Source organism: Sminthopsis crassicaudata, chromosome 2 (assembly GCF_048593235.1).
Source record: "Sminthopsis crassicaudata isolate SCR6 chromosome 2, ASM4859323v1, whole genome shotgun sequence".
In the NCBI taxonomy this organism is placed as follows: domain Eukaryota; kingdom Metazoa; phylum Chordata; class Mammalia; order Dasyuromorphia; family Dasyuridae; genus Sminthopsis; species Sminthopsis crassicaudata.
This window is the reverse complement of record NC_133618.1, coordinates 566361970-566434058: the sequence shown is the minus strand read 5'-3', so window position 1 is coordinate 566434058 and position 72089 is coordinate 566361970. Positions and strand designations below refer to the sequence as shown.

At 38.7% G+C, this 72089-nt stretch overlaps 1 protein-coding gene across 1 annotated transcript; it reads left to right on the top strand.

Moving 5' to 3' along the window:
- Positions 1-27759: 27759 nt before the first annotated feature.
- RHCG (Rh family C glycoprotein) lies at positions 27760-58643 on the top strand. Its single transcript, XM_074295137.1, has 11 exons — positions 27760-28041; positions 44811-44997; positions 47043-47193; positions 47608-47755; positions 48161-48327; positions 51007-51144; positions 51323-51459; positions 51883-52007; positions 54138-54211; positions 56685-56784; positions 58070-58643. The coding sequence occupies exons 1-10, from the start codon at positions 27855-27857 to the stop codon at positions 56751-56753; spliced, it is 1383 nt and encodes a 460-aa protein (XP_074151238.1). The 5' UTR covers positions 27760-27854; the 3' UTR covers positions 56754-56784; positions 58070-58643.
- The last annotated feature ends 13446 nt before the right edge of the window (positions 58644-72089 follow it).

Genomic DNA, 72089 nt, shown 5'->3' with positions numbered 1-72089 from the left:
ACCCACCCTTTAGGGCAGTTAAATGGTCTCATTCAGTTGGAGAACTGGCCAGAGATGTGGTCACACCCTCTGTGGAGTTGAAGATTGGCCTGGAACCACTCCCAGTAACTCAAACTTCCAAGTCATCTCTTTTCTATTAGAGATCTAAGCCCCGGGGAATTGTCAACAATTTTGAATGGAAGCCCGAGCCTCAGACCACTAATAAAAGACAACTCTGAACCCCAAAATTTTTCTGAAGTCCAAAACAGGATTATGCTTTGTCATGGAAGCTCTCTTTTTGGCAAAGCTGCCTGCCAGGACTCTTGCCCACTGTGAAAATATTCTCTTCTCAGTGTTAACCTTGGTTATTTCCCTGATAGGATCTTACCCACTGAGAAGTCTGTCTTCCTAGCAAAGCTGGCTTCTCGGTGCCAATAAAATTCCCTTTTGCCTCAGATTTTCAGGTTTATGAATTCTTTTGCATTGGATCTGCATCAACCAGAGGGGATTACCCACTTCAATTCTCACACCTCTTCACTAGCACCACATTAAGGGGATTGGGGAGGAGATCTTGAGCTGGGGAATAAAAAAGGGAATGTCTTTTGCCTGTGTTTGTCTGTCTCTCTCAAACCATACTTTGAGTGTCAGAAATTGCACACCCTTTATCATGAGAAAGAAATAAATTTTTCCTACACTTATACTTGGACTTCTGATTGTTTTAGTGATTTCTACTGTCCCCCACATATGGGGGCTTCTCCAGGACAAAAGCTTTACAAAGTCAGGGGGTCTCCTGACTCCCAGTGACTGGAAGGATATCCCACTAATTGTTTTTCAGTGACCCTCAGTCTGGTGGAGGGACTCTTATTCTCATGTGAGCCTAAGCTTGAGAAGAGGACCAAGTAGCAGAGTAGGAAAAAGTAAGAGGGAAATTGGAGGTCCAATAAGTGAAAGTAAACCTGCGCACAGATCCCAGGTAAGGAGCCTGGGTGACTGCACAGGTTGGTTTTTGTTGAGTCCCATTGATAATAATAAGGGTTCTGTGTCTCCCTGATTTTTGTGGAGAGTGGGCCACCTGGCTTGGGAAAATTCCTAAAAATCATCCCCACCCACCTGAATCTCCCAGTTCTGAGAAAGCTACCTTATTCCCATGGGAAATTCCTACTTCCCAATTGATCTGGGAATCACTTTGGTCTGGGAAACAATCACTACCCTTTATTGATTTGGAAATTAACCCCTAATTGCTCCCTAACCCCAAAACATAGAAGGCTAATTAAAAAAACATGTTTCTGTACCCAAACCTTTGCTATCTTCCTAATCAGGAAGCAGCCTGCTGAGGGAAATAGTTTCTCAGTGAAAATAAACCCATTTTTGCCAAAACTTCATTTGGATATTAAGACTGAATTCTTTCACAAAAACCTGCCACACCAGCCTGGGGACCCCTATCACTGTTAGGGTATGTCTCTCACCTCTCAACACCACTAGGTTGAGGGGACCTGGAGGCGGAGGATAGTGGGAAGACTCTGACAGTGGGAAAGACTGATGGTGGGAAGAGCCCTTGACAAGGGTCCCCATCTGAGCCTTGGCACCAAGATATCTGGAACAAGATACAGGGTAATTGGTATAGGCTTTGTAGCCAAGACAGAGTAGCTCACAGTTCATCTTTGCAAGAGAAAAAGTGAGTTAAATTCATTCTTTGTCTGTGGGCAGGATTGGGAATTGAGATGGAAATTTCAGTTATAGTTGAATAGTGAGACCCCCTTTCCACAAAATACCTCCTATAGTCCTAGAAGAGAGGGGATGTCAAGAAATCTAGAGCTGAGTAAATGTTAGTGATCTGGGATCACTGGTGATTTCCACATTAGAGTGCAGGAAGGGCTCACCCAAGAAATATTAAAAAAAAATAAACAACTCTAGGGGAAAAGCAGTAAAGAAGTGGGGTTCTGGAAGAGAAGAGGTTCTCTTCTAGGCAGTAGGGAAGGAACAACTCTGTCCTAGACAGAAAGAAAAGGAATTTAAAAGCAGTTTGTATTTGTGTGAGTGAGTTTTATCTGTTTTTCTCAGTCAGCTGAATTACAAAAGAAAAGATCTGCTCATTTTATTTTCAGAAGTGGAATGTAGAAAGCATTAGTCAAATTTGAGGAGTTAGAAAAGGATGTGGAAACCATGTTAAAAAAAAAAAAAAGAGGGGGGAATTGTGAGAAATGAACTTTATTTGGTTTCCACAGTATAAAAATTAAATTTTGGAGAAATGAAACTTAAATTGAAACCCCCGGCAGTTGGTTGAGGTTTTCTCACCAAAAAAGAACATAAGAATGTAAACTTCTTAGGGGGCAGGGACTGGGTTTGGTAATCCAGAATGGTGTCCTGAGATTTGAAGCTTTGCGCCTAGCTTTCCACTGTTATCTTCTTCTGCTGGAATGGAAGCTCCTTTGCGGGCAGGAGCTGGGTTGAGTGAGAAACACCTACACTCTGTTAAGTATTTAATTATTTCAAACTTTCTTACCTCATTTTTAGAAACTGTGTTTTAGAAACCCCAGCCAATGGGGAGAGGAGCCAAGGAATTGGGGAAGGGAGTTTGAGTTGGGGAATAAGAAAGAGAATTCCCTTTGCCTGTGTTTGTGTGTGTATCTCTCTCAAACCACGCTTTTTGTGTCAAACACTGCGCATTTTTTTTCATGAGAAAGAAATAAACTTCTAACACTCACACTTGGATTTCTGATTATTTTAGTAGTTATTACTGTTCCACACAGGAAGAAATGTTTGTATGTTTTTCTTGCCAAATATTTATTTTTTAAAATTAAATTAAATTTTCAGTTTCAAATAGTCTCCCTTCTCCCTATTCTTATCCTACCCACTGAAAAGTCAAGAAATTCACTATAAATATATATAGTTATCTTGTTATATCTTCGAAGTAAAAAATTCCTTTGTAAAAAACAATCTGATGTTAAGTGCTAAATAGAATTGAGTCTCCATGATGTGGGTGATGTAGGTCCCAGATGATGGTAGGCACCAAAAACTGGGGTTTGGTCATGTGAAGAGTTCACAATGGCCATTCTCTTTGGCAAAAGGAAGATTTATTTAGGGGAATAGGTTACAGACAAAATGAAGGGATACAACAAACACCAGGAATGGTAAATATGAAATGAAGTGGGAGAGCATATGAAAAACAGTTCCTCCGTGGAACTCACAATTACCTAGTGGAAAGGGAGCACCCCATGAGGCTGGAGCATGACTTGAGTTGCAGGCTAAATCCTGAAAGGGACTTTAGCACCTGGAAGAGGGGGTGGGAAGCATAGTGGAGTTAGGGGGTAAGGAGAAAGACACCGTGAGGCAGACTGATCCAAAGGAAGGCAACAGCCATGAGATGGTCCCATAAGTAGATTTTATAGGGAAAATTTAACCTGAGGGACATGACTAGGATTTCTGACAGGGCAGGAGAGACTGCCCAACACCCCTACTGAGAGTGAGTTTCAGGGGTTTGATATAACTTAGATTTCTGATTAGATGACCTCCCCAGAGAGTGAGATTAAACTGATCTCTATTAGAGCCTTTTCTCTGCCAGCCTCAGGGATTAATTTTTATCAATTCCGCTGCTAGCCACACTTAATATTGATCATCTAGATCTCTGAGAATGGGGTAAACACAATTGATAAAGCTGATAGCAAAAAGGAGAAACTTCCTAATTCCCTCAGAGTACTGGAAATCAGGTAAACGGTAACAAATATAGTCCTTAAGATACTGGGGGCAACCATGGTTCATATATTTGATCCTGGACCTTAACCTCTTTGGACCTTAATCTTGTCATCAGAAAAATGGGGAAATTGGACTAGTTGACTTCTTAAGCCCCTTCTAGCCCTAAATCTATAATCCTGAGACTTGAAATTGCTCCTGGGAGGGAACTCATTCTGTTTCAGAGCACTAAGTGGTTTTCCTATGGGTTCTCTCCCTCTGGTCTTCTAGGTTAGGAATTAATTGGCCTAATATTCTGACCTGCTGAGTGCCATCGGTCTTCTGAAAAGAATCAACAAGGGAAAGAAGCTAAATAAGTACCTTGAGAAATCAGTGTTATCTTCTTGAGTTTATCATTCTTATATTAGGAAGTTCTCATGTCTGGGAAGTGCACATCACCCTAGCATATTGATGAGGTCAGATTAGCAATTCCTATTCAAAATAAACATGTGACAAATTCACAATAGCCATTCTCTTTGTCAAAAGGTAGGTTTATTAGGAACAGAAGTTACAGACAAAATGAAGAGATAAAATAGGCACCAGGAGTGGCAAATATGAAAGAGATCGGGAAGAGCAATAAGGTTATCATGGAACGGAGTTGGAAAACTACATTAAAAGAATGGAAGTGGATAGAGCACCAGCCCTGAATTCAGGAGGACCTGAGTTCAAATCACATCTCAGACACTTAATACTTTCTGGCTGTGTGACCCTGGGCAAGTCACTTAACCCCAGCCTCAGAAAAAGAAAAAAAAATAGACTACGAGGTGAGAATGTACCATTGATGGGTAGGCTAAATCCCTGATGGAGTTTAGCAGACTAACCAGAATTAGCCATAGTAAGGGGAAAGACACCATTAAAAGGAAGACATTGTGAGGAGGAGAGGGAGTACCTCACAGAGGGCTTAGTCTTAGTTGGAAAGGAGTTAGCAAAGATCTTAGCAAAGGTAGCTCAGAGGGAGAGATGAGCCAGAAGTGCACCTGGAAGACCAGGTCCCAGACCTAAAAATATGTTAATCAATATCTCAAAGGTCTTTAAAGATGCCCAGAGGTTTGAGGGATAGACAATGGAGTTAGATAAAGAATTCCATTCTTATAATTATTCTATATAAACAAGACCATGGGTTTGGTTGTGCCAGATACCCGACAAAGGAAGAGCATAAGCTCAAAGTCTGCATCACATCATTTCATTGACCATCCAGGACTAAAGGATATGGGCATCTGATTCTTTGTGACCTTATTTGGGGTTTTGTTGGCAAAGACCCTGGAGTGGTTTGCCATTTCCTTCTCTGGCTCATTTTACAGGCAAACTGAGGCAAATGGGGTTAAGTGACTTGCTCAGGATCACATAGCTAGTGTTTGAGACATTTGAACTCAGGTCTTCCTGACTCTAGGCCTGGAGCTGTATCCACTCAACTGTTCAGGGTGTGAACCAAACAAACCTATAAATGTGCATTAGATTGAAAAATATTATTCCTATGCAAGTTTATCCCAAATTAATCATTAGCATTACATACTGCAATACTTTTCAAACAATGCATTTGAAACAATGATTCCCAGCAATTACTTACAGGCCATGACAGTTTGAAGGTAAAACCCTTTGCTTAACTGAATCCCTGGGAACTTTCTCTTGGTTTAGAGATATTCCAATGCCAGCCCATTTCATACCTTAGATCTTATAGCTAGCATTTACACAGTATTTTAAGATTCAAAAAGTTTTTTTTTTTTATCAAGTGCTTTATTCTTGCCACCCCAAGAAATAGGTAAATTTTAATAGATGAGAAAATTAAGGCTGCCAGAGATTAAATGATTTGCTCAACCAGTAAGTACCTGAATTCAAGTCTGAACTTTGGTCTTCCTGACTCAACATCCAGAGCCCTATCCATTGAGTCGTGTAGCTGCCTTCTTCCTTTCTTCCTCCGACATGGGAATCAGCAGATCACTATGTCCTAGATTTGGAAACAGAGATTCTGGTGTTGAACAGTGGCTCTGCTCCTGGGTTAAGTAACCTCTCTGATCTATATGAAATGAAGGGATTGAATTAGATGACCTTTAAGGTCTCTTCTAGCTCTTAATCCTGTGATTTGACTTGATAGTAGCTGAAGAAAAAACCTACTCAGGTATATTCCTGGATAGGGATTTGACTATAAAAACCAAAACAAACAACAGAAAACAACAGAAGATTTTTAAAGCTATATTGAGGGCAAGAGAAAAATCAAAGAAAAAATGGAAGGGTGATGATTGTGGAAAGTTTAACTACTCAACTTCCTTTTTTTTAACTTCTGTCATTTCAACAAAGAATATTTTAACAACAAAGGATGATTTTCCCTCCCTTTTTCTGAGGCTGGGGTTAAGTGACTTGCCCAGGGTCACACAGCTAGGAAGTGTTAAGTGTTTGAGACCAGATTTGAACTCAGGTCCTCCTGACTTCAGGGCTGGTGCTCTATCCACTGCGCCACCTAGCTTCCCTAACAAGGGATAATTAAAAAAGATTTTCTACTCTATACAACATCCAATTAACCATCATACTCCATTCTTCTGAATTCCTCTTGGGCACATGTAATGATCTGTATTTTCCCAAGGTAAGGTAGCAAGAGCTTTGTTCCTGGTTCCTTCATCTTACAACATCAACCTGCTAGATGAGTATAATAAATCATAATATTATGCTTATAAGTCATTCTGCTTACTAACGTCTTATTGAACATATTTTGATTTGGGGTGGAAACTTTCAGATGATTCAGTAAGTCTAGTCTCTGATTATTATTTTTTTGTACCAATGACTGTTTAAAATTTTAATGGTAGGCATTTTTCATCATTGTTGTTCTTACCAGGCCTAATTCAAAAAGAACATCCTATGGACATAGAGAACCATTCTGAGTCATGAGCAAGTGATTCTAGTTAGTACCCAGTGAACATTATTATTAGGCTGGGCCAAAAGTAAAATTGTCATTTGGATAAATTTTCCCCACACACAAACCACTTCATTCAGTGCCTTCTTTGGTCTCATACCCATCAACATTACACAGATTTCTATTCTAGAAACTCATGGACTTCATGTAAATCCAATGCTTTTTTAGGGTTATCTCCTGCAGTGTCACATGCAAATATACCTTTGCTAGTCAATAACCCATGCCTTGGGCTCATTTATATATTACTTCTTCATCAAAACTTACTTATCCATTCACTCATTTAATTAATTCATTTAAGCATCTGCTATAGATATAAGGTTCTAGGAGACAGAAAGAAAAAAAAAATTGATGAGATCTTCAATGTTACGTGTGGTTAGCAGAAAAATTGATAAAAATGAATCCCTGAGATAGGAAGGGAGACGGCTCTGATAGAGATCAGTTTAATCCCACTCTCTGGGAAGGTCATCCAATCAGAAATCCAAGTTATGTCAAACCTCTGAAACTCACTCTCAGTAAGGGTGTTGGGCAGTCTCTCCTGCCATGCTCTGTCAGAAATCCCAGTCATGTCTCTGAGGTTAAATTTTCCCTGTAAAATCTACTTATGGGCCATCCATGGCTGTTGCTTTTCTTTGGGTCAGTCCACCATGGCACTCTGCCTCATGTCTTTCCCCCTTTCCCCCTCCTCGCTGCCACATGGTATCCCTCCTAATAATTCCACTCTGCTTCCCAGCCCCACTTCTCCTCCTTACAGCTCTTTTAGGGTGCTGGGTCCCTTTCAGGGTTTAGCCTGCCCGCTAAGGGCATGCCCCAGCCTCTTGGGGTGCTCCCTTTCTACTGGGTAATCATGTGCTCCACTGAGGAATTACTTTCCCACTTTATTTCATATTTACCAATCCCAATGTCTACTCTATCCCTTTATTTTGACTGTAATCTCTTCCCCTCCTTTTGCCAAAGAGAAGGACCATTGTGAATTCTTCACATGACTGAACCCAGCTTTTGCTGCCTGCCATCATCTGGTGTCTTACATCACCCACATCATATTGATCACACACATTTGGTGATCTTAAATAGCCAGCAGCCTAATGGTAGAGATAAATAACGAATAACTGTAAAGTAAGCTGTAATAAGTGCCACATGAAAAGATAAAGTATTATGGGAATTTAGAGGAGGGGGAGATTTCTTCCAGCTGGAGAAGTAAAGATCAAGAAAGGCTTCATGGAGGAGGTAGGAGCATTTGAACAGACAACACTAATACATTGTTGATGGAATTGTGAACAGATCCAACCATTCTGGAGAGCACCAGGATGATTTCAGAAAGGCCTGGAGAGACTTACATGATCTGATGCTAAGAGAAGTGAGTAGAACCAGGAGATCATTATATACGGCAACTGATGATCAATTCTTACGGACACGGCTCTTTTCAGTAGTGAGGTAATTCAGGCCAGTTCCAATGGCCTTATGATGAAGAGAGCCATCTACATGCAGAGAGAGGACTGTAGGAACTGAGTGTGGATCACAACATAGTAGCTTCACTCTTTTTGTTGTTGTTTACTTGTTTTTTGTTTTCTTTCTCATTTTTTTTTAAATTTGGTTTTTCTTGTACAGTATGACAAATGTGGAAATATATTTAGAAGAATTGCATATTTAACCTATATTGAATTACTTGCTTTCTGGGGGAGGGAGAAAAAAATTTGAAACACAAAGTTTTGCAAGGGTAAATGTTGAAAATTATCTATACATATATGTATTATTAAAACTTTTTATTTACAAAACATATACATGGGTACTTTTTCAACATTGGTTCTTGCAAAACTTTCTGTTCCAAATTTTTCCCTTTTTCCTCCCACCCCTTCCCCTAAATGGCAAGTAGTCCAATATATATTAAATATATTAAAATAGATGTTAAAGCCAATATATCTGTACATATATTTTGAGAATAAAAAGCTTTAAAAAAATATCCACAGATGTGCTAGGGATAAGGAGGTAGGAATGGGGGTAGTGCATTCCAGGAAGAAGAGCTAATGTAGGGAGTAGAATAGAATTAGGAAAGTATGGGGAAACTATGATTAATCCGGTTTTGATGCAGTATAGGAAGGGGAATAATGGGACATAAGGTAGGTTGAAGTCAGGTTATAGATGGTCTTAAACACCAGACTAAGGAATTTGGACTTTTATTGGTAGGTTTCTAAATATGAGTATGACATATATCAGAGTTGTGTTTTAAGAAAATAACTAAAAGCACTGTGAAAGATATATATGGAAAGAAGGAGAAACAAGGTTGAAAAATAAGTTAGAAGGCTATTATGAAAGTACAGGTAAAATTAATGAGGACTAGACAACCCAAATATCTAAAACAGAATTTTTTGTAGTAACAAAAGAACTGGAAACAAAATAGATGCCCAATGAATGGGAAATGGCTAAACAAGTTGGCTCTTTGTGGGGAAGGGATACAGTAGGGAGAATGAGGTGTGTGTGAGAGGGAGAGCAGAATGGGGATGTTATATTCTCTGCTGGTTCGAGCCTCCAGTGATGGTACCCTATCCCAACTGTAGGAACCCCAGTTCCATTAGCCATAAACAATCAGATTAGCTTTTACACAGAAACATTTAATTCAGAAGATATAATTACAAATATATATATATGTATATATATATTTTTTTCATCTAACATGTGGGAGATATAATCTATCTCCTGTACTGTCCTGTACCACATTGGTCTCTGTGGAGGGGAAAGTGATTATCTTGATTCCAATAGACCACAGTCCCAGTTCCAAGTCCAAAGTACCTTTACTTTTGTATCACTCTGGTTTCTCAAGGCTTTAATGTCAAACTGGTTGGTTGCACTATCCTATCTACAATTTGTGTCCAAAATCACCATGGCTTATGTTCCTGAGTTCTGAAATTGAGAACAAACAATACAGAACAGAAGCAAATCCTTGGGCCCTTTGGAGTCAGGGTAAAAGAAAGGGAGCAAAGGAAGGAAAGTCCTTCCTGTCTCACCTGTTTAGTAGAGCATGGTATCTATGCTAGGTGCAGCAGAAAGTGTGGTAGAATGAGAACAACCCCAAAAGACAAATCATCTTAATCTCATCAGTTTTAAAGATGCTAGCTGCCAATCAAAAGGGGCCCTATCTACAAAAATAGGGGCCACAAACCTCCATCTTAGGCAATCTAGATAAGTCCTGAGAACCCTGGGTTACTTATTTATTCTTGTTTGAAATTTGTCAATCCTGGAAAATGGATGAGGATATATAGGTGTGTGTGTTTTTAGCACAGTTTTCACCCCAAATTCAGAACAGTTCTGTATGGTCCCTGAGGAGGCATAAGCAATATCCCTTCATTTGTTTTTTCAGGACCTTATAGTAAAGGCTCAAAACAACTAATGTTACATAATCATATGCAATCCCCCATGTACAGATAAAATCATATTGATCTCTAAATATAATTTATCTCTAAATTCACATAATTTCTTAAATTCAACAAAAAAAATAAGCTTTTTATAAATTTGCCAAATATCTCTGCTTGCTTAGCCTTAGTCTTATAAGGCTTTTCTCATTCCACAAGTAAAATAAAGATCAAAGACAAAACTAGCTTCTTTTTTTTTTTAATTAAAGCCTTTTATTTTCAAAGCATATGCATGGATAATTATCAACACTCAGCCTTGCAAAATCTTGTGTTCCAAATTTTTTTCCTCCTTTCCCTCCACCTCCTCCCCTAGATGACAAGTAATCCAATATATGTTAAATATGTACAATTTTTCTATACATATTTCCATAGTTATCATACTGCACAGAAAAATCAGATCAAAAAAGAAAAAAATGAGAAAGAAAACAAAATATAAGCAAACAACAACAAAAAAGTGAAAATACTGTATTGTGATCCATATTTAATTCCCACAGTCCTCTCTCTGGGTGTAGATGCTCTCTTCATCACAAGATTATTGGAACTGGCCTCAATCATCTCATTGTTGAGGAGAGCCACATCCAGGACTGATCATTGTATATTCTTCTTGTTGTTACAATGATCTTCTGGTTCTGCTCACTTCACTCAGCATCAATTCATGTAAGTCTCTCCAGGCCTCTCTGTAATCATCCTGCTGGTCGTTTCTTACAAAATAATAATACTCCATAGCATTTATATAGCACAATTTACCCAACCATTCTCCAATTGATGAGTATCTACTCAGTTTCCAGTTTGTTGCTACTATGAAAAGGGCTACCACACACATTTTTGCACATATGGGTCCCTTTCCCTCCTTTAACATCTTTTTGGGATATAAGTCTAGGAGTAGCACTGGTGGATCAACGAGTATGCACTTTCGAGCATAGTTCCAAATCTCTCTCTAGAATGGCTGGATATATTCACAATTCCACCAACAATGCATCAGTGTCCCAGTTTTTCCACATACCCTCCAATATCCATCATTATCTTTTCCTGTCAATTTGAGAGGTGTGTAGTGGTATCTCAGAGTTGTCTTAATTTGCATTTCTCTGATCAATAGTGATTTGGACCACCTAAAAAACTAGCTTCTATCTTGAACAAATAGATTTCCAAATTACGTGGAACTCTCCCTACAGAGATTTGTGACCTCAAGTAAATTTGATATTATCCCTTTTCCAAATGAGAAGACTATTCTGGTTAGAAATTCTTACAGTGACTCCCTTAGTACATAAGGATATCCAATTGGGGCCTGTAGTGAGGGTTGTCCTACCACATGTATGATGGGGGTATTGTGTGGCTTGAAGGGAATCAGAATTAATATCTCTAGCTTCCCCCTCCTTCTCTCTATCTCCTTTTCCTAGGAAGGCTTTATTTCCTGTCAGGAGGAAAAGCAACAGATGAGGGTCAGAAGCTTAACCATTTTGTTCTCAGAGAAAGGGGTACTCCTTTGGAATTATATCTATCTGCTTCCTTAAATTTTGTTAGTGTAGTCTAGGAATATAGTTTTTAAATTCAATCTAAACTCCTGATTTCTATTCATTAATGACAAAATAGAACCCCAAATTTAACATCTAAAGCTTGACTTCCTTCCCTCCATATACCAGTTCCACAGTAAACAGTCAGTAATGTGGACTGACTCTTCCATTTTCAGGAAGAAACCCAACCAGTTATTATCAGATATAATCAATTTCCAGACTAACCTGTTTGTATAGCATGATTGTGAATAAGGAACTCTTTAATCAACCTCCATTGTCTATCGCCCAACCTCTGAGCATCTTTAGACAACTTTTGAGATATTGATTAGCATATCTGTAGACAGATGTGGGACCTGATCTGCCAGGTATTCCATCTGGTTCTTCTTTGCTCCCCACTCTGAGTTCCCTGGTACTTCCTCTCCTCCTTGATCCTTCCTTCTGAGTTCCTGCCTCTACTTCCCTGGTTTTCCCGAGAAATTCCCAAAGTTGTATTTCCCCTAAAAAAGATCTGTTTATCATGATCTTTGTTAAAGACTAAGCCTACTATGAGATTATTGTCTCTTCCTCATAATGCCTTCTCTTTACTGACGTCTTTCTCCTTGCTAAAGCTAGCTCTGATTAGTCTGTTAAGCTCCTCCATGAATCTCACCTGCCAGTCAATGGCATGCCTCTCATCAAATATTCCTCTAATGGATGGATTCTTCCTTGGTAACCCCACTGTTTCCCAACTCATAATCGCCACTCCTAGTGCCTATTTTACCTCTTATTTTTGTCTGTAATTTCTTCCCTAAATAAACCCAATTTTTACTAAAGAGAATGGCCATTGTGAATTTGTCATATGTGTATCTTGAAGTAGGAATTCCTACTTTTACCTCATTCATAGCAAAGAAATCCATTTATCCAATTAGATAATAAAACAGAACTCAGAGAAAGTGGCACATTGGAGAATATATACTGGACAATATTCAATGAAGGAGTTTTCTCATGGGAGTGAGGTCACTCAGGTCAATCAATAGAGAGTCCCAGATCTCATCCAAGGGAAATTCCCTGAAGTCTCTAGTATAACAAGCTGGGGGTAGGAAGCTGATGAAGACTGACAGCTCTTCTCATGTTGACTTCTTCCTAGAGTTTTATTTTCCTTTCAGCAACCTGAAGTGAGGTTGACATCATCTCTCTCAAAAATGGAAGCCAGATATGCCCAAAGTGATTGCAAAACTCAAAGAGACTCAAGAAATTTGAAGAAAAATCAAGTGAGTCCCAGGGCTTTCCTCTCTTCCACTCTCACCAGCTGCACCCTGACTCTCACACAGGCACAGGACATTGATCTCTATCAATTTGGAGAGAATCCTTTACCAAAGAGCATTGGGACTTGGTTACATCTAAACTTCTACCAAAAAGGAATGTATAAGATTTCCTCAGCTTCCGTGCAAATTTTAAAGCAAACAAAATATCACATAAAAAGACAGATTTTATTTTACATGACAAAATAACAAAAAGGGCTTAATTCTCCCTCTCTAGTGAACCTTTACCTTCTCTAGTCCAGCTTGCTAGGTGACACTATTTACTATACTAACTTTTGAGGCTCCTCCCTCTCAATAAAGGGAGGAAGCACTTGGAGATGATAGGGAATCCTTTTGATGAAACTTCCCTCCCTAAGAATCTACTCTATATCCAGTATCCTTAAGAAGATTTGGGGAGAGTCTAGACTCCCTGAAAATGGCTCTACCATACCATCGATGGCGTTTCCCCGATTGTAGGTTTGGGTACCTGTACCCTAGTTCCCTTTAGCCACTAACAGTCATATTAGCTTTTAAACAAAAAATATTTGCTTCAGAAAGTATATAATCAAAATTATATAAATAAAGATAACAAATACATAAATAATTTTTAAAATATATATAAAATTAAAAAAAAAATACAAACTTGCTCTCTTAGCCTATGGGAAGCATAATCATCTCCCCTTTGTACCACTTCTGTCTCTAGGGAAGGGAAGAGGACTAGTTTTTATATTTTAGCTTAATTTCCATAGAGCACAATCCCATTCCAAATCCAAGCACCCTGGCTTCTCAGGGCTTCCAAACTAGACACGCAAATTGCAAAATCCTACTTGACAACCTGTCTCCAAAATCACCACGGCTCTAACCTTTGGGGAACATTTCTTCTATCTGAAACTAAGGAGGACAAACAACAGAATAAAAACAAACACCCCCAGGCTCATTTCTCAGAGCCAGGATAAAAGAGGGAGTTCAATGAAAGGAAATCCTTTCCCTTTCAGAGACTCATTTCATAGAGATCTTCACCTGCTACACACAACAGATAAAAGTATTAGAAAAGAGCAGTAGAAAGAGAGGTGGAAAAAGAATTTTGCCAATTTTAAAGATGCTGGTAGCTAACCAAAGGAGGCTACCCTAACCCAGGTAAGTAGGAGATGAAGAAGCCCCCATGTTAGGTAAATCCGGACATATACAGAAAAACTAGGTTATATTTTCTAGCTTAGTGTGTGAAGTAATATAAGGCACCGTGTGAAGTGATTAGAAATGAAATAGGTGGGGCAGCTAGATAGTGCAGTGGCTAGAGCACCAATCCTGAAGTCAGGAGGACTCGAGTTCAAATTTGATCTCAGACGCTTAACACTTCCTAGCCGTGTGACCCTGGGCAAGTCACTTAACTCCAGTTGCTGAAAGAAAGGAAGAAAAAGAAATAAAATAGGTTTGGGAAAAGGGATTAGGGAATAAGAGGAGAGGTGAAGGAATGTCACTCTTTGCTAATAAGACAGTCTGAAAAACTGACCTGATTTTGATTGATAATAGGCACTTGATTTTGTTTGTTTTTAGCAATTCCTGAGAATAAGCTGGTTTAGAGTTCACATTACTGGGTATAATTTTGGAGAGTTCTCCTTGTGATGGGGCAACATTTCATAGTAATGGGCCACAGATATATTCATGTTTTTCCTTATAATCTACAGATTAGTCCTATTATAAAAATAGCATATGACTAGTTTGTCAAGACAATTACTATCTTGTTTTACTTGAAGGAAAAACCCCACAACCATCTATATTCTGACAGATTTCTTGATTTCTTGATGATCTCTTGTTTGATTTTTGTGACCAAAAATATATTTTTTAATTTTATTTATAATTTTTTGACAGTATATATGCATGAGTAATTTTTTTATAATATTATTCCTTGTATTCATTTTTCAAAATTATCCCTTCCCTCCTTCTACTCCCTCCCCTAGATGACAGGCAATCCCATACATTTTACATGTGTTACAGTATAACCTAGACACAATATATGTGTGTAGATACCATTTTCTTGTTGCACATTAAGTATTAGCTTCCGAAGGTATAAGTAACCTGGGTAGATAGACAGTAGTGCTAACAATTTACATTCGCTTCCCAGTGTTCCTTCTCTGGGTGTAGTTGCTTCTGTCCATCATTGATCAACTGGAAGTGAGTTGGATCTTCTTTATGTTGAAGATATCCACTTCCATCAGAATACATCTTCATACAACATTGAAGTGTACAGCGATCTTCTGGTTCTATTCATTTCACTCAGCATCAGTTGATGTAAGTCTCTCTAAGCCTCTCTGTATTCCTCTGTATTTCTTACAGAGCGTGATCAAAAATATTAATAAGGAATAGAGCACCAGCCCTGAAGTCAGGAGGACCTGAGTTCAAATCTGGTCTCAGACACTTAACACTTCCTAGCTGTATGACCCTGGGCAAGTCACTTAATCCCAGTCTGGGGGGGGGGGGGGGAATATTAATAAGGAAACATTTTCTTGATACCTTGGAAAGAAGAAGCTTCATCTTTACCTGGATTCTGTTTCCTCTCTAGGTTTTCATGATATTGTTCTTTCCTGGTTCTCCTACCTATTTGACTCTTCCTTATCATTCTTATCTTTATTTAGGACCTCCATAAACTGTAGCTATCCCCTAAGAATTTATCCTGGATCCTTCATCTTTTCTTTTTATAGACTATCTCATTAGGTGATCTCATCAGCTACCATGTTTTCAATTATCATCTCTACTTAGATGACTATAGGATCTGTGCATCTAGCCCTGCTATCTCTCTCCTGAGCTTTAGTTCCTCATCATCTATTGCTTGTTGAACAACTTGAAGTGGATGTATTGTAGACATCTCAGCATGTCCAAAACAAAATTAATTTTCCCCTCAGATCCTTCCCTCTTTCTGACTTTATTGTCAAAGACACCACCACTCCTCTACAAAATCTTACGGGTCATTTTTGACTCCTCACAAATCTAATACATTGTCAAGTTTTTAAGTTTCAACCTCCACAATTCCTTCTGTACATATTCTTTTTTCTTCATTCACATCACCACAACACTGATGCAGGCCCTCAACACCTCCTACCTAAGACTAGTTCAATATCCTTCTGAGTGATCTTTCTGCTTCAAGTCTCTCCTCATTCTAATTCTTTATTAAAGTTCTTCATTCAGTTCTTTATTCTTTATTCAGTTGCCAAAGCGATTTTCCTAAAGCTCAGGTCTTACCACATCAAACCTTTCATCTATCTCATATTCAATAAAATTTGGTGGCTTCCTTTTATCTCCAGGGCCAAATAGAAAATACTTTGTTTGGTATTTAAAGTCCTTTACAACCTGGCCCCCTCCTACCTTTCTAGCCTTCTTACACTGCAGTCCCTTTCACATCCTCTGATCTAGCCCCAACACTGAGCTCAGCTGTGGGTTCCTCAATACAATAGTCCATTGTCTGGATCTGCTTTTGCACTGGCTGTTGCCCACCCATGGATTACTTTCCTTACTCACTTTTGTCTCATGGCTTCCTCATATCTTAAGTCAAATTTTATCTTCTGCAGGAGGCATTTCCCCATAACTTTATTATTAGTTCTGATGGGTCCCCAGACCTTATTCCTAGAATTTCCTTTCGCCAAAGACAAGGGGGAGATGATGGGTCAGAATCGAAGGTCTTTTCAAAACTGCATATTTAGCTAAGAAACGTGGAGTAATATCTATTACTCCTTATTTGTTCTCTGCAAAAAACCCCTACTGTCTCCTTCACAGTACCTTTTTAAAAGACATCCTATCTCCTTACTGGCTCCTTCTTATCGCTTTTATAATTTACAACCTTGTAAGCAGTTAGCCTGCCAGCTAAGCCCCAAATTTTTAGTATATAAAGCCCTCCCAAACTATTTTTAATTTGCTAGACTTCCTTTAGAGGCTAGCCTGTCAACTATGGCTTAAATAAACTCCTTTGTGACTTAAAGAGAATCTCTTTGAATTCTTTCAAACTATGAACCATAATTCACACACTTCAGAACATATGTTCTTCCAAGTTAGGACTCATTTTTTTTTGCCTTTTTTTATATCTCCAGTATTTAGTATAGAGACCAGTAACTTGTTTTATAAATACTTGTTGACTAACAAGTGGCAGAGAGACAAATTTAGGCTCTGTATAAGGGAACCTCATTCTAATAATGACAATTCTGGCAAAGTAACTTCACTGGAGGTCTTCAAATGGAGTCTGAATGATCATTTGTCAAATATGTGATAGAGGGAATTCTTGTTCAGGTATGGGGTAGACCCAATTGTGTCTGGGTAACTTCAGCTTTGGTATTTTCTGATTCTTTGATTTTCCTGTTCTGTCCTTAGCTATGGAAAACAGGTAAGACTGGCTCTTTAAAATGTTTTTTTCCATTCCTGGACAGGGGAAGACAAGGGCCAAGATTGAGGGAAACCACTGTAACGTGTCGGTGACCTTATGCAGAAAATCTGGCAGGAGAGATGCTGATCATCCCAAGATAAGGTTGGAACAGGTTAGGGGGTGGCAAGTGCAATGAGCTGAGACTATCAACCCAGAAGAAAAAATATGAACCTTGTTCTCAGTCCCTTGTTGGAGGCCCCATTGTGGATTGGTGAGGCAGGTTGCTGTGGAAGGGGCGAGGACCTGTGAGAGCACTAGCTAGAGGTCTCTTAAAGATATCTCCCATTTACCCTGGAATATAGCTTGTACATATAGAGTGATTTGTATCTTGTCTCTCTCATTAGAATGTGAGCTCCCTGGGATCATGGATCATATATTTGCCTTTCTTTTAAATTTAATTTATTTTTCTCAAGAAAGGAAAAAAAAAGTTTTTCTTTCTCTGATGTTGCCTCCTCCCATCCCAGTAGATGGGGGTGAGAGTGGGTGGGAACCTTGTAACAAATATATATTGTTAAGGAAAAAAGTTAAAAATAACTATAATGGCCATGTCCAAAAATATGTCTCATTCTGAACCCTGAGTCTATCATCTCTTTCTCAGGAGGTAAGAAGCATACTTCATTATCAGTCTTGACTTTCCCTAGACTTAGACCACAGTGCAAGACAAATAGCAAGCATTTAATGCTTGTTGGTTAACTGAGGCAGAATAATTAACCTTATATTAAGGTGCTGCCAGGTGATGTGATTGAGTCAGGAAGATCTGAGTTCAAGTTCAGTTTCAAACATTTTTTCTCCTACTAGCTGTTGTGACTCTGAGTAAGCCTACCTCAGTTTCCTCAATTGTAAGATGATAATAATAGCCTCTACCTCCCATAATTGCTATAAACATCAAATGAAATAGCATTTGTGAAGCAGCTGGCACATGGGAAGGATTTAATAAATGCTTCTTTCCTTCCCTTTTTATCCTCTCAGGGTCTGGTGATTCCTTTCTACACCAATGAGAATTTGGTTCCTGAGGTATATGGAAATATATAATGCAACCATTTTTTTAGAAAACTCAGGACTTCTTGGAAATAGGATAAGGAGACTAGCACTCACATTTTGTTTTCCTGCCCTTCAGGAACTGAGGGAAGAGAGGTATGACATGGCTCTAATGGTAGCTGAAGGACAGGATTCAGGAGTCCCTGAACCGTAAGAAGTGAGATCCAGAGTTGATGGCACATCAGATTGAAAGAAATGGTACCCTGCAGGATGAAGGCTGTGAACGAAATAAAAAAGGATAAAATTAGAGTGTGAGCCTTGTCAGATTGGCTAAAATGACAGGAACAAATAATGATGAATGTTGGAGGGGATGTGGGAAAACTGGGACACTGATGCATTGTTGGTGGAGTTGTGAAAGAATCCAACCATTCTGGAGAGCAATCTGGAATTATGCCAAAAAAGTTGTCAAACTGTGCATACCCTTTGACCAAGCATTGCTGTTATTGGGCTTATATCCTAAAGAAATACTAAAGAGTGGAAAGGGACCTGTATGTGCCAGAATGTTTGTGGCAGCCCTTTTTGTTGTAGCTAGAAAATGGAAGTTGAATGGATGCCCATCAATTGGAGAATGGTTGGGAAAATTGTGGTATATGAAGGTTATGGAATATTATTGCTCTGTAAGAAATGGCCAGCAGGGGGAATACAGAGAGGCTTGGAGAGACTTAAATCAACTGTTGCTGAGTGAAATGAGCAGAACCAGAAGATCACTGTGCACTTCAACAACAATACTGTATGAGGATGTATTCTGATGGAAGTGGAAATCTTCAACATAAAGAAGATCCAACTCACTTCCAGTTGATTAATGATGGAGAGAAATAACTATACCCAGAGAAGGAACACTGGGAAGCGAATGTAAATTGTTAGCACTACTGTCTATTTACCCAGGTTACTTATACCTTCGGAATCTAATAATTAATGTGCAACAAGAAAAAGGTATTTACACACATATATTGCAGGTTATATTGTAACACATGTAAAATGTATGGGATTACCTGCCATCGGGGGGAGGGAGTGGAGGGAGGGAAGGGATAATTTGGAAAAATGAATAAAAAAAAAAAAAAAAAAAAGAAAAGGTTTGGCAATTGTCAATGTTGTAAAATTACCCATGCATATATCTGGTAAATAAAAAGTGTTATAAAAAAAAAAAAAAAAAAAAAAAAGAGAGAGAGAGAGAATTACTGAAATTTTTTTTCAGGGGGGGAGGGTGGAAATCAGACAAACAGGCCAGTTTTGAAAGTAAAATGAAATTATATGTGTTTTTAAATGTAAATCCTCCCACACCAGTGGCACTAGCCTAGCCAGTGTTGAAGAGGCTGCCAGCCCAGGGAATATTGTTCTCCTTCCTGATCCCAGTGACCCAGTGTCCCATGCTCAAAGCCGGTCAGGGGGAAGAGGTTTGGGTCAACAGGTATCACCCAGAGGGGAGCCTGCTACAACTGGAAGCAGATTTCTTATCCCATTCCTCTCTCCACCCCAAGGTGCTTTTGACCCCACTGGGGCCTCTATTTATACATACACACCTATACATGGGAATTAAGCAAAGCAGCTCAGCTTTCCCGGTTGCCTGCTTCCTGGGTCATGAAGGCAGTGACTCCCTTAATAGCTCCATATTCTGCTTGCCAACTTTCTTTGGCTTTGGTGATTGTTGGAGTGTAATCATTTTGCTTTTTTTCTCTCCCTTCTTTTTTCTTCTTTCCTGAGACTTTTTTCCTATTTGTTTGCCTAATCTTAACCCTTGTTTACTGTGGCCTTTGAGACCTATATAATCTGGATCTGAATTTTTAACCTTTTTTGTCATGGACACCTTTGGCAGTTTGATGAGGTCTAGAGACCTCAAAATATTGTATTATTTATAGTCATAATTAAAAGAAAAACTCAATTTCAGTTAGGAATTAGTAAAAATAAAGATGTAATTTTTTTTTTCCTATCTGACTCTTAAGTTATGAATTCCTGCTAGAGATCAATCTTGCCTCTGTCTCTCTAATCCTAAAACTCCTCACTTGAAGCCAGGAGAAGCAGAAAAGTGAAGTGACAGTGTGTGTGTGTTAGACATTGAAATAGCTTGTTCAAGTTTATTACATAAGTAAAAGTTATATTAAGCTGAGTTTGGACTTATATCACTGAGTAATGTCTTTTTAGAACTCATTCTTTACTATTTTGAGGAAGGCAAACCCACTGAATCAGAGCTGGCATCCTAGAGTTACAATGATACTGTCTAAGAGGCTTGGTTGGAAATGGCTCAAGAGATATGAAAGCCTGATTCTGGCCAAGGTCAAGGAAAAGTTCAACTATCAGGATGGTTCCCAGGGTAGAATCTCAGGTTCTGTTGGAAGGGAGATGAGTCAGCAAATCAGCGAATATTTATTAAATGATTATTGTATAAATAATGAAGAGAAACTTGCAAAACCAAAGTATCCTTAGCTTGTTATTTTTTACCCTTATAGAAAATTTATGTTCTTCCTTTCAGAAAGGGGTGTGGCAACTATAATGGCTAATTCTTTCTGAGCTAGATTTGTGTTAAATGGGTACACCTTTATCTTCTGGAACTGGAGGAATTAAGCCAGTAGAGTTGGATCTGAATATAATCCTTTTCTAAGCCCAAAGCACAGCTTGCTTTTCTCTCTTCTGGCTGTAGTTTCCATTTTTCATTTGCTTGAACTCCCTTGACTTTTCACCAGGAAGGGGAAGACTCTGACATCCCAGAGAAATCTTGAGTCCCTGAAGTCATTTCTTCAGGTCCTTTTTCCTAGGGGGAGGTATCCAGAACTAGACAGGACTGCTGATTTTAGGACACCTCTACCCAAATCCTCCCCTTTATTTCAATGTGTACAAATGGTGTGCTGGTTGTGTGTTTCCAAAGCATTGGTTCAAGAACTCATAAATCAAGGTGGGGGAAAGCTTTAAGACAAGGTTAGGAAGAAGAAAAGTAGGTAGAACTTAAATTTCTTTGTTATCAAATACCTCAAGCGACTTAAAAAAAAATGAAATACCAATGCTGGTAAATTCTTTTGGGATTTCTTGACAGTAATTATGATCTTTCCTATTGATAGACTGGAAAAATGGCTAAGGCACAATATACACTGAATGATTTGCTAGGAGTCCCACAATGGCTGAGTAGAACCAAGAATTCACCACTTTTGACTCTTTGTCCTTCTTTTCTTTGGTACAATCAGCAGACCACTTGATGCTAAAAGGAAAATAGAGTAGAAATGGAAGATGATGAAATCTCATTGTAGAGATGAAATAGAAGAAACCCTAACTTGGGAGCTAGGTGCAGATCCTGGCTCTCTTCCTTCCTTGGTAACTCACTTTCTTCCTCTTGGCCTCAGTTTCTCTGTGTGTGTGTGTGTGTGTGTGTGTGTGTGTGTGTGTGTGTGTGTGTGTGAGAGAGAGAGAGAGACAGAGACAGAGACAGAGACAGAGACACAGAGACACAGACAGAGACACAGGCAGACAGAGACACAGACAGAGGCAGAAAGACAGAGAGAAAGAGAGAACCAGAGAGCCAGAGAGAGAATGAGAGAGAAATAGAAAGACAAAGACAGAGACAGTGAGAAAGAGAGAGAAGGGGGAGAAAGAGAGAAACATAGAGAAAAACAGAGAGAGAGAGAGGAGGATTTCTAAGATCCTTTCTAATGCTAATTCCTATGCTTTTATGTATATTTTAGTGCTCATGCATATTTTGCTTCCTCACTTGTCAATCTTATTTAGCATTTAGTTCATGGCACCATTTTGCCAAACATATTGTATTATTTATTGCCTATCTATGTGCTAGACAGGAGCCAGCATACCTTTAGCCTCTGTCCCAAGTCATTTTTTGGAAAACTCCAACTGAATATAATCCTTTTCTAAGCCCAAAGCACAGCTTGCTTTTCTCTCTTCTGGCTGTAGTTCCCATTTTTCGTTTGCTTGAACTCCCTTGACTTTTCACCAGGACGGGGAAGACTCTGACATCCCAAAGTCCACTTTGGGGAGAAGGAGTTGTAGAATTATTCTAGTCCTATTCCTTTATCTCTATTATGCCCTTTATGAATCCCCAACAGTCTGAAGCAAAACTAGGTGCTAAACTCTACAGTACTAGAAAGATCAACTGTGGGGAGAAGAGGAAGGTAAACACTAGAATGATGGGAAATACACCCAGGTATCTAGACCCTTTTCAGGGGCTCTAATCAGTCAGTAAGCATTTATTAAGCACCTGATATGTGCAAGACACTGTGCTAAGTGATAGAGATATAAGGAAAAGCAAAAGACAGCCTAGGACTAGCCTTTTTCTCTAGGAACTTACAGTTTAATGGGAAAAACAACATGCGAACAATTATGTATGAACCAGATATATACAGATTAAATTGGAGATGATGTCAGAGAGAAGATAGTAGTATTAAGAGGGATCAGAAAAGCCTTGTAGAAGGTAGGACTTTAGCGGAACTTGAGAGATGCCAGGAGGTAAAAGTGATGAGGGAGAATTCCTAGTGTGGTAGCCCTCCAGAGGAAATACACTGAATAGGGGAGATGGTGTGTAGTTTGAAGAATGAAAAGATGTCATTGGATCCCAGACTGGGGAATGAATGAGATATATAAAGACTGGAAAGGTAGGAGGGGGATAGATTATAAAGGATTACAAGTAGAATCAATAAGATTTGGCAACAGATTGAATATGGGAGTGAAAGTGAAGAGGCAAGAATACAATTAGATTGTAAACCTGGGTGACTGGAAGGATGATAGTAGCCGTAAAAGCAATAGAAAATTAGGAGGATGGTAGATTTTGGGGAAAAGAAAACGAGTTCAGTTTTAGACATTTTGAGTTTAAGATGTCTATGAAACATCCAGTTCAAGATATCTCCAGTTGGAGACAGGAATCTGGAAGTTAGGAAAGAGGTCAGGGTTGAATAATAAATAGAGCTGATAATCATCAGAATAGTGATGCTAATTGAATCCACAGAAAGTGATGAAATTACTTACTAAGGGTTTGGTTGTTGTCCTTCATTCTTGAAGAGGACCAAAATGGCACCACTATGTAGTTCCAACTGTGGCTGATCAGACCAATACGTGCTTGGAATGCTCTGCCACAAGTCAGACACAAATAGTTCCTATGAACATTTGGGGCTGCTTCTCTAATTTTTCACATATTGAATTTCTTCTGAGCTAATTCAATTTGCTTTGCTCATAGAGCATAGCACCTTCTCGGAAGAGGACAGGTCATGCTGGGAGGGAGGGTCCTATGCCAGTGTCTCCCATGTCATACAATCAATTCTAAAGTTCTTAAGGACTTGAGAGTGTCCTTCTATTGATTTTAATGACCACCTTGTGAGTGTTTGCCATGTGTCTTTTTTGACAAGTGTACATTTGGCATTTGAAAACAATGTGGCCAATGGAGTTGTGCTCTCTGCAATAGAATGCTGGGAAGTTTAGTTCAAAAAAGGACCTCATTGTCGGTCTCTTATTCTGCCAGGTGATCTTCCTATATAGGGAGAAGAAAAGGTCTCCCAGCATGAAACTTTGGTTCCATAATTATGATGTCTGTATTTACCAGATTTAAAACAAGAACTATGGTCTGCTAAAGGACATACTTTTGTAGAACTTCATTAAAAGTACACTCTTTTCTTGAAATTTTGACTGTCCTGGAAAAGTGAAATTTCTGATTGGTATCCTCATATATACTTACATTTAAACTGATGGAATTCAAAAAGAATGGAGCTAAAACAGATACTAAGGACCCTAATAACTTGGAGCCTAGACCAAAGATACTAGGGATCTTTTGTCAAGTGACATTTCTCTTTGCCGCACTATACTAGCTCTGACTCTGTATGGGTCAGATGAAGTAGACAGGGAGTCTAAAATGAAGTTAGTGATTGTCCCAGGATAAATAGTGCAATGACTGCTGATTTGAGGAGAAGCCCAGTCTTAGGGCAGCTGTGCTGGTAGGGAAGGTAAACAATTCCTGTTTTGATTCAACTGTGGATCAGTTTTCCTCCCCACTCACATTCCCGGTTAAGCTTGTGCCAAATCATGAGCCCTGCCCTGTTTCTCTGCTTGCTGTGAATAGTCATCCTGTCCAATTATTCAGAAAGCCATAGTGATAACACATAGACTTCAGGCAAATGAGCAGGAAGTGCAAGCCACAGACTTTTCCAACAAATCTTTAATTAGCTAAACAAATCAGAGCAGCAGCAGTTTGCTAAAGAACCAGCATCTTCTGCAGTCTCATGCAAGCACTTTAAAAGACTTTAGAAGACACTTAACATGTAATTGTCTGGAGAGACTCAGGGCAGAGAGGTCAATGTGGAGGCTCTTATAATAGTCCAGGTGACAGATGATAGATGTGAAACAAGATAGTGGTCTCTAATAGACTGTAAGTTCTTTCCACAGTAGGGGCCATGTCTTATACTTCTTTATATTTCCCATAGAGCCTAGAATAGTGGTAGGCACTTAGTAGATGCTTAATAAATTATCTAGTTGATTGCTTCTTAGAAAGGATAACTAAGAGCTTAGTTAAAATAATTGGTGTTGAAGGTCTAGGCTATCAAGAGTCACAAAAATGTAATTGGGAGTCTGGAATGGAAAAGTTTTAAAAGCAAAAGGAAAGTTTAAACATTATGTGGCTTGAAAAATCTAGGAGAATGTTTATGGAATGATAGCCCTCTGAAGGCCAGAATCCTATAAATGGCATTCTATGCTGAGAACCAACATCTTACCAAATAATAACTTCTTTCATCTGATCTTCAGGATTGGATGAAAGCGTTCAGGTAAGATGATGACTCCCTGTCTCTCTGTAAATTTCCCCTGGAGGACTCTCCCCACATAACTGAGGCCTTTCTCTATTTTGTTTTACTATTTTGAGGGTATGAATGTTATATTGAGGGTGTCTGCTATCTTTGTATATAACCAAATCTTCCTTTTTCCAGTTTTCCTGTCCCTGAAATGATGTCTTTATTGTCATTTTCCAGGAACAGTTAAGGTTGCTAATAAACCAACTGTCCCATTTGTAGTCACTAGGCTCATTCCATTGTATGTTGCTTTACCTGCAATCATGCTTCTCCTAATGTCATGGGGTTCCATGACTTACAACTATATAGCTTCACTGGGAGAAGGATATAAAATGAAATGATGCATATAAAGCACTCTTATAGCGTCATTGCACAATCTGGAAGACCTGGGTTCGAGACCTAATCAAATTCACACTGTGACTCTGGGCAAAACACTGAAACTTTCAGTGTCCCTAGCCAACTCTCCAAGTTCATAACTTGTAGAGCAGCTGCCTCTGCATTGAGTACGGAGATTTTTTATCAGGAGTTTCCTGTGTCAATGAAATCACTGATTGTCTGAAAATTAACAAAAACTATAATGCATGATACAAACGTCAGCCATGTTTTTCTACTAGATTGTAAGCTTCATAAGGTAAAGATTTTATTCTGAAGGACATAGCCCTCTTCAGCAACGAGATGAAACAAATCAGTTCCAATAGAGCAGTAACGAATTGAACCAGCTACACCCAACAAAAGAACTCTGGGAAATGAGTGTGAACCACTACATAGAATTCCCAATCCTTCTATTTTTGTCCACCTGTATTTTTGATTTCCTTCACAGGTTAATTGTATACTATTTCAAAGTCTGATTCTTCTTGTGCAGCAAAATAACTGTATGGACATATATACATATATTGTATTTAACATATACTTTAACAAGTTTAACATGTATTGGTCTACCTGCCATCTGGGGGAGGGGGTGGGGAGAAGAAGGGGAAAAATTGGAACAAAAGGTTTTGCAACTGTTGATGCTGAAAAATTATCCATGCATATATCTGGTAAATAAAAAGCTGTAATAATAATAATAAAAAAAGATGAAGATTTTATCTTGGCTAAATTTTTCAATTTCTTCCAGGGTTTCATACAGACCTTTCCCCACATTAGGTACTTCATAAATATTATCTGAACTTATTTCAGGTTAGTTTAACAACAAAGTCCTGGGAGAGGGAAGATTAGAGGCACTGTGGAGTGATCTGAATTGAAGTGAAACTCTAAAAGGTAGAGATGAGGAAGGTATTCAGAGGGAAGGTTCCCTGGAGTCTTAGGATATTTAGGGACTTTAGAGATCATTCAGTCCTACCTTGTCATATTGCAGAGAAGGAAACTGAGACCCAGAGGTTTGTCCAGGATCACAAGACTAGTTGATAGAGATTCTAGCTTAGAATCTCTTGAATTTGAAAGGAAGTAAACATCTTATGTGTCTCTAATGCCATGAGGTTCAATGGGTAAAAATTATAGGAGGCAGATTTGAATTCATTTTTAGGAAGAAGTTGTTGGTTGGTGCTGTTCAGTAATGGAAATGAATAAGATTATTTCTATTAGTTCAAGATAGTTGATTCCTAGTAATAAAAGAGGCAGCAGCAGTCAGTTATTTTTGGTTGGGTAACTCCTCAGGTTTAGTTTTGGGATTGGGGACTGTTTATTAATTATCTGAATTGGATGAGTGGGTAGGTCCTCCTGAAGTTATATTTCCCTCCTTGCGAGGCTATGCCCTTGTAAGGGCTACTTCCCAACCCCTTCCAAATCAAAACCTTGGCAGGGATAGCTGGGAGGAAAGCTTGGCAGGCAACCTGTGGTGATTCTGGAGAAGTAGGAAGGGCTGGGCAGAAGGGAGTCAGACAAATCTAACATAAATAAGGAGAGGAACTGAAGGTAATGACTGTAAGAAAGCAAGAAACAATAAAGCAAAACCAAAAGCATAAATGAGGAGAAAAGAGTCATGGGCTGGCTCAAATTTTTCCTTAAATGGCCCATTATCCTTGTATTGCCCACTTTGTCATGAAGCAGGAACTCATAAAGCACTTCGGACAGCATAGATATATTATTGTAGCATTGGGTTACAGAAGTGAATATAGGGTTTTTTGGACCCAAATCCTGATGAATTGCTGAGACTCATAGTTTATCATCTCAAGCACTGATGCTGGAGGAAAGAAATGTAGGATTCTCCTTCTCTCTGTCCTAGGGTTTGGCACATGACACTTTTTACATTTCTACTAGCAAAAGAAGAAAAAGAAAAGATAGGAGAGTCAAAGAAACCTTAACATCTGAATTAATCTCAAATCTTCCCCTTACCTGGTTGTCACTGGAAATCTGATGAGTAATAAAGGTAGTCATTTCTCTCGCCCATCTTCCCATTCCCAGTATTACAATTTTTTAGTTGGCACCTTTTAATCTTTTTTCTTCTTCTTTACTATAAGCTGGGAAACTAGTGACCAAATGCAGATAACTTTTCTCTTCTAAGGACAGATGCAATCTTTGAAACCTCTATCTTGTGTTAGCACACAAGGTCAGATCTTCAGGGCTGCTACTGTGACCTCTGTCTCCTATTGAGAATAGTGCAAGAACTGGTCCCCAGCAGTTCCATCTCTCTGGGCAGGAGGCAGAACAGGTCAGCTCATAACATTGCTGAGTTGCTCTGCAATGTGATCCCTGCCCTCCTTGACCACACCCCCTGTCCCTGAATTATAAGATCTCCTTTTCCCTCAAAGCCACCACAGAGCACCAAGACTTCTCAGCTCCTCATCCTCCTCTGAGGGACTGTGGCTGGGCTGCCACAGCAGCTAAGGAAGTCTTTCAAATGGCATGGAACACTAACCTCAGGTGGCGACTGCCACTCACCTGCTTCATCTTACAGGTGGTCATGGTGGTCCTTTTTGGGGTGTTTGTGCGCTACAATCCCGAGGCTGATGCACACTGGATTGAAGAGAAGAAGCTCCGCAATATTTCCAGTGATATAGAGAATGATTTCTACTACCGGTACCCAAGTAAGTAAAAATACAGGATTTGCCTTCAAGGCAACTGGCAAACACCCTTCTCTGGCATCCTATTGAAGTCTCTGACTGTACTTGGCAAAACTCCCTTCCTGATTTTGGACAACCCCTCCACCTCCATATTAGATCTAGGTAACACCCTTTTGCTTTCAGCACAATATTTTCAGCAAATATGCTGTACTCAGAAGGAGACTCATAAAGTCCAAGATGCTCATCTCTGGCCCACTCCTTCCCATAATCCACATTCTATACACTTTGGTGGTTTAAATTGGGTGGGACCTCACTGGGATCTTAGTTCCAGAGTCTGGCTTCATTGTGAAGGAGTGATAGTAGAAAGTGGTTGGCTAAATAAGAGCAGAGGCAGAAGGGATGTGTTGTGTGTGCGTGTGTGTGAGTCTACATAGGACTTTTTTCTTCAAAGGAAAAAAGTTTAAGGAGAAAAAGTGTTGAACTAATTTCTAATTTCTTACTGCCCTTAAGAATATTCTTTTCACAATTGTACATGTGTAACCTATATCAGTTTGCTTGTTGCCTTGGGAAGAGAATGGGGAAGAAATGAGGAAGAAAAATGTGGAAATTAAAATCATATGAAAATGAATGTTTACAACTATCTTTACATGTAACTTGAAAAAAAAATAATATTAAATGGGAGGGCGGAAGAATGTTCTTTCTTTGATAGCAAGCCTTGTCTCAAGTCTGGTATGATCAAAATACTGACCTACCATACCTGGAAAAATTCCTAAGGAAAGGAAGAATTTCCCTAGGCTGAAACTTAGGATACAACAGTAGTTCAAGTAATGAGGGAGCAGAGAGAGAGAAAAGGTAGTAAATTTTGGATCCAAAGTATTCCTGGCTCTGCTACTTTGAATCACTCATGCCAAGTTACTTCACATGTCTGGGCCAAAATAATTGACTTGGACTAGGTGATCTCTGATTTGACTAAGTCAGGATTAGAGTCCATGGGCAAAGAGTCTGTAAATAGATTTCAGGAGATCCATGAATTTGAAAATAAAACCTTTATTTTACCATAATTAGTTTTGTATGCAATGCTATATATTTTATTTTATGTATTTAGCAATATTACTCTGAGAAGGCTTTACCAGACTGCCACAGGGGTTTATAACACAAACTAGTGGATCTCTTGGTGTTTTCCAACTCAAAATGTAAGATCTGATGAGCTAAAAAAAAAAACCCAAAAAAACAGTTTTATATTCTGTCCTGAACTAGACAGAATACAACAAGGGAAACTTCTTGATCTGGTCTCCTCTATGTTCCTCTTTTAACTCCACAAACACCCTTATGAAGCATAAAAGCAACCCAGGGAATAGCCATAGTATTTGACATTAAGGTATCTTAAGGACCCACTCCACTATAAGATTTTTGACTTGTACATCTGCAAAGTGTTTATGAGTATGAGGTCTTAGCAGGGTGACATTCTGATGCATGGAAAATACCAGGAGAACACTGGTAATAAAAAAAAAAAAAAAAAAAAAAAAAAAAAAGATCAAAGGCTACCAGATCTGATTGTGAGAATTCCATGGAATGGATCTGGATCATGGCAAGTAGTGGGATCAAAAGGAAGTGGAGACCACATTCTCCCCATCCAATTTGGCATGGTAGGAGGACATAAGGACCCAAAAGAAAACTTTTTTTTTGTCAAATTCTTGACTTGAATTTGGTGGGTAGGAAAGCTTTCTCTGCCAACTCCAAGAATGAATAAGGGAAAAAAGATATTAGTTTTTCTTTTTTAATACTTTTTATTTATCAGATATATGCATAGGTAATTTTACAACCTTGACAATTGCCAAAACTTTTGTTCTAATTTTTCCTCCTTCTCCCCCCCTCCAGATGGCAGGTGGACCAACACATGTTAAATATGTTAAAGTATAAATTAAATACAGATATTAGGTTTTTAAAAAGATACCAGGATGTGAATGAGGATAAGAAGTTGGGAGTAGTAAAGTCTATAGAGAAAGAGCTGTACATTCATTATTTACTTGGATACAAATAGTCCATGGGATATGTAGATACATATATTATATCTACACAGATTTTAGGGAAAGTGTAAAATAAAGATTTCTTTTCAATGTTATCTTTCCTCAAATTCTCTCACCCCATCTACCCTCACTTTTATTTCAACAGAAGCAGATTAAGTGTAAGGTCTTCACATATATAAAGCTTTTTATTTTCAAAATAATAGATAGATGGTTTTTAACATTCACCCTTGCAAAACTTTGTGTTCCAAATGTTTTTTCTCCCTCCCTTCCTCCTACCTTAGACACAAGTCATCCAATATATGTTAAATGTCCAGTGTTGCACAAGAAAAATCAGATCAATAAGGGAAAAAAAGAGGAAGAAAACAAAATGCAAGCAAACAACAACAAAAAAAGTGAAAATACTATGTTGTGATCCACACTCAGTAACCACACAGTTCTCTCTCTGGATGTAGATGGCTCTCTTCATCACAAGACCATTGGAACTGTCCTAAATCATCTCATTGTTGAAAAGAGCCACATCCATCAGCATTGATTATCATATAATTTTGCTGTAGCCATGTACAATGTTCTCCTGATTCTACTCACTTCACTCAGCATCAGTTCATGTAGGTCTCTCCAGGCCTTTCTGAAATCATCCTGCTGATTGTTTCTTATAGAAACTTATATTCCATAACATTCATATACAATAACTTATTCAGCCATTCTCCAAGTGATAGACATCACTCAATTTCCAGTTTCTTGCCACTACCAAAAAAAAAAAAAAAAAAAAGAAAAGAAAAGAAAAGGGTGCTACAAACATTTTTGCACATGTGAATCTTTTTCCTTTTTTATGATCTCTTTGGGATAGAGGCTCAGTAGAGGCACTGCTGGATCAAAAGGTATGCACAGTTTGATAGCTCTTTGAGAATAGTTCCATATTGCTCTCCAGAATGGTTGGATCAGTTCACAACTCCACCAACAATGCATCAGTGCCCCAGTTTTCCCATATCCCCTCCAACATTAGTGGTTATCTTTTTCTATCATCTTACGTAATCTGAGAGATATGTATTGGTATCTAAGAGTTGTCTTAATTTGCATTTCTCTGATTAATAGTGATTTAGAGTATTTTTTCATATGACTAGAAATGGTTTTAATTTCATCTGAAAATTGTTTATATCCTTTGACCATTTATCAGTTGGAGAAGGCTTGTATTCTTATACATTTGAGTCAATTCTCTATGTATTTTAGAAAGTAGGCTTTTATCAGAAACACTGAATGTAAAAATTTTTTCCAGTTTACTTCTTCCTTTCTAATCTTGTTTATTTTGGTTTTGTTTGTACAAAACCTTTTTAACTTAACATAATTAAAAATTATCCAGTTTATATTCAATAATGTACTCTAGTTCTTCTTTGGCCACAAATTCCTTCCTTCTCCACAGATATGAAAGGTAGACTAAGTCTTTTATTCTTCTAATTTGCTTATAGTATCTAAAGTGTAAGGTCTTAACTCCACCAGGGGATATTTGCATTTTAATGAAGGATCCTTGAAGAAAAAATGCCAAAGGAATGAATCTCTAATAGTGGAATTTCAGATACTTTCAACATAGGGACCAAAAACATCCCCTCCCCCTTCTAATACTAATTCTGCCAAATCTAAGAGTTAATGTATGACTGGGCATCTCTATCTTAAATGCTTGAATCAGAGGAACCAAACAGTGCTGGAGGTTCAGGAAGGCTGTGGAACTGAAAGAAGGAATGCATTGATCTTTTTCTATCAATCTTTTTTTTTTTTTAATTTCAGCTTTCTACTCCTTTTGGTGAGGGGGGGACATAACCATTTTAATAGGTGGGGTGGGGCAAAGAGTTTTGTTTGTTTGTTTGTTTGTTTTAAACATTCTCAGTTCTTGGCAAGAGATTGCTAACACCTGTGTGGGAGTTTCATCTTCATCCATTCAGTTCCCCTTTAGTGGGCCCCCCCATCCCCATTAGCGGGGCCAGTTTTTCCCATTTGCTTTCCCTGGAGAGATCAGTTTAAGCAGGATCAGGTCATATAAGGAAGGGGTGGAGAAAGGGTAGGCTTACCTATGGTGTACTAGTAGTAAGAACAGCCAGCTAGGGAATACCTCTTGAGAATTTAACCTTAATCCCCATGACTAATTTGAGGGGAGTTGCTGAAAAGCTCTTATAATCAATGATCTCTAGTGAAGTCTGGGTCAGCTGAGGGCAGTAATCCAATAAGAACTGAATTTGATAACAAAGTAGTTTGTAGTAAAGGTTGAGAACCAGGATAGCTTAGAGGTATAGAAACATTAAAAGAAGAGTTAAAAGAATCATATCCTAGAATAAAAGCTAAGGAACCTAGAAAAGAAAAGACTTGGTGGAGAAGGGAAGGAATGGTGTGATTTTGCTGTTGAGTAATTTAGACTCTCCATGATACCATTTATGGTTTTCCTAAGTAGCTTTTTATTTTTCCAAATACATGCAGAAGATAATTTTCACCAGTCACCTTTGCAAAGTCTAGTGTTTCAAATCTTTCTCTCCCCCTTCCTTTCACCTCCTCCCAAAGACAGCAAGCAATCCAATATAGATTAAATATGTGCAATTCTTCTAAACAGTTCCATATTGTCACACTGTGCAAAATCAAAAGAAGAAAGAAAAAAACACGAGAAAAAAAAACAAGCAAACAACAACAAAAAATAATGAAAATGATGTGGGTGAACTCTGTAAAAATTGTGTAAGATAATCACGCGCCCTTTGATCTGCAAAAGAAGAGAGATCAGCCTCTCCCAGGGTCCAGAGTCTAGAAAGATATCCTCCCAGGGTGAGATAAGCAGCATTATTCAGGGGCAAATCAACTCCCATAGATCTTTTGGCAGTCACATCTTCATTCAGGAAATTCTTAAACCTCCAAAGTAATTTTCATTCAATTGAGAAATCCTGGTCTGATTATCAATTCAAACTGCCTCCAGATTTGCTCATAAAATAGATCTTTGCCAATCATTCTTTGCAAATTTTTTTCTTTAAGAAATATGCCCACTGAGGGAAAACCTCTTAGTGGAAAATAAAACCTCCTTTTTTTTTTTTTTTTTTTTTTTTGCCATGACTTTGGGGTTAGTGAATTCTTTCACTTCTGAACCTGTGTTTCTGTCTCCGAGTAGAAGGGATCTCATTCATTTCTACATCACTAAAAACACCATGCTTTGATTCACAGTCAGTCTCCACAATTCTCTTTCTGGACATAGATGGTACTTTCTATCACAAGTCTATTGGAATTGCCTTGAATCACTTCATTGTTGAAAAAAAAAACCAACACAAGATGATCATTATATAATCTTGCTATAGTTGTATACAATGTTCTCCGGTTCTACTCACTTCACTTAGTCTTTCCAGGCTTTTCTGAAATCAGTCTGCTCGTCATTTTTACAGAATAATAATATTCCATGACATTCATCATTCTCCAATTGATGAGCAATTTCCAATTTCTTGCCACATGAAAAGAACTGCTACAAATATTTTTGTACATGGGTCCTTTTCCCTAATTTATGATTTCTTTGGGATTTAGACTCAGTAGTAGCATTGCTGGATCAAGGGATATGCACAATGTGATAGCTTTTTGGGCATAGTTCCAGATTGCTCTCCAGAATGGTTGCATCAGTTCACAGCTCCTCTGTAGTGTGCTTTCTAGAACCCCCATACTGGAGTGCCAAAATATAGCGTCCAGACTATCTCTCTGGAGGATCTCGGGACCAGCCCGAGTTCTTAGTCTTAGTGGATGAGTGAAGGAGGCAAAAGACCCACAAGTATGGTCAAAGATGGAATCCATTTATTTCAAGTCCTCTCAGCCCTTAAATACCTTAATATGATTACATCACTACAGCACACTGAGCATGTGCCAACTATAGAACCATTACATTACCACAGCACACCGTGCAAGTGTTAACTTGCTATTGACATGTAAGCACCCTGCTATTGATATATAAATGCATATAAGTATCCTTCATTCAAGTAGAACACAGGTGGTCACGCCCTCCTTGACTTCTCAGGAAGGGTGAGAGCATCAAAGGGAGGTGGGGAGCCAAACCAGACTTTGTCAGCAGGTTCCTTCTGGGCTGTTATACCTTACCCAGAGTCCCCTCTCTATCTGTGGCACTCTACACTCCACCAATAATGCATTAGTGTCCCAGTTTTCTCACATGCACTTCAACAATTATCATTATCTTTTCTTGTCATTTTAGCCAGTCTGAGAGGGGTGAAATGGAATCTCAGAGTAGCCTTAATTTGTATTTCTCTAATCAATAGGGATTTAGGACATATTTTTATATGACTAGAAATGGCTTTAATTTCATTGTCTGAAAATTATCTGTTCACATCCTTTAACCATTTATCACTTGGGGAATGACTTGTATTCTTATAAATTTCAGTCAATTCTCTGTGTGTTTTAGAAACTAGGCCTTTATCAGAAACACTGGATGTAAAATTTCTCTCCCTCCCCCAGCTTTCTGCCTCCCTTTTAATCTTGGTTTTACTTGTACAAAATCTTTTTTTATTTAATGTAATCAAAATTATCCATTTTGCATTTTATAATGCTCTCTAGTTTTTATTTGGCCATAATTCCTTCCTTCTCCACAGATCTAAGCATCAGACTATCCCTTGTTTTTCTAATTTACTTATAGTATCATCCTTTATGTCTAAATCATGAACCCATTCTGACCTTATCTTGGTATAGAATATTAGATTTTGGTCAGTGCCTAGTTTCTGACATACTATTTTCCAGTTTTCTCAGTAATCTTTGTCAGATAGTGAGTTTTTATCCCAGAAGTTGGAGTCTTTGGGTTTATCAAATACTAGATTACTATAATTATTGACTTGTGTGTTGTAAATCTAGCTATTCTATTTCTTAGCCAGTACCAAATGGTTCTGATGGCTGACACTTTATAATATAGTTTTAGATCTGGTACAGCTAAGTCACCTTCCTTTGCATTTTTTCCCCATTAATTCCCTTGAAAATATTGATCTTTTGTTTCTCCAGATGAATTTTAGTTGTTTCCCCTCCCCCCCAGCTCTATAAAGTAATTTCTTGGCAGTTTGATTGGTATGGCTCTGACTAAGTATATTACTTTAGGTAGGTAGAATTGTCATTTTTATTATAACTTAGCCTACCCATGAACTTGATATTCTTGATATTCTTCCAGTTGTTTAGATCTAACTTTACTTGTGTGAAGAGTGTTTTGTGATTGTGTTCATGGCTTTGTCTTCACAAGTAGACTTCCAAATAGTTTATATTATTTACAGTTATTTTAAATGGGATTTCTCTTTCTATGTCTTGTGCTGGTCTTTGTTGGCAACATATAGAAATGCTGATAATTTGTGTGAATTTAGTTTATATCCAGCAACTTTGCTAAAGTTGTTAATTATTTCTAGTAATTTTTTAGTTGACTTTCTAGGATTCTCCAAGTATACCATCATATCATCTACAAAGAATGGTCATTTGTGGTTTTCTTGGGAAACATACTAAAGTAGTTTGCTATTTCCTTCTCCAGCTCATTTTAAAAATGAGGAAACTGAGGCAAATAGAGTTAAGTGACCTTTACAAGGTAACGCAGCTGATAAGTGTTTGAGACTGAATTTGAACTCAGGAAGATAAGTCTGCCTGATTCTCAGTCCAATGCTCTAGGAATGTGCTATCCAGCTGCCTCAAAGGTATGGTAATTGTCCTTAAATATTTATAGACATATTGAGAGGCAAAATGACACAGGAGAATGAGCCCGGGAACTATTAAATTAATCTTTTCATTACTTTGGCCAAATCATTTCTGCTCTTTGGGGCTCAATTTTCTCATCTGTAAAATGATGGGGCCAGACTAGAGCAGGGCTCCTTAAACCTTTTCCACTCATGAACATTTTTCACCTGAGAAATTTTTACATGAAATTAATGTAAAATTAAAATTAAATTTGCTGATACTAAATCATTATTTCTCAATCCTGCAATATTCACTTACAAGACCCAGCTTCAGAACCTGGGGACTAGCTAACCTCTGAATATATGATATTGGGGTTATTAAACTTTGTGTTTAGTAACACAGAGTTACTGTGTTAGTAGTAGAAGCCAGGTCTGGTGCCAACAAGTAAAAGTTATAGGAAGTGAGTTCTGGCTTAACTGAGCAATTCTAACAGAGCTAACCATCAATGGAAAGGACTGTGAGAGTTTCCTTGTCACTAAAAGCATGTAAGTAGAAGTGGGATGTCACTTTATCAAGAATATTAGAGTGTCTTTCTGAACTAGACATGAGAAGATGTCTTCTAGAAAGGGCTTTCCAAATCTGCAATTCTGAGCCCATGAGGGGCTCTGAACCTGAATCATAACCCAGAACTATAGTTAAAGTGGGCTGTGCTCAAATGCTAGCTTTGGAGGGTGTCCATCATACTTGGTGCTTTAGCAAAATCAAAGCAATACAGCTTAACACATGGCCAGAATGATGAGCTAAAACAGCAGACCAGGCTGAATTTGTCCCTGGGCAGTCCTGGGTCTCACTGCCCTGCTCTAGATTCCTTTCTTCCCCTCTTCCCTGCTGCAGTCTCATGGCAAGGGCCCTGATCCATGGGCTCATTATCCCAATTCTTGATGATTGATACAGTTAGGTAGGCTGCTTGCCTGAAGCTCTTACTTACACCTCAGTTTTGAAGTAGGGGGTATATATACCAAGAAGGGGATAGGGAAGAGATGCAATTATATTATTTGAATCAGAATATTGACATATTGATTGTCCTTAGAACTGACTTGGGGAAGTTAGGGAAAGTTCTGATTACCTCCTGAGGTATTATTAGGTGCAAAAATCAGTGACATGTACAGTAGGTGTCTCTAAGATGCAGAAAAAGTAGATGTACTATTTGCCTGGTGCCTTCCAGTTCTGCTACTTTTTAAATAAGTGACTTTGAGCAAATCCTTTTCCTCCTCTGATGTAGATGGCTAGAAAGTTGGACTTGTAATCAGGAAAATCCAGGTTCAAATCCTGCCTCAATCCTAGCTGTCAATTACTCCAGCAAGTCTCAATTTCTTCATTTGTAAAATGAGGACCAATAATCTCCCTGAGTTGAATGTTTGCCATCTGGGAGCAAGCAGAGGTAGCATGTTAGCATTATGAACTGCCTCAGGGTCTGGAATCTTGAGGACTAGGGAATCTGCTTTGTCTTGTGCGGGCCACCCCTCCCACATTTCCTTAACCACATTTACTCATTGTTTCTCCCTTTCCCAAAATACCATCCTACTTTTCCCCACCTATTTAAATCCTACCCATCCTTTAAGACCTATCTCAAAGTTTTCTTCTTTCTTGAAGTCTTCTCTAGACCACATCCATTTCTTTCTCTGAATCCTTGAGGCACCTCCTGTACACGCCACTGATTTTTGCACCTAATAATATATAACTTTATACTATTTTTCAGTTGTTAACTATGTATCTTTTACATTTCTTTAGTCACAGATTCCACTCCTTCAGTAGGTTTGTGCCTACTGAAATGCTGAGTGATGATCAGCATCATTACAATAACTTTTATATAACATATAACAATAACAATTGATCATCATAACAGATAATAAATATTTATATACAACATATCTCAAAAGTCTTAGTGGAGTTTAAAATTATTTTAATTACTTTAATCATACGCTTTTTATTAAATGTATTAAATAATTTTTTCTATTTCTATTATGTAAAAGTAAGAATGAAAATATTTAATTATTGATAATAAAAATAAGCTTTAATTGCTCAAGCTATTTTTCTTAAAGCTTAAAATGGCATTAAGGCATTTAGGACAACCTGTATAATATTCTAAAATGTAAAAGGTAATAACTTATGCTAATTTGATTTTAATAAAAACTCTGTAAGGTAGGTACTGCAACTGCTATTAGTCTCCCTTCCCCCTCCTCCTTTTTTTTTTCTTAAATAAATCAGGAATTTGAAGCTCAGAAAAGTTATGACTTTACTTTGGTGACAAAAATAACAAATGTCAGAAATGAGATTTGAATTTAGGTCTTGGCTGGCTCCAATTTCAGGGATTTTTGCTGTCTATCTACTGCCTCAAAATTCCAGTGTGTAAATATTTTAACTAAGAGATATATAAAGGACATATGAAGAAAGAAGCTATCTGCATCCAGAAAAAAACAAACAAACTAATAAGTAGATGTATAGAATAACTTTACATCCCCCAACCTCCTTCCATATATATACAGACACACACAATACATACCTATTTGTGTCTAATGTTAAACATCTCTAGGATGGACTTGGGGGAAGAAAGTTTAAAAAATTACATAATGATTTTATTATATATTTAAAAGGAATAGCAATTTGTACATAAGAGATTTGCAGTTTCATGTACAATCAGCTGTTTATTATACTATGCATGTTATGGAAATGCTTGTTTTATTCCATAAATTTAAAAATCAATAAGAAATATTATAGAATGAAGTTTTAAAATTTTCTACAAATTTCAGTTACTCTTACATCTTGCGTCTATATCTACATAGCAAGTTGATTGTACCATCCACATTGCATTGAATAATAGAATTTAGAGATAGTCCAACATCCTCCTCATTTCATTGTTAAAGAAACTGTTGCTAAGAGCTCAGTAGCTTGCCTGAAGTCTGACTAGAGAAAAGATCCATGTTTGAGCCCAGCTCCTCGAACTCAAATCCAGTGTTTTTCCCTCCCAACCCATGCTGCCTCTCAGTAAATAACAGGTATTAAATGAAATCTTTTGAAATTAAGTTGAGAGGAGAGATCCAGAAGGAGAGAAGCCAAAATTACCATTGGAAACTTGGCTGTGGCACACTGTCTAGTATCTACATAGGTAAAGATGGAAGGATAGACAACCTGGAAGGATCAGGTTTTTACAAATTTTATATGTCAATTTAATAGCAAAACCATAAAAGCATGTAGTAATTTTTTGTTTGTTAGTTGGTATTTAGCCCAAAACCAGAGGCTTTCCCATCCCTAAGTAGTATAAGAGCAATTATAACGCTCATCAATATGAATAAATATTTAATTACTGCCTATTCTGTTCTAAAAAAAAAAAAAGTGATACAAAAATGTCTAATACACAGTCCATGCCCTCAGGAAACTTGGGGAATGGAGAGTTGGGGAAACAAGGGACATATAAAAATGTAAGTAACAAGAACCCAGGTCTACTATATGTGCCAAAATGTTTGTGGCAGCTCTTTTTGTTGTAGCTAGAAACTGGAAGATGAATGGATATCCATCAATTGGAGAATGGTTGGGTAAATTATGGTATATGAAGGTTATGGAATATTATTGCTCTGTAAGAAATGACCAACAAGAGGAATAGAGAGAGGCTTGGAGAGACTTACATCAACTGATGCTGAGTGAAATGAACAGAACCAGAAGATCTCTGTACACTTCAATGTTGTATGAAGATGTATTCTGATGGAAGTGGATATCTTCAACATAAAGAAGATCCAACTCACTTCCAATTGATCAATGATGGACAGAAATAACTACACCCAGAGAAGGAACACTGGGAAGTGAATGTAAATTGTTAGCACTACTGTCTATCTACCCAGGTTACTTATACCCTCGGAATCTAATACTTAATGTGCAACAAGAAAATGGTATTTACACACATATATTGTATCTAGGTTATATTGTAACACATGTAAAATGTATGGGATTGCCTGTCATCGGGGGGAGGGAGTGGAGGGGGGGGATAATTTGGAAAAATGAATACAAGGGATAATATTATAAAAAAAATTACTCATGCATATATACTGTGGGGAAAAAATTTCTAAAAAAAAAAAAAAAAAAAAAAAAAAGAACCCAGGTCTATCTTCATTCTCCAATCCAGGTTAATATTACAATGCCCAGATAATAGTTAAATAGTTGGTTTGAGGGGAAAGAATCAATGTATTACCAGATCATTGGTCCTCCTTTTTCATATTAAACATTACTGGAGCATGAGAAAGCAAGAGGACTTAACCTTGAGTAATTTAGTTGTAGCCTCAGAATATGTCAGCATATTATAGATTATAGCTAATGGATGTATTTAACAGAAGTAGGTGAGATAAATAAAGGTTGACAAGAATACAAGGAACTATATAAGAAAGATCTTAATATCACTGATAACTACTTTTGTGTGGTTACTGATCTAGAGCTACATATTCTGAAAATTGGAGTCAAGTGGACCTTGGGAAGCATGGCTAACAATAAGGTTAGTGGAGGTAACAGATTTGCAGCTGAGCTATTCAAATCCTAAAAGATGATGCTATTAAACTGTTGTATTCAATATGCCACAAATTAGGAAAACTCAGCAGAAAAAGATCAGTTTATGTCCCAGTCTTAAAGACGGACAATGCTAAAGAAGGCTCAAAGAACCGAACAGTTGTGCTCATTTCATACACTAGCAAGAATACACTTAAGATTCTGCAAGCTAAGCTTTAGCAATATGTGAATTGAGAACCTCCAGAAGTGCAGGCTGGTTTTTAAAGAGGCAGAGGAACTAGAGACCAAATTGCAAACATTCATTGGATTTTGGAGAAAGCAAGGAAGTTGCAGAAAAAAACACCTACTCCTCCTTCATTGAGTACACTAAACCTTTGGCTGTGGATCATCACAAATTGTGACAAGCCAGTAATGTGTAATTTTCTCTTGAGGAGAAAACAGACATCTAAGACTCCAAGAAATTGAATCCTTTATTTTGAGTTCACATTCCTTCAACTTGATGTAACCATAGGGTCTCTTTTCATCTTCCTCTAGAACTTGTGCTCCCCCCTTGCCCCCCTCCCCCACTTTCAACCCCCATCTTATATAGAGAGAAATTAAGGCAGGCTCTAGTATTGGACTCTTTCTCTCTCTTTTTTTTTTTTTACTTAAAGACCAATACTTGGTTAAAAAAATTTTTTTTAATTTATTTCATTAAATATTTCCCAATTACACATGATTTTTTAAATATTCATTTAAAAATTTTTGATTTCTGAATTATCTTCTTTCCTTAGCAACTCCCTACTCCTTGAGAAGACAGGCAACTTGACATTGATACCCATGTGAAATCATGCAAAACATATTTCCATATTAGCCACATTGCAAAGGAAAACACAGAAAAAAAAGTTTTTAAAAAGTATGCTTCAAGAATCCTAACAAATTTTTTTTTTTTTTTTTTGGGCTGAGGCAATTGGGGTTAAGTGACTTGCCCAAGGTCTCACAGCTAGGAATATCTGAGGCCAGATTTGAATTCAGGTACTCCTGACTTCAGGGCTAGTTGTCTACCCACTGCACCTCCTAGCTGCCCCCTACCAAATTCTTTTTATGATACAGACATGGTGTTGCTATCTAAACCAGGAAGGGTCAAAACAGAGAAAGAAAATTATAGATCAATTTCCCTAATGAATATTGATGTAAAAATCTTAAATAAAATATTAGCTAAGAGAATATCCCCAGAACAATACACTATGACCAAGTAGGATTTATACCCAAAATTCAGGGCTGGTTCAACATTAGGAAAACTATTAACATAATTGACTATATCAATAATCACACTAAAAAAATCATATGATTATCTCAATAGATACAGAAAAAGCATTTAACAAAATCCAACACCCATTCCTATCAAAAACACTAGAGTATAGGAATAAATAGAGTTTTCCTTAAATTGATCAATAACATCTATAAAGCCATCAGCAAACATTATATATAATGGGGATAAACTGGAACCATTCCCAATAAGATTGGGATGAAACAAGTTTGCCTACTATCACCATTACTATTCAATATTGTTTTAGAAATGTTAGCTTAGGCAATAAGAGGGGGAAAAAAGGAGATTAAAGGAATTAGAGTAGGTAATGAGGAAACCAAATTATCACTCTTTGTAGATGATATGATGGTATACTTAGAGAATTCTGGAGAATCAACTAAGAAATTACTAGAAACAATTTACAACTTTAGCAAAGTTGAAGAATACAAAATAAACCCACATAAATCATCAGCACTTTTATATATTACCAACGAAGTCCAACAGAAAGAGATACAAAGGAAATTCAACTTAAAATAACTGTAGATAATATAAAATATTTGGGAGTCTGCCTGCCAAGGCAAAGTAAGGAACTATATGAACACAATTACAAAACACTTTCCACACTAAGTCAGATCTAATCTCTTGAAAAAATATCAAGTGCTCATAGGTAAGCTGAACTAATATAATAAAAATGACAATATTACCTAAATTAATCTACTTATTCAATGCCATACTAATCAAACTCCCAAGAAATTATTTTATAAATCTAGAAAAAATAATAACAAAGTTAATCTGGAAGAACAAAAGGTCAAGAATTTCAAGGTAATTAATGAAAAAAAAAAAAAAAACCCAAAACCAAATACCTAGCTATACCAGAACTAAAACTATAGCATAAAGCAGCAGCTATCAAAACCATTTGGTACTGACTAAGAAACAGAGTAGTCCATCAGTGGAATAGATTAGATTTACAGGATAAAATAGTCAATGACTATAGTAATCTAGTGTTTGACAAACCACAAACCCCCAGATTTTGGGATAAGAACTCACTATTTGCAAAAACTGCTGGGAAAATTGGAAATTAATATGGCAGAAACTAGGTATTGATCCATACATAACACTGTATGTCAAGATAAGATTGAAATGGGTTCATGATTAGACATAAAGAATGATATTATATGCAAATTAGAAGAACAAAGAACAGTTTGCCTTTCAGATCTGTGGAAAAGGAAGAAATTTGTGGCCAAAGAAGAATTGGATGACATTATTGAATACAAAATAGATAATTTTGGTTGTATGAAGTTTAAAAAGTTTTTGTATAAACAAAACCAATGCAGACAAGAATAGAAGGAAAGCAATAAATTAGGAAAAAAATTATTTATTACATTACATTCGAGGGTTCTGATAAAAGCTTCATTTCTTTTTTTCTTTTTTCTTTTTTTCTTTTTATTATAGCTTTTTATTTACCAGATATATGCATGGATAATTTTACAGCATTGACAATTGCCAAAGCTTTTGTTCCAATTTTTCCCCTCTTTCCCCCCACCCCCTCCTCCAGATGGCAGGTCGACCAATACATGTTAAATATGTTAAAGTATAAATTAAATACATATTGCATATGTATACATGTCCAAACAGTTATTTTGCTGTAGAAAAAGAATCTGACTTTGAAATAGTGTACAATTAGCCTGTGAAGGAAATAAAAAATGTAGGTGGACAAAAACAGAGGGATTGGAAATTCTATGTAGTTGTTCATAGTCATCTCCCAGAGCTCTTTCGCTGGGTGTAGCTGGTTCAGTTCATTACTGCTCTATTGGAATTGATTTGGTTCATCTCATTGTTGAAGATGGCCACATCCATCAGAATTGATCATCACATAGTATTGTTGTTGAAGTATATAATAATCTTCTGATCCTGCTCATTTCACTCAGCATCAGTTCATATAAGTCTCTCCAGGCCTTTCTAAAATCATCCTGTTGGTCATTTCTTACAGAACAATAATATTCCATAATATTCATATACCACAATTTATTCAGCCATTCTCCAATTGATGGGCATCCACTCAGGTTCCAGTTTCTGGCCATTACAAAGAGGGCTGCCACAAACATTCTTGCACATACAAGTGTCTTTCCCTTCTTTAAGATTTCTTTGGAATATAAGCCCAGTAATAACAGTGCTGGATCAAAGGGTATGCACAGTTTGATAACTTTTTGAGCATAGTTCCAAATCGTTCTCCAGAATGACAGGATATATTCACAATTCCACCAACAATGTATCAGTGTCCCTGTTTTTCCACATCCCCTCCAACATTGAGCATTATCTAAAAGCTTCATTTCTAAAATATATAGAATCAAATTTATAAGAATTCAAGCCATTCTCCAATTGATAAATGGTCAAAGGATATGAATAGACAATTTTCAGATGAAGAAATTGAAACTATTTCTAGTCATATGAAAAGATGCTCTAAATCACTATTGATCAGAGAAATGCAAATTAAGACAACTTTGAGATACCATACATCTCTCAGATTGGCTAAGATGACAGGAAAAGGTAAAGATAAATGTTAGCGAGAATGTGGGATAATTTGGAGCATTAATGCACTATTGGTGGAGTTATGAACTGATTCAAACATTCTGGAGAGCAATTTGGAACTATGCCCAAAGGGCTATCAAATTATCCATACTCTTTGATCCAGCAAGGTTTCTACTGGGCTCGTATCCCAAAGAGATCATAAAGGAGGGAAAGGGATCCACATGTGCAAAAATGTTTGTTGCAGCCCTTTTGGTACTGGCAAGAAATTAGAAACTAAGTGGATACTAAGTTGGAGAATGGTTGAATAATTTATGGTATATGAATGTTATGGAATATTATTCTATAAAAAGCATAGTTGATCATCTTTACAGTATTGTTAACTGTGGTCAATGTTCTTCTTGATCTGCTCATTTGACTTTGCTTAAATTCATATAACACTTTCTGAGTTTTTCTGAGAGCATACTACTAGTCATTTTTTATAGTACAATTAACCATTGATTTCTAAACCTGTGATTCCCCTACTTTCAGTTCTTGAGTTTGTCTAAGGATCTGCTCTAAGTTAACATGGTCCTAAGTCTGATTTCCAATAACCTAAAAGATGATGAACTATGAGTTCTACACTCTGTCAAAGGCAATTCAGGAGACCCATTCATTTATAATAAAGGGTTGGGGGAGAAACCAAAAGCACTAAAAAGCTATGCTGCCTTTATAATAAGGGTTCCTGGCTTTTCCTTCTTCAGGCTTCCAGGACGTCCATGTTATGATCTTTGTGGGCTTTGGCTTCCTCATGACCTTTCTGCAGCGCTATGGTTTCGGTTCTGTTGGCTTCAATTTTCTCCTTGCGGCTTTTGGAATCCAGTGGGCACTGCTGATGCAAGGCTGGTTCCATTCCTTCCATGATGGATACATCTTCATCAGTGTGGAGAAGTAAGAAAGACTGGGTAACAGGGGTGGAAGGCATGGGTTCTGAAAAAGCTTTGGGGGAATGAACTGGCAAGTCACATTGACAAGAAAACTTGTCACATTTTACAATCACAAAATCTGAAACTAAAGTAAAAGAGTTAGAAAAGATCCTAGCAATCATCACGTACCATTCCCTTATCTTGTGATACCATTAATTATTCATTCTTCAAGTATTTATTAATGATCTAGTATGTGCCAGGCATTGTGTCCTTGAGACTGCCCACAAAAAAGTGAACTGGTATTTGTTCTTAAGGAGTTTATATTCTACTAGAAGAAGAAGCAACATGAACCCAAGTAAAATCCAAGTAAAATATACTTAAATAAAGTAAACCCAATATAATTCTTTGGGATCAAGGGCACTGACAGCTAGAGGAATCAGAAAAGCTCTGAGCAAGACACTTTAACTGAGCCTAAAAGGAAGCTTGACACAGTGCCTGGCACATAGTAGACATTTAATAAATGTTTATTGAATTGAATAAAGAAAGAAGCAGGAAAAAAAAAAAAGAAAGAAATAAACATGGAGAGTGTGGGCAGCTTGAACAAAGGCACTGGAGGAAGGCAAGAGGAATGAAATGTCATATGCAAAAAACAGTAATCAACTGAGGTCCAGAGATGCATGTAAATGCAAGATAACTGACTCAAAATTATATTTTGTGACAATATCTAGCCCAACTGCCCTATAAACATATCTCACACATACTAACTCTAGTACTCAACAAATACACATATAATCTTCCTTACACTGTCAACTAGTACGTTTAATTCTATTCAACTAATATTTATTAAGCAAATACTATGTGCAAATGATTGTACTAGGTATTGGGGTTTGTTTGGAGGTGAAGAAACATCAGTGAGATCTGGCTGTTGCTTCCTTAGGGGAAGTTAGAGGACTACTTATTCCACATTCTTTCTGTATTTGGGTGTTGGGTCCTCTAACCTTTGTGTAGGATTGAGAATTGCTGTAACAACATGAGAAATGCCATATGTAGCAAATATCCCTCCAGCCTAGTATTTTGTTTAATAGTTACATGGGTTGTATGGTGCAAAAGCATGGTTGCCTGTGATAACAATCTCAAAATCTAGTAGTGGAAAGAACACTGGTCTAGGAATCAGGAAATGTGTAATTTGTTCTCTCATTGAGCCTCAATTTCTTCATATATGAAAAGGAAATTAGCAATATCTTCCTTGTCTACTAGACAATATTGTTGAGATGATCAAATGAGATCATAGGAGAATCTCCTCTCTGCCTTTATTTTGAGGTTCCATTAAATGAATGCCTTTTGTGTTCAGATAGGGGCCTGTGTGAAATATTAGGCTGAATCAGGCTTAGACCCTGTGCTTAAAGAGCTGAGAGTACAAGCAGAAGAGATGAGATGTCCATATCAATAGTGATATAAGATAGGATGCCCTCCAATCAGTCCCATAAGTGGTAAAACCAATTGTGATGGGAGCTCAAAAGAGGAAGAGACCACATCTGATTGGGGAAGTCAAAGAAGAAGGAGGTTCCTTCAAGCAGGCCCTTGAAGGGAAAGAAGCAATAGGGAATGGTGGAAAGACATTTCAGCATGGTAAAGGGCATAAGGAAGACATGGTGGATCATAGACTTGGAGCAAGAAAGTGCAGTAGTCCATCTGGTCCCGCTCCCTCATTTATAGATAAGGAAACAGGCTAAGGATGACTTCTCAAAGGCAGTTTTTGAACCTGATTTCCTCACTCTAGGCTTAGCACATAGGAACTTATAGTCAATAACTAATACATTTTGGCTGGAATGTTGGGTATATGTAGAAGGGGGAGGGCAATAAGGCTGGATAAGGTAGGTTATTGGCCAGCTCACAGAAGGTCTTGAATGTTGTTAGGCATTTTGGACTTGAGAAAAAATTGAGGGTACAGTCCTTGTTTTGAAGGGATTTCTAGTCCATCTAGAGTGTCCAGACTCTGACTTCTGGGATCCCATGCTATCTCAGAGTCCAAGGCAACTCATATATTCCTCTGAAACTGTTTCTTTACAGCCTCATCAATGCTGATTTCTGTGTAGGCTCTGTCTGCGTGGCCTTTGGAGCTATCCTTGGCAAGGTCAGCCCCATCCAGCTGCTCATCATGACCCTGTTCCAAGTGACCCTCTTTTCAGTGAATGAGTTCATCCTTCTCAACCTTCTCCAGGTGAGGTCACTATGGTCTCGATGTGATTTTAAATTAAATGAGCCAAAGTAGATCAGCATGATCCTGGCAAAAGCAGAAACTGATTTAGTCCTTGGACCTTCAGTCCAAGAGAATCATTCCCTTTCCCTTTTCTGGTACTTCCTGGCTACCTCTGGTCCGAGTTCAACTTCAGATGACATCAGAGATTTCAAAATGACAGAAGGGGCCCACAGGGAAGAAAGGAGAGGGAAGAAAGCCCGAGAGGCAGGGAACCTTGAGGGTCCCAAGCCTATGTTCCATGTCAGCTAAGCCCAGAGGATTTGTGAATTTTGTGGATTGATTGACACTGACAGCCTTCCTAGGGCCTCCATCTCTGTCCTTGGGGGAAATTCGATCCAGACAAACAAGGATTGACTCTCTGTTTTTACGAACAAGGTAAAGGATGCTGGTGGCTCTATGACCATCCACACATTTGGGGCCTACTTTGGACTTACAGTGACCTGGATCCTTTACCGACCCAACCTGGAGCAGAGCAAGGAGAGGCAGAGCTCTGTGTATACCTCGGATCTCTTTGCCATGATTGGTGAGAAATTCAGCGCTGACATTGGCAGGACCAGGGGTGGACTTTCTTTGACTTTGAAATTTATCTAGCAACCTGATGAGATTCAGCAGTATCCATTCCACACTTCTGCCCTCTGGTCTGAAACTCAGTAACCTTTCAGAAGGTTATGGAATCCCAGAGATGTCCATGATGGGAAAGTGAAAAGAGAGGGATTCTGGGATTATTCATTCTCTCTGACTCTCAAAGCTCTGTCCCTTAGCCTGTTATCCCCAGTGTGTCCCCCTGGCAGACACAGCAGTGGGCATAAATTCAGTATCAGGACTGGTGGGAAGGGCTCATTATCCTGTGTATTTTTTTTCCATTTTATTTAAATACTTCCTTATAGCATAAACTGTTTTAGTGCCTACCTAACTTCCTTTGAACCAGGTACCCTGTTCTTGTGGATGTATTGGCCTAGCTTTAACTCAGCTGTTTCCAACCATGGAGATGCCCAGCACCGGGCAGCCATCAATACCTACTGCTCCCTGGCTGCGTGTGTGCTCACCAGTGTGGCCCTCTCCAGTGCCCTACAACGGAAGGGCAAGCTTGACATGGTGAGTGAGAGGCAAGAGGTGGGGAGGCTGCTGGTGTTCAGGAAACTCAGATAGAGGCCCCTTTGATATCTGGAGGCTTGGGATAATGTAGCTCCAAGTGGCAATTCAAGAAACTTCTCCAGATACCACAAGTTATCAACGCTGTTATCGAGGAACTTTTCTTATTCCTACCATTTACTAATTTTATTGAGACTAGTCTCTAGCATGGGGCTTTCTTTACACATAGTGGTGGGTTTTTAAAAAAATTTTTTTGAGTCAAAATTGGAATTAGGTGATAATCTTAGACTATGTGAGCTTCTGAGTAGATGGATAAGCAGAGGACTGACCCCCACTGATGTACAGTGGGAATTCTAATTCCTAGTTCTAAGCCATAGAGAGAGAGGAATAAATGAGAAATACTTAAGAGTAGCTCTAAACACAATTGTGTGTGACTTTGGAACATCATGATATTCCTTATTGCTCTCTTGGCTACCCATTGTATTCTTCTTTTCTAAATTTTACCTCTTATTCAGGCCAGACTCTCTGGATCCCTATCGTGTCCAAGGTAACAGCTAGACTGATACATGCTTCTCTGCTAATATGCTAAAGTAGACTCTTAAGGTCCTTCTACCCCCTATCGCAAATGTGTATTTGGAGAGTTTAACATAAGCTTTCTGGAGACAATACCCTATGTTTTTCATATGTTATGTTTCATGAACCCCAGTTCCTTTGCATAATGTGAATAAGGGTTTCACCAATAAATTTTGATAGCATAAAAAATTTTCCCTCAAAAATTAGACATTCATTCTATGATAAAGTATATATAAATATATAATACAAAACAAAATAATATTAAATGTGATGTTATAAAATATGCTGGATTTTCTCTATTTTGTTCTAAAATTTCCCTGACTCAAACTACTTTTGGTCTGTTTCCCAACAGAGTTGAAAGTCCATCTTATCCAATCCATTAGAGTTAATTTAATCTAATCCATTCTTAAATAAGAATCCTATATACAACATAAGTAAGAAATGATCATCCATTCTTTGCTTAAAAATATCTCAGGAAGGAGAATATAAAACAACCCAATTCCACTTCTGGATGGTTCTTTTGGTGGTAGTTCCCCTCTACCTATCCAGTCTAAATTTGCTTCTAAAGCTTTGAACTCTGTTGTTCTTAATTGTGTCCTCTGGATTCAAGCAGACCAAGTCTACTCTTTCATCTGATAGCACTTCAAATATTTCAACTCAGCTATTCTTTTTCCCTCTGTTTTCCTTTCTCCAAACTAAGCATGCACAGTCCTTTGCTTGATACTCACTGAGACCTGTCACCATCCTCTGAACACCATCCAATTAAATTAAAGTACACAATGATGTAGTAGAAAGAGAATTGAAATGTAAGTCATGATATACAGGTCCTTTCTAAAATGTAGTGCCCAGAATTGAGAGTAATACTTTAGAGGATGCTCCAGACCATTATTTGTGAACTACATCAATATAGTTCCTACACCAAAGTGTTTCATGGCCAGGCTATGCTGAAGTCAAATCTTACTAATCATTAATTCTTAGTATGAGTATTTGCACCTTGGAAATTGGTAAATGCTAGCTTGATTTGTAGTACAGCAAATATAGTTCTAGAAATATTTCCTGTGTTCAAATCTGGCCTTAGATACTTACTAGCTGTGTGACCCTGTATCCTCTGTTTGCCTCATTTTCCTCATCTGTAAAATGAACTGGAGAAGGAAATGGCAAACCACTTCAGTATCTTTGCCCAAAAAACCCAAGTGGGATTTGGCTGAAATGATTGAACAACAACAAAGCTGTATTTATTGTTTTGTTGGCTGCCTAGAAAGTGATGAAGAAAATGTTAATAATATAAATGAATAACATAATATATATATATATATAACATACTATATAATATATAATCATAAATAAATAAATAATATAAATATGTTTAATAATATAAAATAAACCTAAAAGTATGTTACATACATCATTCCCCTCCCAGAGAGCTAGTCAACAAACATTAACCAGCATGTTCATGGCTAAATTTTTGAGAAAGCTTGATTAACTCCATTAGTGTTGATAACAGTAACATTTCAGTTCAAAGAAGACAGGAGGGAGAACTCAGGCTAAGTTGGGAACTATGCAACTTTGGGGCAGGTAGGACTCTTCATTTTCCCTTGGATCACACGAAATAGGTGTTTATACACCTATATATACATTCATTCCTGCTAACCTTTGTGTAAATAATATCATATTGAGATAATCCAGTCCTCTAGAATTTGCTGTACTATACAGATACACCAGTGTGCAAAAAAAGGATTGATATGGCCATACATGCATGTAGAGTCTGCCGGCACATTGGAGTAGATATATAAGCACGTGCAAGATAAAAGAATCAGAACATGAGTCTGTAGTCAACTTCACTGTCTTGTAGTAATAGTGTGTATATACATATATATATATACATATATACACATATATACATATATGTAAGTTTTATATATGTACACACACATATACATACACACACACATATATAAATTTACGTGTTTGGATTTCTTGACTGAATGTGTGTTTTCGCCCTTCTAAATGAACATTCCCAGGTTGCCAGGGGCCTAGGTCCTAGTGCTGCTCCATCCAGGGATGAGATTTCCCGTCTGTAGCAATGATTCTGTTCCCCTTCCCCAACAGGTTCACATCCAGAATGCAACACTTGCTGGTGGCGTGGCTGTGGGAACCGCGGCTGAGATGATGCTCATGCCTTACGGCTCTCTTATTGTCGGCTTCATCTGTGGCATTGTGTCAACTGTGGGCTTTGTCTACTTGACAGTAAGGGCTGCCTAATGATGGTGGAGAGGAAGGGGATAAAGGAATAAAAACAAGTGCTGGCAGGGGTCATGATGAAAGAACCATTTCTAGATGGGGACAGGATTATTCTGAACTCCCGGTCCTGCCTTGGTTGGTCCCTCCACTGCTGGACACACAGCCAATAATTTTTTCTCCTTAGCCATTCCTGGAGTCTCGGCTGCACATCCAAGACACCTGTGGAATCCACAATCTGCACGGCATCCCTGGCATCATTGGGGGCATTGTGGGTGCTGTCACTGCCAATGAAGCTACCATAGCTGTATATGGAGAAGAAGGGTGAGATTGGGATGGGATACAGGGGAGGGGGATGCTTGGGGTCCCCTGGACTTTTGTTTCTACACTGTTGGTTCCAACTTCTGGCACTGTTGGGTGGAAACACAAAGACAAAAACAATTCTGCTAGATTTCTCCCCCTTCCATCTTACATCCCAGTTTGAATCTCTGTCAAAGAACTTTAGAATGACAAAACCAGGAGTTAGGAGATCACTTAGCTCAATCCCCTCTGAAATTACAGTTGAAGAAACTGAGTTCCAAGTATTGGAGTCTAATGTCTTGTTGACCATTTAATCCTAGAGGCATTGGCCACCAAGGAAGCAGGTTACCATCTATATTAAACATTTATTGAGTTCCTATTCTGCTTAGGATCAATTCCCACCCACGTCTTAACTTACTTGGGGGGGTCCCCCCTTTTCCCCTCCAGGCTCAAGAAAGCTTTTGACTTTGAAGGCTCCAAAAGTAGTTGGAACCCTCGAAAGCAGGGCCAATATCAGGCGGCAGGCATCTTTGTGTCTCTGGCCATGGCCTTTGTGGGAGGTGCCATAGTAGGTGAGTTATTGGGGGTGCATTTGGGAAGGGAAGGCTTTGACACCTATGAGGACATATGAGGTGGGTGTATGTTACATTTGGGAAGAAATAGGAGCAATAGGATGTTGATTCAGAGAAGAATTACATAATATAAAAAACATTCCCTGTTAGTGTGGCAACAAAATGTAGGAATAGGGTATTGGAATGAAGAAGAACTGGGCTAAAATCCTCCTTTAGATAATAATTGTGAAACCAGGAGCAAATGACAACTCTATAAGCCTGAGTTTTCTTCCCTGCAAAAAGGGAATTAATTTATTTTAATACCCACTATATGCAGGACACTGAGGGTAATATCACCTGTGGTAACTGCTCCACAGGTTTTGTTGGAGACTCAGGTTAAAAGAATATATGCCAAAAAGCTTTGCAAGTCCTAAAGTATATGTAAATATCAATTATTATTTTTTCTTCTTTGGGGAAATCTGGACTCACTTTTCCATTCTGTATTTTGCTGTTGCCACTCTGTGGCTCATTATGGTATTACAATGGCAACTGCTATCACTTCTGTCTCTGAGGGATAAGAAATTAATTCCTGACCATTATGTTGACAGAATGTGAATACTGAGAGGCATATTCATTCACTCCTCTAATCCAGTTTTTTAATTTAAAATTTTAATTTTTAAATTTTAAGGAGGGGAGTTATTCAAGGGCACACACTTTATTAGTGATAGAGCCAACTCTGGGAGCAAAGTCTACTGACTCTCAAGTCTAGTAGACTTATCCGCTAGACTTGAAAAAAATCACTTCACTATCTGCCCAAGAACCAGACAGGTTACACCAAGATAGAAGGTGCCTATTAACGGAGTAAACCCCTCTCTTATCCTCTGCTCCAATTTTCACACACATTTATTAAGCACCTATGATATGCAATGATATGTAAGGTACCCTACTAGAAGCTAGGGAACATAGAGATATTAAATAAATCAAGGTCTTTATCTTCTGGAGATTTAAATCTAGGAACAGAATAAAGAATATGCATACAAAACATTGTTAGGTAGGGGCAGCTAGGTGGTGCAGTGGATGGAGCACCAGCTCTGAAATCAGGAGGACCTGAGTTCAAATTTGACCTCAGACACTTAATGCTTACAGCTCTGTGACTCTGGGCAAGTCACTTAACCCCGATTTCCTCAGCCAAAAGATAGGGAGAGGAAAGAAGAGGGAGAGAGAGGAAGAGAGAGGGAGGGAAAAAAGTGGGAGGGAGAGAGAGGGAGAGGAAAGAAGGAGGGGAGGAGAGAGAGACAGAGAGAGAGAATTTTTGAGGCCTTGTAGATAGAAACCAAATCTCATGGTGAGGAAGAGTTGGGTTCAAATTCTGCTTCTGACATATACTACACACAAGTGCTGACCTGAACCTTAGAGGGAATTTCCTCTTCTGGGAGTTCCCTATGTCAATGAAATCATGGGCTGGTCCTTATCCTCATCCCCCATTAATCATGACTATTAAATGACAATAAGAATTGCCTAAGAAGGTAATTGCTATCAAATCAGAGGTTGGGAAAGATTACTGAATTCGAAGGTTCAGGGAAGACTTCCTAGAGGAAGTAGTATTTCAGTTGAGTAAAATTTTTTGGTTGTTGTCATTGATTCCTTTCAGTTAAGTCCAACTCTTTGTGATGCTATTTGGAGTTTCCATCCCATTTTATAGATGAGAAACTGAGGTGAATTGCCTAGGATCATACAACTCTTAAGTATCTGAGGTCACATTTGAACTCAGGTCCTCCTGACTCCAGGTCAGGGTTCTATCCATTGTACTACCTAGCTATCTATTGAGTAGAAGGGGGTAAGATTAAAACAGATGGAAGAAGAGAAGTAAGAATGTGGAGATGGGGTACTAGACTAGGGGTTGAACAAGAACATGAAGTAGAATTCCATGGAAATGCACAAATTTATTAGAGCTTAGTGCACATGGAAGGACCGAATTGTAGCTCATGTTCAACTATTGAACATGTGGCTATTCCCGAGCTCCTCATATATTTAAGTATGCAGAGTCCAGCCTAGACTGGGAGCCCAAGAATAAGGGCATTCTTGGAAAGGAGAGAAGGAAGATTGTTTATTCTTTTCATTTGATCCTATCTTGGGCGGTTTTACTTTAAGGTTCCATTTTGAAATTTCCATTGTGGGGACAAGCTGCAGATGAAAACTGCTTTGAGGATGAGATCTACTGGGAGGTGAGTGCCAAAGGATAAGTAATCTTATCCTGGTATGTTCATTTTATAAAACCAGGAAATAATTGATTGTGGCTTAGAATGATGGACAGAGACTTGGTCTCCAGGTGACATTTTTTTAAGCTGTTAGCAAAATCGCTCTTTTCTCAGAATCTCAGAGGCAAGAAGAAAGTTCTGGGCCTTTTAATATATCCAGTATAACTCAAAGTGGGTGCTAATTAATGACTCCCAAGACACAGCTGGTGTGGTTCTAGATATTCAGGGCAGAATTATAAATAAAATATAGAATAAAACTTCATTATTTCAGACTTTATTAATCTGGAATTTGGAGTTAGATAATTTGAAATTAATCAGGAATAATCAGTTTTGGAATTTTTCTTATCTTTATCTATTTTCAAAAAGGTTTTCCTAAGTAAATTAATTTCACTGGATTCAAAAAACTTTTATTGAGTTTCTTCTAGGCATAAAACTTTAATATCTGTCTACTTTAATCTCTATCTAATCAGAAAGATCACAACCTCCCTATAACTTAGTATAACTATAATTGTAACTATACATATACAACCATCTCCTGTACAGCATGACCAGGAAATTTCTTGGGAGGAGGGGAGCAAGGGATCTATCTATTGACTATGGATAGGAGAAAGTCTACTTAGAATTAATGAAGTTCCTATGTTCTAGACTCTGACTATGAACTCAGATAAGCCAATATATCTATATATTTATTAACTATATTACTATAAATTATATGTATATTATTACCATCTTAGCAAAATACTCACCCATTTACCTACTATATAGTATACAATAGTCAATCAACACAAGGCATAAGTCATGAAGGCTTGCCTTAAGATAGAATAGTAATAAGCAAGGTAAGAGGCTAGGAGTTCAAGTGGTCTAGAAAAATGGTAAGGGTTTTTCAGCTAACAGTCACCAAGAACAAACTCAAGAGACTAAGAATCCAGGAGATCAAGACAAAGACCAAGAAATGGGCCAGAAATTGATGAAGAATCATTAAACTAGGGAATTAGTTAAGAGACTCATGGTACCAGTAATCAAATTAAAGGTGGTTTAAACTGATTTGTAAGCAAGGGGTATCTGTGTGAGAGGTCACACTCTTACTGGACAGGAACTAGAGTGAGGATATATTATGGATCTTTTCTACAAGTTGAAGTGGTAGAGTAGCTATAGCTGAATGAGGAATTAGGAAATTGATAGAAACTATAGCAAGAGAGAGAAAGACTTAAAAAGCAAGGGCCTGCTAGCATCAGATTACAAATTATTCTTTCCAAGTCATGAAATAAAATCCCATGAAGAACCCTTTTATCTAAGTTCTCTGTACCCAATGTATTAATCTGCATTACTTCAAAAATACATTACTATTCAGAATCTCTGCTATTTCCTCCCAATCAGTCCACATTAATATGGTTTATCCTGAGCACAAGATGGGTATCATTACCTTTATCAAAAAGTTCCTCTCTGGAAGTATAGCACTACGAAAAGATCAATGAATTTAGGATAAGAGCCCCTAGGGTTAAATCCAAGCTCTGCCATTTACTCACTAGAATAGATGAGTGGGTGGATGGAGTCCCTTTAATTTCTATGAGCCTAATTTCATCATCTGTTAAGGGAAGGGATTGGACTAGATGACCTTTCAGATCCTTCCCAGCTCCAAATCTGTGAACTCACGAATGTGGTATACTGCTCTGTTCTTTCTCTCACTTAGCAAAAATCTGAACTGTTACCTGTGGAGGCTTTCAGTAAAAAAGAACTTCCACATTACATTTAATTCTGCCCTGAGTAACTGGAATCTGGCTCCTGGGAGTTATCTTAACTAGCGTCTGCACTTCGACACCTCCAGGAAAGATGGGATATTCAATCTTCACCATGGACACCTATGTAACTATTAGTCTCTCTAGTTGTACCAGCTGCTTAAAAATTCAGAGCTGAAGCTATTTTAGATTACAGTTAAAATGAGGAGGGAATGTATTAGTCTCCCGAGTCCTTTTATGTAACCAGCTCTAATATGCTACCTCTTCTTACCCTCAGAAATTCATTCTAATTTTGTTCTGTTTTGACCTTCATAATTTATTTTAAAGATCACATTACACCTATCTTTACCATGTAAGTCTTTCAATGGCCTATGGCCAAAAGCAATAAGACATAAAATCTTGATCTAACAAAAGTCCTAAAAGTGAAGTTTTTCCCAGCAGACCACTAGACTGAGCCACGTTTTGATCTTGAGCACGAGATGGATTTATTTGATGGGAAGATGTCAATTTGGAGATTGTAATATGTTAAGTGACCACAAGATGGCACTTGTGACATGCTGTATACCTATTGCAGCATCTTTTCCCCCCTTCCACTTGCTTGACTGATTGTAATCAGAAGCATCCCTGCAGCCACCACAGAGCAATAGGAAAGGATTAGGAGGAGAGAGTGCCTGGGATGGGCCAGTGACTTTTTATTTGTGCAGGTGCCTGAAGCTGAGAAGAGTAACGCTTACCATCATGAGGATACTACCCTCAAGCCTGTGGCTTCTTAACGCAGAGACCGATTCCCTGGGAGAGAAGCAGGTGGGAGCGTACCCAGAAAGGGAATTTCTCTGGTTCAGGGAAGCCCCACAAAAGCAAGTCCATTCTAGGGCAAAGCAAAGTACAGCCTGGACCCTACAAAAGAGCAGACATTGATCATATCAGCAGAACACGCTCCATTGACCAACCTCTCAAGTTCAAGGTCCATAGCCCCAGAACCAGCCTAGAACTAAGTTGGCCTCCTGAGGTAGAGAACTGGGTTGAACAGTTATTTCTCTTGCTGAACTCTACCAGACATTACTGCTTGGAATTTGGGATCCCTTAGACAGCAAGTCAGAGGAAAAGAGGGAAAATATGGGTGTTCTGTTGGGGTAGAAGGAGTGTAGTCTTTTACTACTCTACCTAGGTGATGGTCAATCTGTCAGTAAGCACTTCCTGCCTTGCTTTGTGCCAGACACTGTGCTGGAAATTTTTTTTAAAAGGGCAAAATCTATTCTCTGAACTTAAGAAGCTCACATTCTAATGGTAGAGACAATATGCCAATAGCTGTGTGTGCATATCTGTGTATCCGTATGTATGTAAAATTGTATATTTACATTTGGGTGTTTGTATGTATGTATATTCATGTGTGTGTGTGGTATAAATGAAAGACAATCACAAGTACTTGTATGGGAAAACTTTGAAAGGCTTCCTACAGAAGGCAGGATTAATGCTGAGTCTTAAAGGAAGCAGGGATATGTTAATCCTTAATTCTCTTGTGGTATGTGGTATGATACATTTAGTAATGAGCTTCACACACATTGGGCATCTGATGAATATGGGAAGAAAAGCACTGGGTTTAGGAAGTTTGGAATCAGGGTTCTATTCTGGCTTTTTATCACTTTAGTTATGTCATGTCAAGCAGACCACTTCACTTTCCCTCATTTATAAAATGGAGGGTACCAATATCTATCCTGCCTCCCTCCCAAGAGGGTTGTGAGGAACACATAAGCTAAGAGAGGGGCATGTTCTATATAAATGTATGGCATTGTTATTGAATCCTGCCAAGGCTCTGAGACTGAGAAATTTATCTGGAAGCCTTGAAGTGGCCTGCAGCAGAGACCAGGATTGGTCTGATGCTTAATAGATAAAAGCTTTGGGGCATCCAGCAAGGATAGGGGATCAGAGGGTAAAGGAAAAGGTGAGCAGCTACCTCCTTAATCCCCTTTATAGAAAAAAATTAATTCAGCAGGGTCCAAGAGTTAGGCTCCCTAGCTTTCTTAGCCCTCTGGGCTCCAGTAGGGCAGTGGACAGGTGATAAAATATTCTTGGACTTTTTCAACTCCAGGCCTGCTTTGGAACATCTCAGCCTCCGTGACCTCGGGAATGAGAGTTTGTTTTTCCCTGGAGCCAGACTTGATGCACTGATCTCCACCTTCTGGATTCTCTGACTTCAACCTCCTACCTCCAAGCAACAGATTTTTCTCTTTCCAAAGAACCTCCAAGGCAGAAGTGACAGGCTGCCTGGGAAAAGTCTGAGTACTGAGGAAGGAGAGCAACTAAAAGAGATGGCCTGAAATTGGGTTGCAGAGGGCTGGGAACCAAGGAGTCTATGTTTAGGTTACAGAATCCATGGGAGTAGGAGGCTAGGGTCTGAGGTCTTCGTTTTATAAGGGAGAAGAGGAGAACAGGCAAGGTCCATTTGGACTAGGGACTTCTGATCATCTGGATCCTGAGAGAGGATGGGTTCTGCTGAGAGAACTATTCCCTAAGACAAGCAGATACTGAAGCCTCTGTACCTGGTAACTCATGCCTTACACTCCACTTCCTTGGTCTCCCTGCTCCCTGCCTACCCTACTTCATCTTGTATTGCTGTTGATACCAGCCTGAGCAAATAAAATGGCCGTAATGTCCATTGTAAAGAGTATGAAATGCTTGTAGATTTAAAGGCTTCATGATGGTACCAGGCATAGAACCAAGAATCTTGCCCTCTTAGTCCTACAATTAAAACCTTCCTACAGACTATCTGACACAAAGGAAACATTCAGCTCAGAAAAGGTTGGCCCATTAGATGAATTTAGAATGAAAGCCCAGTCTTACCTCTTCCGACCTCTAGTCTGAATGCTTTTAAGGATCTGGGATGCTACAAATACAACCTCTTCCCTACATTTTCCTGGTCTTTAAAAACTGCAGAGGGTGATATGTGGAGGAAAGGGGAGATAAGTCAGGGCAGTATTCCTTTTTATTCCTTATTGTAGCAGCAGAGGATAGAAGCAGAGGAGAGTCTTTGATTTGGTTCACAAAACGGGACTATTTAGCAAAGAACATATCCTCGGTTGTCCTGGGGATAGAGTGAGTACGGTATTGATAGACCAGAATCATCCTTCCTCACAGATCTTTTCTGGCTGGTTGCCACCTCAGCCTTTGGTCTTAGGAACACAAGAGTCTCACTCTCCTCACCCTTGTCTCTAAATGGCATAATTCTAATAAATGAGTTCTGGGAAGATCCTAATATGACACCTCCCTCTGGAGAGGAATCACATAAATTTGGGGGTTTGTTTGCAGTTGATCAGCTCCCAGCTCTTCTAACATTCTCTTTAGTAAGTTCAATTCTCCTCAGCCTTTTCCATGAGATTCATCCACCACTTATTAAAAGAACAGCCTCTTCCTTCCCTCCCTCCAGAGTTCTACTCCCCTACACTTGGGCCCACTCCCCCATAGGAATTGAAACTTTCAAGTGTTACTTAACCCTCTGAGAACAACCCAGCCTCCTTCCTAGTGGTTCTGAACCTGAACCCATCTGGGCTTTACAATAAAATTGGACTACCAAGAAGAGGCAATTTAGAGGAGAGTTTAAAGTTTGGGGGAAGAAGTGAAATGTAGCCCCCAGGTATTTTTTGAGAATGTACCTGAACTGTTTACTTTCCCTTATCCATTATCTTCCCCACTCCCAGACCTCAGGCATATACTCCTTCTCTCCCATCTCACCCCAACCATCACTCTAAACTGCCTGAGCCACTAATTCTCAGCTGTCCTCATCCCAGGGGACCCAGCCTGTAAGAAAGGCCATACGAATCATGCCCTCCACAGAGCCCATTTCTGAAACTCTCTGCAGGGATGGGTACAGGGGACAGCATCCCCAGGTTTTTTTCTTCAGTGACCCCCTTCTTATCCCCACACCCTCAGCCCCACCTTGTTTATCTCCTGCTCATAAATCTACTATTCTCGAAGCTATTGTCAGTGGGAGCAGATCAAGATCTCAATTGCCTAAATCTGCCCTAGGGGAGGGGAGCCTAAAAAAATAGGGGATGTTGAGGGCGGGACGAGCAAAAGACCCCCTTCTCCTCAAAAAAAGCACTTTATTCCTTGCACCTGAGGAGGGATTTGAAACGTAACCTATTCATGTTCCTGGAGATGTAACACCCCTCATTTTCCATGCTGGGTAAAGACAAAAACCCTTTACAACATGTTTCTGGAACTTGTCAGCAGCTGCCAGGAGGGGCATGTTAATTAAACGTCGGCAAAGATGGAAGCAAGAGGCCTCGGCTCTAATTGGACAGTTTGCTTCTCGGAATTGAAAAACATTGTGACAAAGGAGGAGGTGCGGGGCGGCTCACAAAGGGGTGCCGCGGAGGGATCCGGCAGGGCGGCGGGCGGGGTGACGGCTTTGATTTCAGCTGATTCAGGCCCCCGGAGCTCCCCGGCTGGGGAGGGCTGGGAAAGCCCCTTCCAGGGGGCTGTGAGGGGCTGGTCCCCACCCCCACCCTCCCCAGCTCCCTGGCCCGCTGCCCCCAGGCTTCGGGGAAGGGGAGACGGCTGGAGCACAGGGAGTTTTTTTTTTTTTGTTTTTTTTTTTTAAATAATCACCCACAGATAATTTCTCCTTAGAGTAATTTACCATTTTCTAAGCCGTTTCACTCGATCCTCACCGTAGCCCAGTGAAGTAGGCGGGGCAAACATCCACAGTCTTCTTATCGTTGGTAGCAATAATGAGAATGCACATTCTAGTAGCGCCTTAAGTTTTAACTAAGGCTTTCTTCACTACGGTCTGAGGTCGGCAGGGTCTGGATTATTTATTTTCATTTTACAAACAAAGATATTGAGTCCCAGAGAGGTGATTGTCGTTCGTCCTTGGCTCGCATTGGAGGTGTGCAAAGTGCTTCGAATTGCTCTCACCTGTATTCACTAGCGGGTGAGGTGGGTGCTGATATCTCCAGTTTTAGAAGAGAAAAATCGAGGCTGAGAAAGATTAGATGACCTGTTCGTGGTCACACAGCTATCTGGAGTGAGGAGGAGGAGGATTTAGAGAGATCTTCCTGACTCCAACTGCAGCCCTTTATCCCTTATTCTAATGGTGTCGAATTCAAATAGAAACGGGGACCACTAATTACACACAAGGATCCTTGCTGACTCCATATTGATTTAGTTATAAAATGGAATATTATTTAGATATTATTGTAATTTTGTTAACTATTTAATGTTTAAATATTTCTAATTATATTTTAATCTGGTTCCCTATGTACACGGGAGCATGGGGAGGCTCATGAAACTGCTGGAGGTGTGTTTGACCTTTGCCCTTTTTGTTGTTCAGTCATTATTTCACTCATGTCCAATTTGCCGTGATAGCATCTGGGGTTTTCTTGGCAAAGATACTCGAGTGATTTGCCGCTTCCTTCTTCAGCTCATTTTACCGATGAGGAAATTGAGACATGAAGGTTACGTGACTTACCCAAAGTCACAGAGCTATTAAGTGTATGAGGACAGATTTGCTCTCAGGAAGATGAGTTTTCCTGATTCCAGGCCCAGCCCCCAACCCTACATTACTTATCTTTAGTAACTCGTGCAGTGTCACAGAGCTACTAAATGAGAGGATTCAAACCAAGTCTATTTGATCTAAAGTCCAGGCCTCATGCCATGACAATCCCCAAATTGAAGAGACTGAAAAATTCAGAGACATTATTTCCATCTGACCAGGGCTTAACACTTAGTATGGGGCAAAATCTGTCCTAGAAACCAAATTGTTTGATTCCTATCTAGTCTGGTGTTCGCCACTTCACCACACTTCCTTTCAGAAACAGAAAGGAAAGGAAGGTCCATGAAAGCAGTTCTCTTGGATGAACTTTGATCGAGGTATCCCTCATCCCAAAGGAGTCTGTCTTTGGAAGATTTTGGGTGGGAAAGATGTTCAGAAATTTCTAGAAGGATCAAAAACAGCTGGAAAACAAGACAATATTCTGTACTTATGTCTTGTCTATCAATCACTTTAAGGGTTTAAGGTTTATAAGCAAATTAGATTTTTGCTGTCTTTCTGTATCTGCCCACTGCACATAGAGTTGAGAGTTGAAAAGACTACAAATTATCATTTCAGTATGTAGAAAGAAAGCTTGGTGTCTTGAGATACTATTCACCTACTTTATGATGGGGGCAACAAAAGATTAAGGATCAAAAGGGCAAAGAGCTAGTCTCTAGTTTGACCAGAGCTCCTGGGAGGCTAATGGGGATCAAGGAACAGAAGCAGTCTCCCAGAATTCTGAACGGCTTTCCTAAAATGTAAGCAGTTGACAAAATAGAGAATTATCATGGAGAGACCTAAGGGAACTATAGTAATAATCCAGCATTGGAGGAACCCTTACACAGTCCCTCAGGGTTCCTCACCACATCCAATCCACTGGCACTAACAGACCCAGATAGCAGCTTCCACCTTCCACATTCTGGTGTCAATGAGACCAGTATTGGGAGTGTTGTAATGGGGTGCCATATTATAATCACAATATTCTTAAACACTTGGCCCTGGGAGATAGGATCATGGACATACTTGGCTCTTCCTTCTGCTCCTTGTTTCTTCCCTTCTTCTTATCCCTTTACCTCCTTTCTTCCCACTCTCTAATTTTCCATTTGTTTATTCATTAATTTACTTCATTTACTGCATCTTAAATTAATGTGATAGACACTGTTTCATCCTTTTTCATCCTCTCTTATCTCTAATCTGACTTTCTCATTCATCTTTCCTTTCCTTCACCATCACTGCCTTCCCCTTTAGGTAAAATACTGTGGTGGGGGAAAGAGGAGGTGGAGGGGAGGGGGAGTATGACTTGAGAGGCTGGTTTGGTGTCATTGTGAACCAGAAGGAAGTGTGGGAAAAGATGCCATTGTAGGCCTCAGGCCAGGGGATTAAGAGGTACAAATTGGATGGGGAGGGCTGAAGCCATTGACCAAAGCTCCTTGAGTCAAGTTCCCAAGGGGGGAGAGATTGGAACAGTCTGTGTTCAAGTGGTCTCCAGGGCCCTGCTGGCCCCATGGATAATCTCCTGGGAGCTTTTGGCCCAAGGAGCAGGAAAAAAAATACTCATGTAAATATGACCAACTCCTCGGGAGTGTGAGGTGGAGCTGATAGTGGGTCTGAGGAGGTGGCAAGAGAAAGAAAGTCTCTTAATCCATGGTTAATAGGCAGGCAGGTGGCCATAAATCACAGGTCTGATCCTCCAAAGGGTAGCTCACTCTGCACCATTAGGAGAGCTGAAGGCATTACCTTTATCAGTTCAGTTAAGAGAATTCCAGAGAAATCATTTGCTTTGAGCCAGATGATTTGGCAAAAATATAGATAGATAGATAGATAGATAGATAGATAGATAGATAGATAGATAGGTAAGTGGAGAAATGATGGTGGTAATAATAATAATAGCTAACATTTGTATAGTGACATTGTATAAATGCCAGGTACTGTACTAAGCTCTTTACAAATATTATTTCATTTGAATCTCACAGCTCTGGAAGGTATGTGCTATTATTATTTCCAATTTACAGGTGAGGAAACTGAGGCAGTTAACAATTAAATGATCTGCCCAAGGTCACAAGGCTAGTAAGCTTTTGTGACTGTATTTAAACTCAAGCCTTCCTGATTCTAGACCAATGTTCTATTCATTGATAAATAAATAGATGGATAGAGCATTTATTAAGCACTTGTTATGTGCCAGGAATACAAAAAAAAAGACAAAAATCTCTGCTGGAGTTCACATTCTAAAAAGAAAGAAAATAACACATGACAGGAAGCTGGAAAGTTGAGAAGAGTGAGGGAAGGCTACCTCCTCTATCTACCTATTGGTATGGGTATACAGTGGGTGCTCTGGTGATGGCATGAGACTTGGACACATCTCTCTTTAGGAAAATTGGGGGACTAGTGTGATGGAAGTTGGAACAATTCTTTATGTGTGTATGTATGTATATATATGTAAGTCTGAGTCAGAAACTCTCTTGGTGACTGAATCCGTGTTCACCATAGCAGTGAGATTTGAAAGAAGGGTGTCAGTGGGTAAGGGGACTCAGTTGGGATGCACCTGGACAGGATGAGGGAGTGAATGCTCTTGTAAGTAGGAGGAGGGTGGATGCTGGGAATACATGTGCTTGAGCTGGTGTGTGTGTGTGTGTGTGTGTGTGTGTGTGTGTGTGTGTGTGCATGTGTGCATGTGTGTGAACGGCCCTTCAGAGCCTTCTGAAGGAGTTCTGTAAATTGTAATCAGATTAAGGCAGCCAATCACTTAAGGCTCTTGAAAAGGGCACACGATTTCTAATCAGTCCTGAGCACTGAGGCTCACAAAGGCTCTAAGGAACTCAGCAGGAGCCAGGCCCTCTGGAGGGCGGGGGAGGGGACTGCCTTTCTTTTCTCTCTGTCTCTTGTAATTATGTCAATTTGCTAGCCAAATTGTGAAAAGTCCCCATATTCTCTGGTTAGGTTCTAGGAGAGAGGGACCTAGGATCATGGGGCCTTTATCTCCTAGACTCTCCCGTCAGGGAGCTCATACCCTCATTTCCCCACACAGGATTGAATCTTCCTTCAGGAATTCCAAAAACTTCAGGCTTTGCGACTCCTGATCTTCTTGGAACACCTTCCAGGGTTTAGAATCTAGATTTAAAACCATAGGCAATCCCTTCTTGGGACTATGGCAGAATCACTGAGCTGGGTGGAAGGGGTAGGGATGGGGGCAAAGGGAGGAGCAGAGAGAACAGAGCTGAGCAGGGAAGGTAGGGCTTATGAGATAGGGAATTCTCCCTCAATTTAGCTTTTCCTATATGTAATATACATATATGCACATATTTTACACAAGCATGTAGCTGTGCATGACACACGACAAGAATGACAGCATTTAAGGATGGGAATTGTACCCACCCCCTGGCACAGAAATGGTTTTTCCTCCACTGAATATGACATTTCACAGGTGGCTGCCTTTTTCAATCTCAGTGAACGTCCTTGAACAGATGTCCCATTCAAGGATAAAACCAATGATCTTCTGGCCCTTGGCTTGTACTCTGAAGGCTTTTGTGAGAGGAGGATAGGCTTCCAGGGTCACTGTCCCATGCATACTAAAATACCCATTGTGGTCTAATAGATTATTGAATCATAAATTTAGAGCTAGAAAGGTCAGCCAGTCAAACCCCCTCATTTTACAGATGAGGAAACTGAGTATCAAAGAGCTTAAATGACTTTCTCAGGGTCATGTAACTAGTAAGTATCTGAAACCAGATTCAAACTCAGATTTCATGATCCTGGATCTTGGCCACTAGGACACCTACTTTGAAGTCAGGAGGGAAAACATATTGCTGATGCTAGCTGTATGACCTTGGGGCAGAGGGTCCATATATTGAGCATCTTTTGTTTGCTTTTTTTTTAAGGAGCTTTTTTACATTATGGCAATTTTGGGGGGAGAAGGGCCCAGGGTCACACAGCTAGTAAATGTCAAATATCTGAGGCCAGATTTGAACTCATATTCTACTGACTCCAGGGCTGATGCTCTATCCATTGTACCAACTAGCTGCCTCATAGCAGTATCTGATAAACTGAGTTTTAGTTTTGATTTTAGCATGCCTTAACTATTAAGGATCCACCTACTGAGGCTGGATTTTAAATATTCCCCCAGATCCCTAAAAATTCTTTCCCCATAATTCCTTTAAACCTAACAATGTATTTGGGGATGCCATCTACAATAAGATACAAATAAGTTTGTGCTTCTGCTAGAAGAGATAGAAAAAAGTCAACCATCAAAACTTTAGGCAGATAAATTAGTCAATAGACTATAGGACAACTCATAGGGTGGGGACACAACAAAAGATAGTGGTCAGCATTACTTTTTATAGATGCAGGTATTTTTAATGTAATAAAACTTTTGCTCTTCTTGGAAGATATCAATCTGGATAGTCAAGGGTTGGGCAGTATAGTAAATGATCCAAACTAGTGGTTCTTAACCTTGGGTCTGTGAACTTGTTTTCCTTTGCTTAATATACTTAGTTTTCCTTGTAATCGTATGTATTTAATTTATTTATTCAAAAAAGATTATTCTGAGAAGGGGTTCATAAGCTTTACCAGAGTGTCAAAAGATTCCATAATACAAAAAAAAAAGTTACCATGAACAAGTGACACACAAGTGGTATAATTCCAAGACCTTAGACCCCCAAAAATGCAGTATTGGACATCTAATTGAGATGAACTCAGATGAATTGGCTGAGTGAATCAGAGCAGCCTATTGTACTCATAGGCTCATAGGGGTTTTGAAGCAGAAATGCACCTTAAATGCCACCAAGCCCACCCCATTGTAACAAATAAAGGGACAAACACTGAGAGAGTTCCAACTTGAAATCGTCCTCGTCTATTATATGGAATCAAGGAGAACCTAGATAGCTATCCTAATGGAAGTGTAATTGGGGGGAAGGGGTTCCTATACTGAAAAGGAAGTTAGACCAGATAATTTTTAAATGCCTTTTAAAAATTTGGTGAGTCAAGGGCATTGGAGTAGAATAAAGAAGAGGGAAGAAAAAGGTGAGAGTGGCAGAGGAAGCAGAAATGTAGGTAGGTCTACAAATACAGGTGTGAGGCTTATAGAATCAGATAGATGTGAGCTGAGCAAAATAAGATTTGAAGATCGATCCATTCAGACAACTTCAGCCCCCTAAAGCCTTTGGAGTCTGCTTCCTCTCCAAGCCACTTTTAAAATTTTCTTCTGATAAGGATATTAATTCAATACTTGGGGCCCCAAAGATGCAGGAGATCATGCCCCTGTTGCTTAGATTGCCAAATGCTCCAACATGTCTTCTGTCTTCCAATTCAGAGGACTTTTGAGCTAAGGAAACTAAAGCATTATATCTTTTTTTTTTTTTTTCAAGTTTAATTCAAGTGTATTTTTCTGATTAATAAACATTTATTTTCTCTCTCTCTCCCTCCTCTACCCTAAATGAGCAATAAAAAAGAAAACCCTCATAATAAGTACAGTCAAACAAAATCCCACATTGACCATGTCCAATAAAAGCATTATTTGTATTAAAGGAACATGAGACCCTTTGGAGTAGTAGAGAGAGCACTGGGTTAAGAATCAACAAAAGGAAGATTGAAGTCTGTCTCTCCTATCTTCTATCTATGAGATCTAGGCAAGTGACATAACTACTCTGGGCCTGTTTCCTTTTTTATAAAATGAAGCCCTTCTAGCTTTAAGTCCTATGATTCTTTGAAAAAGAAAAAGATAGTATAAGTCAGGGGGAGCGTTTAGAAAGCATTGAGCTAGCTGTCAATTTCACAGAGATATTTACAGCTATGAAAATTCTTTTTATCAAGAAATTATAAAATAGAGGTGATGGACTGGTGAGAATGAGAAGTGTCAGGTAGACAATCAGAGCACTGTCCTCTGCTATCCTTAAGATAGGGAGAAAAATTAAGGAAAGCCTCCAGCTTGTTGGGGGGACCCCTGAGGCAAACACTGGTTTGACAAGAATTGAATTAAGATGGGCACCCACCTTGGATAAGAAACAATTGACACCCTTGGAGTCATTTTCCAGATCAATGAGATCAGAGATCCATTTGTACACTCCCAGGCCAATTCTTACCTTTCTCAAAGAGCTGTAGGCTGGTGCTTTCTACTTCACCATAGTATCTGCCTTGATACTCCTCCAAGTAACAGATGACAACCTGGCCTTCTGCCCACACTCTTGCCTTGAATTTTTCTGATGTCAGAACCAATTGCTTTTGGACCCAAACCTGACCTGGGAAGCTTACTGATCTTAATTATGCTAATTCCTGGAATAGAGAAGGCAGGGAGAAAGGAGGAAGGCATAAAAGAAGCCTACATGTAGTCTCCGTCCTCAAGCAATTTGGAGTCTTATTGGGGAAAGCAAGATTAATATATACCTTAAAAGTTATCAGTATAATACAGTTATTCCTTCCACATTGTGGGGTTTAGGGGCACATTGCCCCTATGGTCTGGAAAATCCACATACATTTTTTGTCTTTCCCTTTGAATCAAAAAGGAAGTTTGAATTTTCCTTTTCTTTAAAGGGGTTTACAATATCTTATTATTAAATTGGGGTTAATATTTGATCATAGGCTGTATACTATGTACTGGCCTTCACCTATTATCTGTAGTTTTCCATAAAATTCCCCTCAAATTCCCATTTGATTTCTTATGCCAATCTTCGATACAACAAAACTGCATTAGGGAAAGTTGTGATATGGAAGGAATAACTGTATGGAAAATTAAATGCCCAAAGGAATAATAATACAGCTAAAATATATTGGAATTGAAAAAAAGGGGATACTGCCTTACCTCATGCTCTAATATGCTAACTTTGTAGCATTACTAGGGTGGAAAGATGCAAGTAATAATCACATCCACCTAGTTTATCTACCAACCTGGAAACTACTCATTTGTTATTCTAAAAATTTATGACTGAAGGCAATAAGGAGTTGGTTGGGATTGCTGCTAAAGATAGGAGTCAAAATGAATCCAAGGACATTGTAAAGAAAATCAGCTTTGAAAGCCTTAATAACTTTGATCAAAGCAATGACCAAAGATGATTCCAATGGCTCCATGATAAAAAATACTTATCAACTTTTGACAGAGAGATTAATGGATATGACCAATATAGTAATTAGTTTTATTTGACTATGCATATTTCTTATAAGGGTTTTGCTTTCTTTTTATTGGATAGGGGGCCAGCAGGCAATAAGCATTTTTTAAATGCTTGTTATATGTCTGGTACTATGCTAAGTACTGGGGATTTAAATACAAGCAAAAAGAGAAACATTCTCTGCCCTGCCCTGCCTTGTTTTAATGGAAGAAGATAAAACATAAAAGGGAATTGACAAGGAAGGAGAGGGATAAAGATATTTGTTCGGAGGGAAGTTCCAGAGTAAGGAGATAGTTAAGCCTTATTAGCAAAGTCTAAAAGAAGAATGAACCATGGCTCATTCATGGTCTCCCTCAGCCTATCCCCCAAGATGAAGATTCATGGAAGAACCTGCCAGTGGGAGAAGAGGAGCTAGCAAGGTGGAGGGAGGACTGTTTTTGAGTGAGAAGGCCCCAGGCACTGGTGGAAGTTCCTAGCTGAGAAGACAGCTGAATCATTGCAACAGGCTCAAGAGTCAGAAGCACATCTGGGAGGGAAATAAGTAGATGGGCTAAGGGAGGGAGAGAAAATAGATTTTTAATAATTGAAAAAAAGTTAAATAAAAAATGACTCTATGGCATATGTGTATGTGTGTGTATATTACCTCAGAGAGTAGCAATAATGCTACAGGATTGAGGAAATGTGGATTTGGATAATAGAGCTAAACTAGCAGGGAGTAGGAAATTGTGAATGGGACTGAATTGGAGAATAGTTCTTGGAATTAGGTATAAAGCTAGTTATTGATGGCTTTTGTTTTAAATATCCCTGACTCCTCTTGTTTACCAAAAAATAACAATTTAATTTAGTATTTTATACTCCCAACAACCCCATATGGAAGATTACACAAATATTATCACTGTTTTTCAGGAAAGGAAACTGAGACAAAGAGAGATATGACAATTTTCTCAGTCACATAGCTGGTAAATGGAAGAGCTGGAACTTGAATCAAGGCATTTCAGGCTCCAAGTCCAGGGTTCTTTTCATGCCCCACATTGTCTCTCACACATTGCACATAAGCCAGCCTGTTTCTGCCTGCCCCACACCCGGATGACCTTGGAAGCCAACAGAAAAAGATACCCATACCTAAGCAGAACTCTGTGGTTGGTGCCAGTGGGAATTCCACTTTTGCTGCCATGACAACTGAAGCATAGTGGTTCTGGGCCTAGAAAAGAAGATGTAGGAAGGTTACAAACGAGATTGAGAGCTTGTTACTAAGTGAAAAAAGATTGATTGTTGATTTGAAAGATTTATAGAAAATGGGAGGTAATTTAACTCTCTGAAAGATTCACTGACTTTTTTTTTAACCCTCTCTATCTGGCTGATTCCATTCATCCCTTTCATTCATTCATTCATTCATTCATTCATTTACATTTATTAAGCACATATTGTTTAGGAAACTAGGGGATACCTGGGTAAATCACTGGATAACTAGGAAGTGAGAAAATCTATGATTCCTGCTTTCATGGGACTTAGCATTCCTGTTTTCAAGGTATATTCAGAGGAGGCTTAAAGAGAACTAATAAACAAAACCCTGGAAAAAAGGGACAGTGAAAAGAATGCCTAAAAAAAAATGAAGAAAACAGAGTTCATTGTGCCCTCATTGCTGTGCCCTTTCTTTCCTGGTTTCATCTTTACCCACTCAGAGTTCAGGCCCTGGCAACTCTAGGATGAGGGGAATGAAGGGCTCTGAGTTAAGGATTTATTAGGGGCTTGACCTGTGCCTCATTCTAGTTAAGTCTCTACCTCAAGTTTATAGGTCATTCTAAGCAAGTCTTTTGCTGTGCCCTTTCCATTAACTCTTATTTCCCTGGTAACTCCTCTGCTGCTCTGGAATCTGACTTCATCTCTCTGGGGGTGATGGGCTGTGATGGAAGGGGGGAAGCAGTGGGTAGGGGACAGAATCAACCCCAATACAAGTCAATCCAAAAAATAATTTAGGCCATAGCACAGGGCCCATGCAGGCTCCTGGCTCTAGGAGTCCTGGTTTATTTCTTATTCTTTAAAGAATGGATCCTGAGAGACAGATTGACAGGGTATAGGTAGGATGAGAGACTGATTAAAGAGTTAAAAGAAAAGTTGTGACTTACAAGTCCTCTGAAAATGTGAATTCCCCTTCCCTTCTTTTCAGACGTAAGAAAATATGAGTATGTAATATTGCAGATACTAATAGTCACAAGAATGTGTTTATTGATTTTGTTGTAGTGCTTTTATGTCTTTATTTTAAAATTTTTTATTATAAAACATGCTTGGCTATGCAGAAGAGCAGGAGGGATATTTTAGAAAATAAAAGCAATAGACAATAATAGATATAATACAAGATTTTAAAATACACATACAGTTGCTTCTTCCTGACCTTCTTAGTTCAGATTTGGGGACAAAGATTTCCGAAGTGGAAAAAAGGCTTCAGTGTTCCTCCTCTTCATCGAGTTTCTCTTAACCCCTTAGAACAGTCTCACAGAGGAAACACTTCAGGCAAAGCTGTCCTTTCCCAAAGGGCTGCTCCAACTTTTACCTTCCTTCCTGTCCCTGGCCTGGGGTATTTTAGGTACAGGATTAACAACTGTATGGACTCTTTCTAATTCTGGTCTAGAAAAAAAACTCAACATACTCTCACTTCTCTAATTTATCTAGATGTTTTTAGCTAAGATATATAATGCCATCCATTCATTTTGAAATTTGTATTTAGTGGGATGGGAAGTTTTGAGTAAGTAGATAAAGGGCTAATCTTCAATAGCTTTACCTGGGGAAACTAGATGGTCCTGAGTGAAATGGGACCAGGAGCTGAGCTGCCCCTTTCTCATATTTGCCATCCTATTCTTTATCTCCCACAATTTTATGGTATGTGGTGGCAATTTTGACAGAAATTTCTGTTGGACAATGATTTAACAATATGACTAGTACCTTTTTTGCTTGCAAAAGAAGAGCAGAATAGGGACAATTCTCTCATTCCTCTACCTTCAACATAGAGAAGAGAGAAAGCTTTTTTTGAGGGGGGAAAGGAGGACAGGTCATTCTGATTGCTAGTTGATGGGTGAGATTCAATGATAAAACTATAATTACTGGTAATTCTTGTGCTAGGGGCAAGACACCAAGAGCCAAAATACATGTTTAAGACAAATTTTGTTGAGGAGGAGAGAGACCTTGAGAACATCCCTTAGGTGTTGGGATATAAGACTTTCTGTGAGTTTTTTTACACAGTCCTCTTTCTTGTTCTCCTTTGTATAGTGAATTGACTCCTCCATCAACAAATATTTATTATGTATCTATTGTGTACCAAGCACTGGAAACACAAATCCAGAGAATGAAATAATTCAATGAGTAAGCATCTTACATTCTAATGGGGAAGGAAGAAAGTGTATATATAATTCATACAATGAAATATAAAGTAAATAAATATAATCAGATACAAAATTATTAAATTTTGTTAATAACAGATAAACTTA

Coding starts and splice junctions, on each gene's coding strand:
- RHCG (XM_074295137.1), top strand. CDS start 27,855: ATGGCATGGAACACTAACCTCAGGTGGCGACTGCCACTCACCTGCTTC. Junction 44,998..47,042: donor ATCTTCATCAGTGTGGAGAA/GTAAGAAAGACT, acceptor GTTTCTTTACAG/CCTCATCAATGCTGATTTCT. Junction 47,194..47,607: donor TCCTTCTCAACCTTCTCCAG/GTGAGGTCACTA, acceptor TTTACGAACAAG/GTAAAGGATGCTGGTGGCTC.